This window comes from Larimichthys crocea, chromosome XXIV, assembly GCF_000972845.2.
Source record: "Larimichthys crocea isolate SSNF chromosome XXIV, L_crocea_2.0, whole genome shotgun sequence".
NCBI classification, from domain to species: domain Eukaryota; kingdom Metazoa; phylum Chordata; class Actinopteri; family Sciaenidae; genus Larimichthys; species Larimichthys crocea.
In genome coordinates this window covers 13,773,818-13,842,095 of record NC_040034.1, presented here as the reverse complement: position 1 = coordinate 13,842,095, position 68,278 = coordinate 13,773,818, and the positions used below count along the sequence as shown (strand labels likewise).

Below are 68,278 nucleotides of genomic sequence, written 5' to 3'. Positions count from 1 at the left end.
TAATTATAAGACTTAATAGATATCAAAGTCAAACATAGAATGTCTGCAATTGTACTTCACTTTATGCACTTATCTCGGTATAAAGGTCTTTTTATCACCACTGTCTGGGGCTGTTGCTTAGCTCAGTCGGTAGAGCAACTGCCCCTTATGCAAAGGCTTGCCACAGAGGCGCAGGATCGAATCCCAACCTGAGCAAAACATCATTCCCCATCTCTCTCCCCACATTTCCTAGCTAACTTTAGCTGTGTCTATCAATAAAGCAAAGGACAAAAAAAGAAGGAAAAACCATCTCAATTTAACTGAAAAAATCACAAGGATAAAAATCTAAGTATTAACCTGAAGTACTTCTGTAATGTCAAGGATCTACACTCAGTCTATCCATGTGTGTCTATCAATAAAGCAAAGGACAAGAAAAGAAAGAAAAAACATCTTCATTTAAACTGAAAAAATCACAAGGATTAAAATCAAAGTATTAACCTGAAGTACTTCTGTATTGTCCAGGATCTCCAGTCAGTCTGGACTCACTTGTTGTCAAACTACACACAGCTGTGGTCAAACTGGACTCAAGTGTGCTCAAAATGGACTCAACTGTGGTCAAACTGAACTCATCTGTGGTCAAACTTGACTCAACTGTGGTCAAATTGGACTTACCTGCGGTCAAATTGGACTCGCCTGCGGTCAAACTGTGGTCAAACTGGACCTTCCTGTGGTTAAACTTGACTCAGCTGTGGTTAAACTTGACTCAGCTGCGGTCAAACTTGACTCAGCTGCGGTCAAACTTGACTCACCTGCGCTCAAACTGGACTCAGCTGCGCTCAAACTTGACTCACCTGCGCTCAAACTGGACTCACCTGCGCTCAAACTGGACTCACTTATGGTCAAACCAAACTCACCTGCGCTCAAACTGGACTCAACTGTGGTCAAATTGGACTCGTCTGCGGTCAAACTGGACTCACCTGCGGTCAAACTGTTGATTCAGCTGCGGGCAAACTGGACTCAGCTGCGGTCAAACTGGACTCAGCTGCGGTCAAACTGGACTCAGCTGCGGTCAAACTGGACTCAAGTGTACTCAAAATGGACTCACTTATGGTCAAACTGGACTCACCTGTGGTCAAACTTCACTCAGCTGTGGTCAAATTGGACTCGTCTGCGGTCAAACTGGACTCACCTGCGGTCACACTTGACTCAGCTGCGGTCAAACTGGACTCAACTGTGGTTATATATTTTGAGATTGAACTTAAAGTCATGACATGAAATCATAGTAATCATACATTCATCGTGAACAACAGAAATTAATGATACATCCTTTAAATGATTAAATTATCATGCATACTCCTGTTGACGCTACTGTGCTATCTCTACTGTACAGTTATGTGATAAATAATTGCTGTATGTAATAAGTGTGAGTGTACACTTGATGTACAGAATCATGTTTTTTGTGATCTTTTTTGTTTTATGTAACGTTGCTTGTTGTTTGTTGAATTAACAAAATTTCAATAAATACATAATAAATAAAATACCTACAAAATCATCATGATTCGTGCATTGAATTAAGAAGTACTTATAAGTACATTATTTTTGCCCTTCATGAATATCCCCAACCCTCAAACTGTTCATTGAAAGTACAAGGTGCCACAGACAGAAGGGGTCAATTGCTGCTTGGCCTGCATCAAAGAATTTCCTATATCTTCAGTTGTGTGCTTTTATTCATTCATCACCAAAGAAATATTTCAAAACTTTAAAATATTCCTTGACTCGCTTACTGGACTCACCTGTGGTCAAACTGGACTCCACTGTGATCAAACTGGACAAGAATACAAAAATATATACAGCAAATTGGCAGTGTTGATTTGTGAAAGGTAAGAAAGGATCCCCAGATAGCAAATATTTTGGCTGTATTATGGCATACATTTGGCATTTTTGGCTTTTTTGGCATTAAGAAAGGCTTTTGGCTTAACTGTGGTATGATTAGGGTTATCCATAATAGATAAGGAGGCGTCAGTAATATATGGCTGAGTTAAGGCATGTTTATGGCATGCCAGAAGATTAGGCGCAAGCGGGAACAGCTGATTGGGGGCTCTTCTGGGACATTTATGGCTATATTTTGGGTGAATTTTGGCTCCCTTTTGGTATGATTTTGGCTTTCCGACATCCACCCATAACCTTTCCAAAATGAAAGCCAGATTTGGAAGAAAGCGAAGCCAAAGGATTTTTGCTGAAAAAATCTGAACGAGAAATATTGCAAAGGAAAGTGACCATGATATAAGTAATATTACAATCGTAAGTTATCATGGTATAAATAACAACTGCAAATAAAACAGAAAACAATTGCAATGGGACATGAACAGGAGACTACAACATGATCAGGTGGTGCAGGTGTCTGACAGCACCATTTATATAAAGAATACTAACAGTTGTATGATTTTTTTTGTAGCCTTTCATTGCTTTAAATCATTTTCCTGGGCTAAATTATTTAAATGTTATAGGTGATGTCTTCTGTGTGGCAAACATTTCTGTTTGCACCTTGGCGCTCTCCGGCGGTGACGTCACTGCCTCCTCCCGTGCTCCATCACACTCAAATGCAGCTGCGCCATTCCTCCTTTGTCCATTGAGGAGAGCTAAGCGGCTCGCAGCTGAAACATACCGGGAGGGTGTTTGCAACGTGACCGGGGTTTTTTTGTTTTTTATACGCCACAAGTCGGACACTGTTGTTTGCATCCACGTAGCTTGCAGTTTTTTTTTGCTTTAAAGCGAAGCTAACACACACACAGCAGACGCTTTGCTCGTTGTTCTCGCCGTGCTAAGCTACGAAATCTGAGTCCGCCGCGAGAAAAAAAGAAAAATCAAAATGGAAGAGACCAAATACCTCCCGGAGCTCCTGGCTGAAAAGGACAGCTTGGATTCATCGTTCACACACGCCATGAAACTCATTTCTGCAGGTAATGTGCGTGGTTTCTTATCGAGGCTAACACCGAGGCTAAGCCAGGCGAGGCCTAGCGTCTTACAGAGAGGCCTGAACAATGGCGTAATAAACACGTGGTGGTGTAAGATGTGGGTCAAACCCTCTGGCTTTGAAAATGTATCAATCTGCTTTTGTTTAGTTTTACCCTGCAGCCCACTTATTCAACGGGGTGTGAATATATTTATATGTATGCAAGAGATGAATGAGCTGAACTGGCCTCAGACTTGTATAAGCAAAGCATGTTTGTTTATTACCTGACTAAGAAATGTGACTAGTATGTTGTGTATGAAGACAGCTGAGAAATATTTGACCCGAGAGCTTGATATGTACAGTACTTGCATGCTGTAGAGGTGCTTTTGTTATGATCACCTGAGATGATTCCCCATTTTTGTCGCACAGGTCTTGCAGATGTATTTCAATGTCTTGCTGGTTATTGCATCTTTTTAAAATAAAAACAATACACATTGTTCCTTCTGGCTTGCAGAGATTGAGAGGATCCAGAAAGGTGAAACCAAGAAAGAGCCAGAGAAGGAAACATATCTGGACTTATTTGCTACAAAGAATCTCAAGCTCAAAGAGAGAGTACTCATTCCTACCAAGCAGTATCCGAGGGTAAGCGTTTGTCTTCCACCCCCCCACTGTTGATTGTTCGCCCATCTGTCTGCTGTAAAACGATTCATCAATGGGCCCAGCGGGACTCGTGTTTTAGTCATTCTGGGTGGTTAAAATGTAAAACAGGTGTTTCTTTACCTCAGTGCTCATGTGTGGTGCATGTCCATGTCTAATCCTGTGTATCTAATTGGAAAACCTTTGGGCGCGAGGCAGGGTACACCCGGGACAAGTCGCCAGCTTATCACAGGGCGAACCATTCACACTCACGACATGCAATCTCCACACAGGAAAAAAGCCCCAGCCAGAGTTCAAACCAGGAACCGTCTTGCTGTCAGGCAACAGTGCTGACCACTGCCCCACGGTGCCGCCCGTTAGTTAAATCATGCACTCACTGAGCTTGTTTCCGCGTGAATTATTTTTCCGTCTAAAAATGCAGTTTATACAGAGGGAGGAGGGTGTGACTACCGAGGATTTGAATGGGATTTTTTTTGTGCTGAATGTAACAACCGTAACTTGATGTCAGAGCAGACTGAATGACCTGTGTTTTCTACAGGTCAACTTCGTTGGTAAGCTTTTGGGACCTCAGGGAAGCACAATCAAGAGACTTCAAGAAGAAACTGGTGCCAAGATTTCAGTTCTGGGTAAAGGGTCCATGAGGGACAAGAATAAGGTAAAGAAGGGTTTCTTGCTGCGCCGTTCAAAAGGATTTAGTCCTGCATGTTCGTGCAGCTGATACAAAAAAAATTCAATATGTTCCTCAGGAGGAAGAGCTGAGGAAGGGTGGTGAGGCCAAATATGCTCACCTGGCCATGGAGCTGCATGTATTCATTGAGGTGATGGCACCCATACCAGAAGCCTATATGCGCATGGCTCACGCAATGGAGGAAGTCAAGAAGTTCCTTATCCCGGTACGTATCAGTTCTCTTGCATCATTACAGAAACATTTTGTGTACTTTGGTCTAACGATTACATTCCAGATATGCAAGCAGTTTCTCTGGCTGCACCGGGAGACTTCCAGACATGGCTGACTTTTGTGTTGTTTGTAGGAACCTGGTGAGCACGACCCGTACATGGACCCTCACTTCCTCAATGGATCCCAGGATGGTTCTGGCAGGGGGAGAGGTGGTCACCTAGGACGGGGCAGGGGTGGACCACCTGGTGCTGGAGGACCAAGGTAGGACCTCGATTTGATGATGACAGCAACACTAACGTCTACCACAGCACATTATGGTTAATCTAGACAAAGTGCCATCGTTATCACCTTTTAGTCCATTGTTTTGCTAATTGGATTTCTATGGATGATCACCTGCCTAACTTTCCACAGGGGGCGAGGAATGCCACGTGGAGGCCCTCGAGGAGCAATGCGTGGTGGAGCTCCACGGGGTGGACTGGGGGGTCGGGGCAGCGCTCCTAGAGGCGCACCATCTGGTAGGGGTGGACCACCTTCTACTCCTAACAGAGGAGGCTCAGCTCCCCGCTCTAGACCCCCTGCAGCAGGCGCTCCAAGAATGCTCCCCTCTGCAGCCATGTCCCACCAGCAACACCAGGGTCCCCCTTCAGGGTCACAGCCCAAAGCTGATGGCTATGAGGACTATGTAAGTTACCATGTCCTGGTTTCTTAATTTCAGATGGTTAAAATAGTTGTCTACCATGATGTTGTCTTACCTTGATTTGTTTTCCTGCTAGCCTCCATATGAAGAATCATATGCAGAGCCTGCCTATGAAGGATATGACAATTACTACAGTCAGCAGTCTGCACCTGCGTAAGTCAAAATTATCTTAATCATACTATTTAATCTCGGAGGTGAGCTGTATTAACATTACTTTATTGCCCTCAGGGATACTGAATATTATGACTATGGACATGGAGAGGCCCAGGAACAGGCATATGAGCCTTATGGTAAGATTATAACATTTTTAAAGCACGCACTGACAGAGGACCCCTCTGGCACACTGATTGGACCTCCCGTCTGCTTCACTCAGAATGTTAAATCGTGTTTTGTTCCTGTGTTTGTGTCTCTTTCCTGTCCTTGTAGCTCAAGATGACTGGGACAACTCTTGGTCCAACTCCGGGGCTGGAGGAAAAGCTCCAATGTCCAGGCAGACAAAGGGATCGTACAGAGAGCATCCATATGGAAGATACTGAACGGCTACTGGTAGAGAGTTGCTACAGCAACTGTCTCAGATTGTAACTCTCTGAACTTTTCAAAAGTAATTTCCCACTCGTCTGCTCCTTATTTTTTTTATGGTTTATTTTATTATTTTTGTTTTTTAAACTCGGTAGAGACGTTTTGTTGGCTGTATCATAGACTGCGAGAGAAGAAACAAGATCGCAACGTTTTTCATTGTTTACCTGTTTCCATTATATATGTTTTCAGTGCGTAGTTGGCAGTTAAGGTCCTAGTGACATAAACCTAACAAAGGAACAAGAGTGACATTTTAGTGATATTTTGATGGTTATCGTTTTCAACTAATTGTTTCTGAACAAAAATGTGATTGTGGCGATAAACTCCTCTCACGTAGGCTGCATTTTTAAAAAGTCCTTCATGACTGGACAAAAATTACTCACATTGCCTCAATGTAATTTTGCTATAACTAGAATAGATCTGGTTCCAAACTCAAATACTGAACCGTTTTGATTTAAAAACAAAAGTCTCATATGTTTGTTTATACTAAATTACAAATCTAGCCTTGTGTGAAGTAACTGAAACCTAAAATACCATTTGAAACCAATTTGACAGAAAAATGCTTCCATTTTTGCCGCCCTTTACAGTTGGTGTTTCATGATCTGTCGTACTATTGCTTGCAAAAAAACGTCGCTCATGATCGACTAATTCTTGTAAAGCTTGAAGGATTAATGATTATAATTAACGATCCTCACTCTGTAAGAAAGGCTGCAGCCAATTCAATATTTTGTACATAACCTTAGGACAACTGTGTATGCTTTAAGCCGTGTCGTCTCCAAAATGCATAATGCTTGTGTACCTTTTGGCTAAATAGGATACTAAATATATCCCAAAAATGTTTTTCTGCAGTGCGTGTTTCAATAAAGTTTCTAGTTTCTTTTTAATCAATCTAAACATGGTATTTTGCCTTTGTTGTACCAAAGGAATGCCTTCGGTTTGTGAAAGTGGTCTTCAGTGGTTTCTCAACGCTGAATGAGCTGTATGTATACACGTCAGCCTGACGACAAACAAACAAAAGCAGTGTTTTGACAATGAGCCTTCTCCTCTTCGTCTGTCTTCAAAACTACTCTAAATGACACTTGTAATGTCACCTTCAAAAACAAATAAAGCTCATCATTCCTTGAGGTCATGTGCTGCCAAATACACGTTTGACTTGACGGTGATATAGTGCTTGAACTTGTATTGTCATTAACCTTTAGTTAGTGTATCCTATCCATTCAAGCTCTCAAGAGAGCAATGTATCTTCAGCCACTTGAAATAACTGAATTTCAACAGTATTTCAAATCAAGCTTGCAGGGATCTTACTTGACTTTGATGCAAAGTCATGCTGGCTGGTTTTTATAAAAGAAAAAAATCGCAGAGGAGAGGATTCTAAAAGCCTAAAGATCGCCACAAGAAGGTAAAACTAACCCCAACACTCATTTGTTAGATTTATTTATTTTTTGTTTTGTTTTCTGTGCAAAATATCAAGTAATGCAAGTCATCCAAAACATATCAAAAACATTGAAGTACAAAATTATGCTATCTGTAGTTATTCCGAGCAAAATAAGGCGTACAAAACAATCAGAAATGGTTGTGATGCAACTCTTGCTCAAATAAAACCAATAATGGTCCATTCATTTCACTCCAATACTTAACAATTTCCATCTTGATAATTTCTGTAGAATGTAGATTAATGGAAAATTACTAGTTGCACTCAAAGCGTTAAAAAAAAAAACATCCCATTGGTGGACAAAAACCCTTCAGCTTGAGTTGCATGATACTTTTGTAGCATAAATTAGTGTTGCATGTGTGTTGTCCACTGTGTACATGTAAGCATCGGCGTGTCCGAGATCTCATTTCTGTTTCTCTTCTTAGGTGGTCAGAGAACTGTGTAGGTGCAGTTGACACACTGAACTCCAGCTTGCCAGGCGTTTAAGGTCAGTAGAAAAGAAATTTTCAGACAAGCTGTCTTGAGTTTTGCTGTTGAGATTGATAGCTTTTCTCTTTCTTTAACAGGTCTGTTGAAAGTCCCTGGAAAGTGCAGAGATCTTGCAGTGTCTCTGAGACTGATTTTAGGGGTGGGGGGGGGTTGTTTCTCTTTGTTTTTATAATTTTAGTTAAAGTGAATGAGTGAGTGGGGAAAAAATGCTCTGCTCTTCTGAAATATTGTTACATGTTTATATTTTGTCCAGTTTTGTTTTGTTTTTTTTGTTTTTTTACTGAATACTTTTTAACTGCTTTTTTAAAATGAAAAATAAAATTTGTTTCAAGTAAACTGTTTTTAAGAAGTCTGTTTATGCATGTGACATATTTAACTGGATGAGCTAATGTTTCAGTGAGGAAAACATGAGTTAAAATACATTTATTATGCAGTAATGGTAAATGGACTGTACTTGTATAGCGTCTTTCTAGTCTTCATTCAAACACATTCCCACAATGATGGATGGTGCAACATGAGGAGCAATTTGGAGTTTAGTATCTTGGTCAAGGACACTTTAAGTGCAGAGTGATATTTACAAACTACACCAACGTGTGTTATTTTATTTTACCACAGACCACAGGTTTCACACTGCATACTGTACCTCTGTGTCAGGAGACCTCTGAGCTGGAGTAAGGAGTCTCATGTTAGTAGACAACAAAAAGTTGCATTTCTACATTTAAGTATTTCCCCAAAACAATTTTGAAGATGTTAGATTTCTCATGCCTTTTTCTCCGTTTATATATTTCTAAGTCACATGTGAGCTAAAGTCAAACAAGATCAGTCAATAATTACATTTCTAAAAAGAGCACACTCAGTGCACATTTTGTTTTTATGATGCACTACAAGGAGAACTGTACACAGTTCACACACAGGAGCAACACGCTCGATCATAAGAGTCACTTGTGATTGCAGAGGATCGTAAACGTGTAAGCACATGGTCTGTCATAAAAATACATGGCTTCAAAGGGAAGATAAAGTTGGAATGAATACTCCTAGTACACCATGTCTGAGTTATGCTCCTATTCTTAAATTTCAGGCTTCTTTATTTTATGTTTATTCTTATATTTATTTATCTTTATCTCTTTATTGTTTATGTTTAACATTGATATCCATTGCCTCCAGACCCTACACGTTATATTAATGTAGAGTCTGCTGACTTTATGCGTTGCATCTTATTTAACATCTTTTCGACTACTACATTTGATGAATATCTTGCACATTTAAAATATTCTGCATGCTGTAAACTTTTGCACACTACCTGGCAAATACTTGCACATTCCTGCACAAACTATACAGCTCTTCATTTTAAAAACATATGTACATGTACATGCACATTTATTTATATCTTATAGTATTTTTTTTTATCTTTCTTATATGTTTTACTTAATGTTGTTATGCACCAAAAACACAAATTCCTTGTATGTGAAAACCTACATGACAAGAATCCTGTTTCTGATTCTGGAATACAAACCTATACATTTAATTTCATCTGTTTAATATCTATAAATTACAGAAGCCCTAAGCAGTCATACATTTTATTTCTTCTGTTTTCTCATTAATTTAATTTGTTTTATCGAGATCTCAAGTTACTTGTGTAATTTTGTCGAAATAACAAATGTTGTTATCAACAGATAACAGGGTAATTTTCTCAAGATATCAAGATAACAAAGCCTTTCCATTACTTAACGACATAATTAAGTATAATAAAGTATAGTACACCTTATCTGAGTTATGCTCCTATTCTTAATTTTAGGCTTAAAGGTGCAGTGTGTAAGATTTCGGGCCTTTATTTTCAGAATAAGGCAGACATAGAAGCTAATATACTCAGATACGACATGTGGGAAAAGTTTTTTCCAAGGGCCCACGACTGACAGACCCCCCAAAAATAGGTTAACACCAATATAAAATTATTAAACCATCATCATTGAGTATATACATTTCAAATACAATAATAAAATCAATTATCTCTGTTTTTATGTGTTTTGGGCAGTAAAAGTTAAATAGAAATTTATGGTGTTTTTTAATCTTGCATCAAATAGTGAACTGCACTGCATACTGTATGCAGATTTGCATGCATGTACAAATCACCATCAGTAAATATTGTGCTAGTACTAATATTGAACTATGAGACGCAAAACAGTTGCAAGCCTTTGATTAGAGTTATGTAAAGCTTTTGATGGGATAGTTAGGTCCTAGAGATGTGGTGACAACAGCTGCGCAGAGAATCAGAATCAGAAATACTTTAATAATCCCAGGGGGAAATTATTTTTTGTTACAGTACTCCAGTATACAAACAAACAAAAACAACATATGTAAACAAGTAACCATCAATTAAGAACAAAATATATATATAAACTATATTAAAAGGTCCAATGGTGCTGCAGGCAGATGTTGGTTTGCAGAGGGAGGGATGGGCAGGACAACGATGCTGACATGTGGGATCTCTCTCAGCAGATAGTATGGACGGAGTCCAACCGCTAGCAGGTCAACAGGTCAACAGTGTTTTTTGTCGTGTTTTTTCTTCGTGTTGTTTTTTAAAATGCTGCTTCCACCTGGATCGCATTAATGCCGGCCGGCATAGCCAATATACCAGCTGAACTCTGGAGGAAAACACACTGAGGATGCAGAGGAGGGTCAGGACAGGACAGGCTTGTAGAGAGGAGGACAGGATTTGGGCAGATGTTGGGTTTGTAGAGGGAGGGATGTACAGGACAACGATGATGACATGTGGGATCTCTCTCAGCAGACGATTTGATTTCTTTTGTCATGGGGCCCAAAATTCCTTGCGGCGCCCCTGCCAGTACATATAGCAGCATTGACAATAAAGTTGACTTGATCCTTGATATCCATCCTGTATATTTAGTTCAATTTGTTCAATATCTATACATTTTCTGACTTTTTTTCCCCCTATGTGGATTTAACGTCCACAGACAAACAACTGAAAGATAAACTGTGTTTATTTCTACATAAGCACGTTGCCTCTGCCTGCTTGTTGTCTGAATATCGCGGATTGTCCCTTTAAAGCTCTCTCCTCCCACAGCTCGCTCACATATCCGCGCCCCCCCCTCTCTCTCCCGTCATCTATTAGCGGCTAGTTTCACATCAACAATGACTGTCTGCGCGGAATTCAAAGAAAAACACGACAGTGTCTCAATAAATATACTGAAAATCTATTGCGTTTAAAGTGTGTTTACCTATGCGGCGGAGCAGCACCTGACACACGCGCGCGCAGACAGCAGACACACACGCGCACACCGCCCGCGGTAAGCTTACGTTTTCTTGTTGGGGAGCTAGCTGGCTAGTTTAGCCTAGGCCTCAAAATCTTTGTATTAAATCAAGCGTGGTCTTGGCGGACAGCTCGGAGCCCCCCCTCTTTTTTTTGTTGCTCATTGTAATGGCCCACGTTGTTTCCCTCCTCAAAGCCCCATGAACTGAAACTCTCTGTTTTAAATATTTTGGAGGAAGAAAGCAAAATGATGTAGCTACTAAAGGCTAGCCGTAGTGCCAGCTTCCGCAAAACTTGCACCGTGTTTTGAAGGATGCTGCGCAGCCCAGTAACAAACATGTTTAACGCTGTTTGGATGCATGTCAATGAGGGAGACTTTTTCATGTGTTTGCACGTGTTTTTTGATTGGCAATAAAATATTCAGATTGCGCAGATGGCTTTATGTAATGTTTGTGCAACCACTCCTCCTTATTTATGAGCTATTTTAATTATTAACTGCAGATGAATGAACTCTGCTCATCACAGACTGATTTGTCATTTACACCCATTTAGATCTGATGTCTGACCTGTTCTCTTGTTGTAAACAGGCACAAGAAGAAGAAGAAGAGCTCAAACTATACACATATCTGGAAGAAGAAGGAGTGAGCCCTGGGTGTGTCTGCGATGGCCGGTGGAAGGAGAGGTGCGAACCGTACCACGTACTGCAGACCTCCACTGAGCAGCGAACCAGGCTCGGTCAGCAATGGCAACCACTCCACCAGCTCCCCGGTCACTGGGGTGCGATCACGTACAAGGTGAGCTCACGCGCACTGAAAGAGTAATGAACCACCCGAGGGTCAGGAAGCGGTTCTCCTCGTTTGGACTGCAGGATTGTGCTGTGACAACGGGTGTGTCGTACTCCAGCTGTTCCACATTCTTACAACAGGTTCATAAACATGCATAGTTTTCGTCCTTTTTTTTTTTTTTTAGGAATGGTTCAGGAACGTGCATGTCCAGCCCCCCGCTGGCTACGCAGACGGTGGTCCCTCTGAAGCACTGCAAGATCCCCGAGTTATCGGTGGACCGTAACGTGCTGTTCGAGCTCCATCTCTTCTTCTGCCACCTCATTGCCCTCTTTGTCCATTATGTCAACATCTACAAGACTGTGTGGTGGTACCCGCCGTCACACCCGCCCTCACACACATCACTTGTGAGTACTCAGCGGGAGCAGCTATTGATTATTAATGATTGTGTTTATTATTATTGTTGTCAGGCATTGTTGGGCTGTCACGGTGTCTCTGTTGTTTTGATAATTTGCTTATGTTTCTGCAGTGGGTGTGGTCAATAATCCAGAATTAATCTTATTTACAGAACTTCCACCTTATTGATTATAACATGCTGGTGTTCACAATCATCATACTGGCACGCAGGTTAATTGCGGCGATTGTTAAAGAGGTAAGGATTCTGTTTTTGCCTCTTTTTTAAATTCTTTACTAACAGCTAAAGTGTTACAGGAAAGTGGGGGGAGAGAAAGAGAGGGGGAGCGACATGTGGCAAGGTCTGAGCCTCTGAACTTGGGGCACCCACTCTACCTCTGAGCTAACAAGCGACCTGTTTTTGTCTTTTTAGATTTAACTTTGTTATAAAAAAGCACAAGTCTACTCCATATTTGATCTGAGGCTCTGTAACAAAGGATTTAAACTACGACAGATAATTGTAAACACGTCGTACCCTCGCTTCGCTTTTTACTGCCCTTTGTTTCTTTCGTACTTCTTTGATTCTCATGTGAAATAAAAGTGTATTGTCCGATTATATTAACGCATTCTGTCTCCCTCCTCTTCCCCATCCAAGGCGTCGCAGAGCGGGAAACTATCATTCCCCCACTCCATCTTTTTAGTGATGGCTCGGTTCGCTGTGCTAACGCTGACGGGATGGAGCCTGTGCCGCTCCCTCATTTACCTCTTCAGAACCTATTCTGTCCTCAGCCTGCTCTTCCTATGCTATCCGTAAGTACCCACAGGAGGAAACAAACAGGGTTGTATTCATAACAGCTACATGCACCCAGGAGCTACTGCCTGAATGTCAGCTAGTTTTTCCACCTAATAGCCGTCGGGTCATATTCTCCTTCCACCGATTCTCTTGGTAACAGTGTTATCATAATCTGTCAAATGGACCCTCACTGCTCCACGTTTCTATGATTTGAATGCCGAAAGTGATCATCCAAATGTTGTTCCATTTGCGATTTGCTGTCTCTTTAGCAAAGCTTCACTTGAAACATTTATTTGTAGCATTAGGTTTATTAAATATTAATAACTGGAGATGGAATAAGGTACCTTTCATTTCCCGGTAGGCCTGATTGTATATGTTGTTTACATGCTGTTATCTGTGGTGTTCTCAGCATCTGGGCCGTACTATATCACTTAGCGAGCAGTGGACAGGCATTGATGTGCAGAAAGTGGTCGTGTTTAATGTGAATGCATAAGAGGATAACATTTTCATGATGTTGTTATGAGACTGCTTAAGACAGAGATTTTTTTTGGCTCGCAATTTTACAAAGCCTTGCAAGTCTAAACTATGTACACAGTCAGCGTCAGCTTTCAGTTTGGAGCTGTAGTCATATTGGTTTATCACATCAGTGCTCACTGCTGTCTCACAAATCTGTGTATTCAGTGTGAGAATATTTGCTTAACTATCGTGGCGGTGTCGATACAGTGCTTTAGGTGTCATAAAAGGTAATAGTAGCTGTTCTTTCTCACAGATTTGGGATGTATATTCCGTTCTTCCGGCTGAACTGTGACTTCCGGCGAGCTGGTCCGCTCTCCCCCATCGCCTCCATCGGCTCCAAGGAGGTGGGCAGCATGGGCCGGGGCAGAGACTATTTTACTGTGCTGAAGGAGACGTGGAAGCAGCACACCAGTCAGCTCTACGGCGTCCAGGCCATGCCGACGCACGCATGCTGCCTCTCCCCGGACCTCATTCGCAAAGAGGTGGAGTACCTGAAGATGGACTTCAACTGGAGGATGAAGGAGGTGCTGGTCAGCTCGATGCTCAGTGCTTACTATGTGGCCTTTGTACCTGTCTGGTTTGTCAAGGTAAAAAAAAAACGTTGAACCTCCTTTTAGTCTGACCTTGACGTGAAACGTGAAGTCACCTCTTAAATCCTCCTCCTGTGTGTTTTCCGTCAGAGTACACAGTATGTGGACAAGCGCTGGTCTTGTGAGCTGTTCATCCTGGTCTCGGTCAGCACGTCAGTCATCCTCATGAGGCACTTGCTGCCACCTCGATACTGTGACCTGCTTCACAAAGCTGCAGCTCACCTGGGCTGCTGGCAAAAAGTAGACCCCTCGCTCTGCTCCAACGTTCTTCAGCACATGTACGTACTGCTCACAGGTACTGGGCTTCAGGTCCGTATGAGGTCAGTTCTAGTCTAACTCTGCTGTCTATCTTTGTACAGATGGACGGAGGAGTACATGTGGCCACAGGGAGTCCTGGTGAAACATAATAAGAACGTCTACAAGGCCATGGGTCATTATAATGTCGCAGTTCCATCAGATGTTTCCCATTATCGTTTCTATGTGAGTATTCCTAAACGAACAGTCTGTTTTGTAAAATATCTGCTATTTTTAATATCTCTTTCCGTCTCTTTCCCTCCTCTAGTTCTTCTTCAACAAGCCTTTACGAATATTGAACATACTCATCATCCTGGAAGGTGCCATGATATTCTACCAGCTCTACTCGTTGATATGTTCAGAAAAGTGGCATCAGACGATATCACTGGCTCTGATCCTCTTCAGCAATTACTACGCCTTTTTCAAGCTTCTCAGAGACAGAATAGTCTTAGGAAAGGCATACTCGTACTCAAACAGCTCGTCAGACCAGAAAGTCAGTTAGACTTAAATTATTATCGGTCGCATTCACTTTGGAACAACACAAACATGCCTAAGAGCTCTGTATTTTTTCTACAAACTGCATTTTGTGTCACGTTTTTGTTCTGATCTGCCATAATAAAAATAAATATTTTTGTATTACTTTAAAGGTTTGCTTTAGTTTTATTTGGTTCTAAAATGTGTTTTACACTGTGACCATAAGAGGCCTCTGTGTCTTTAATATTTTAACTATTTATTTGAACAGTTGTATCTGCAGGAGCACAGTACTACAAGACACACACTCAGAAAATAGGAAAAAGTCATGGTTTGAAGAAGTTGTCTCATGTAGTGAAGTGGCCGTCATGGCCTTTCTGTTTCTTACCTTTTATTGTTTATATGAAAGAAAAGAAATATAAGGTTTTTAATCTCATTAAGACTATTTATAGTACTGATGTATTCTACTTTTTAAAATAATTTAACTGAATGTAAGTGGCTTGCATTGAACTTAATGTCAGAATCCAGCTGTTTTTAAATTGTTGCTCAACCTCACTTTGTTACAAACTTGAACGTCCGTGATTCAAAGAAAGAGACTAAGTCGTGCTGGTGTTAAAAAGTAGTGACTAAATTTAACAGTTACAAATTCAGTTGTTCGTAAAAACACAAATGATTATGGTTTTTCTCCTCATCCATAGTAATTACACTTTTCATAAAGCTGGGCTCATTTCAGAGGGCAGATTTAAAAAGAATATCAAAATAATGCAACAAAGGCTGAAATATAATGGGAGCTGCAAAACTGCTATATCCTACAATTAACACAATACATGCCAGTAAAATATTATGTATGTTATATTAGATCCTCCCAACTTGGTAAACATCTGTGTCTGTCAAAGCCTTCCTTTTTTGGGTATAGTGAGCTGAGAGTGAAAGGACAGAGGGTGTTGTATGCTTTGCAGACGGTTTTGTCACAGGAAGTGTATGTCTGTAATGGCTCTTCATAAGATAAGAGAACTTCATTTATCCAGAGGGAAATTGTGGTGCAGCAGTTACAGTACAAAGTAGGAAGAGTAAAATGTATAAAGTACAAATTCAAATTCTGTGTATGAAGTTTAACTTTCCTCTGTTTACCATCAAGAAAACTGCTATGTATACAACATGTCAGTGAAACAGGACTGCTGACAGCTAAATGGAAAACACTGGCGTCCCCATGTGGCCTGTTTGCAGTACGTTCAGGTCCAGAGTAACTGATGATAAACCCTCCAGACTGTAAACAGTAAACAGTAGACTGTTTACACAGAACATAATGAGGTGACTGTGCTCAGTCAATCTATCAACAAGACTTTATTTCTATAACACTTTACATATAAACAAAATGTAACACAAATTGCTTCACACAATAAAACACACCCCTTTATAAACAAACACATAAACTGAGAAACTTCTTTTCGCTGAGAGATAAGAAAAGGACACAGCCGCAGCATAAATAAAATAAACTAAATAAATAATAATAAAAACATTAAATTGTAGTCAAAATAAAGTCAAATAATCTTTCAAATGTATACATAAACAACACTGAGTAATGAAAACAGATCAGAATGCATAACTAGATAAACAAAATAATAAAACAGTAAAAGTGGAAAAAAGAATAGACAAAATACTAAAATATTTCTTTTTATAAATTTCAAATAATAAACCATTTAAATGTATATATATATATATATAGTTTTGTGTGTGTGTGTGTGTACACAAACAAACAAACATCTCACACAGAGAGAAATGGGTGTGTGGCCCTTTAAGAACAATAAAGACGACTGCTTCGCACGAGCCGAGCGCATCGATGCCGCGCGCTACGTTTCGCCTGTGATTGAAGTGTCGCTGCTGGATAAATAAATTCATCATCGCTGCGGTGTGACAAGGTGAATCCATGCCGGGTGTACTCGAAGGTTTCCCGGCAGGAGGAGAGATGTGACGGTGTGTCCGGGCGGTCTGCTCTCCGGCGCGTTATTGCTTCGGTAAGTCTCAATTGTGTCATTCATGTGTTGACGACAAATCTGTTGACGTCGTCGTCTGTCAGGCTGGATTTAAACACCAAAACCAGCTCTTCAACAGTGCTCGATAAATCCAAGTGAAGACTGCTCTCAGCGCATAAAGTTGCCGTTGTGTATTACAGTCGTGGCCATCTTTGGATCCCACTTTGAGCGGAGGCTGGCGCAGTGTTTGGAAGATAACACTGATTTCGTCCATTGTAATGGGATAAAGCGTTATTCAGGCACAGTGCCGAGATCATAATGACATTAATGCACTCGCTCTGGCTGTGAATGGAACAAAAAACGACTGCTGTAATACTTTAATGGCACTAATGTCACTTAACCTAATATCAAAATCACATATAGAAGTGAAATGTAAGCAAGAAACACACAATACAGTACTAAATTTCATTTATGTAAGGATTTAATTAGATTGTTTTATGTTGTAAATGACTTTTCTGTGGCAGTGTAGATAGATAAGACCTTTAAAAGTCCACTGTCCTCCCATAAGTCTTGATGATAATAATAATAATAATAATAATAATAATGCACAACATTGATTTTCTCTTTCAGCCATTTGTCTGAAAGCTTTAGGTCCATTTGTATAAGCTCCCCAAGGCACTTGTGCATCTTGGTGCAACAATTCAATCAGTTATGCACGTAGGAAAAGATAAAAACCCACTGCAGTGTGGCTTTATTGGAGGTCTTGATCGTTTGTGTTGCGTATAATTGGTTTGGAAAATGTTCTCAGACCAGTCGTGCACTCTCATAATATTCCTCCGTGGCCCCTTCCACTTTGACTCTGGTCTGAAAATATCTTTCAATGTCACTTTGTACACCAGGGAAGCGTTATGAAGAGGGGAAAACAAAGGCAGAATAGTGGTTTCGATTTAAAACTAAATGCAACCCCATTTAGGTAGATTAGTGCTGAACTGTCTCTCATTATTCTGCTGACTTCGATTTGTGTGTGACAGGTATATTGGGGGTGCAGAGTGGAGGATCCTGGGCTGCAGCACTAATTTTGGCACAGTCAGGATCTTTCACAGATTTCTTTTCTCAAGGAGGAGGAAGGTTTTGAACTTCCTACCTTTGTTGTTTCAGGACATCCTGTCCAAAACCAGACTTGCACCCCCCCCTCGTCTTACCCCAGAGACCTTCACGTAAGTAAGTAATAATGGAAGACAAACGCAAGAAGCGCAGCCCAAAGGTGTCTCTCCCCCAACCTCCTCCTCCACCCATCAACCCCCGCAAACTCTCCGTCCTGCCTGCCAGCAAAAGTGCTACCTTCTCCCTCGGACTGCCGCAGCCTCCCTCCCCCAAGAACAGAGGCAAGTATAAGAGGTCGATAGGAGCGCCAGGACAGCCCAAAGAGGTGTTCGCAGCCGTCGTAGCTCCACCAAAGACCACCAGGTTTGTTTGCGTCTTTAACATAACGGTGAAAATCCTCCAGAAAAATTATTAATGGTCATATAAGTGGATAAATCAGATGAGATTACTAGCAGTGTGCAGCATCTCCATCACAGCTACGCCTGAGTTAAGTGGTGTCAGAGTTAGACACAATATTTACACAAAGTTATAGTTGTACAAAAGCTACTGGTCATACCAGACCAAGTAAGGATGCAGCAGAAAAAACATGTGAGTGTGTTGGATGGAGCATGTGTTGCTCATGAAATCACCTTTTTAACAGGAAGATGAAATCTACAGTGTCGCTTTAGAAGATAGAAAGAAATATTTCATACTGGATGCATGTGAGGAGTTGATTGAAGGGTGGTGTGTGTTTTTTTTAATGTTGTCAATAGGTTAGAACAACAGGTTATACATTATCGTCTGTTTTTCCTCAGACCCCACAAAGAGAAACCCAGGGCCCCCCAGCCAGCAGGGCCCAGTAAAGTAGTCCAGTCTTCCCCCCTGCAGCACTCGTTTCTCACAGACGTCTCGGACGTGAGAGAGATGGAGGGAGGCCTCCTCAACCTCCTCAACGACTTCCACTCAGGCAAACTACAGGCTTTCGGTAAGATAACCTTGATTAGAAAGGCCACACGGGGGAATATTCTGTTACAGGATAAAAATAAAGCCGGTTGAAAAGTGGCTTTGTTACACGAATCAGACTGAAATCAAATAGCTGCGGCGCTATTTTTACATATCTGGTGCCATGGAAATACTTTTGACTTTGCTGTAGGAGAAGTTACACCTGTCTGTGTTTTCTAGGTAAGGTGTGCTCCTTCGAGCAGCTGGAACATGTGCGTGAGATGCAGGAGAAGCTGGCCCGACTCCACTTCAGCCTAGACAGCCACGTGGAGGAGCTTTCAGAGGACCAGAGGAAGTGTGCCTCCGACCACAACCTGGAGCACTTGCTCTGTAATGTAAGCACAAACCACAGCAGCACACGGTCACTTTCATATTAGACATAATGTGTGAAATTTTGAATACTCTACCTGCCAAAACTGTCCTCTAAATTACAAGAAATCAGTATGAATTTAATTGTTGTCTCTGTAATATTGGACAAGCCACTGAAACAGCATCACGTGGCACTAAAACTGTCTACGTAATGTCTGCTCTAGTTTAGTTTGCTAAACTGAGAGCGAGGCAGGTTTCACTTTTTGGTTTTTATAAACTATCTCACCTGAGGCGGTGGTAAAGTACTTCCACATAACGCTGAGATTATTATTTTTTTTGTTGATTATTAGGACATAGTAGCACCCCGACAAAAGTGTCATGCAATATTTCATCAGGGGATTATTGAAACACTGCAGTATGCTTTCATTTAAATTCTCTTAAGTGCTTCAGTGGTCAGGAGAGTCATTTGTCACATGTATGCAACGTTAAGAACATTTCAATAAAGCAGATAAAATAAAAACACAATATAATATGTGTGTAATGACTGTCTGAAATGAATCATACAGTACTGCAGAGTTAAAACTGTTGTATGCTTGAGTTTCTAGTGTGTTTTTTAAATGTTAAATATTATCCAGCACAAACAGTGCTGCATCGTCCAAGAATGCCTGGAAAGAGTTTCTATTGTTGGCATGTTGTGTGGCTCCTGGTTACCCACGCCTGGGGCTGGTATGCTGGCTGTGGGGAAGTTGCAGTGCTATGTGTGAGGGAGGTGAGAACAAACCGTCAGCTCATGACAGATACTGCTGCCAGGAATACTCACTAGCTGCAGCCGCCGTGGATAATTGTGCCTCAGAGCAGATGGGCTTGTGAATTGACTTTACTTTGTGTGAATAAGAAGGGAAGTTGGTCTTTTTCTTTAGTAAAGAATGTCGTCGGTATATTGATTTGACAGGCTGTTACATAACACGATCACATTTTAGTGATTAGTCGCCTTGTACGAGCACATTATTTTCTATATTTGGCTGTTTCTATTTCGTGATATGCCTCTAATCCATGTGTTCATTTGTTCCTGCAGCTGGAGGAGCTCAGCACCTCCATGTATCCTTTCCTAATTTAATGACTGTTTATTTATGGGAACCACTCAGCGGATTTAAATAATTTGTTTTCAGTTCAAAGTCCTTCTTGTGTGAATCCTTAATGTGTCCGCGTTTAGACAAAAGCTTCATTTGGCTGAGAACCAGGACCTGCCCAAGACATCTGGTCCCTGACAAAGTGAGGTGCTGAGGACGGCGACCGCACACTCATCTTCTCCCAACATCTAACCAGTCCAGGTTGCCATGGCATTGATCCAGCTGCCTTAGTAACAGAATGGAAAGATCCACAGGAGGAGGGGCGGATTTTTTTATTTTTTTTTTCCATTGGCTCTGTGAAGCCGAGGGAACAATACAGTGACTCAAAGCAGCAGAGCATTAAATGAACACTCAACCAAAATCATAAACCCCTCATTCACGGCACAAGAAATGATCCGAGGGTTTACCGAACAGTTACGCGTTGTTTTAAAGTCAGTCAGCATGTTCCTGGCATCAGCTAACTAGTCTCCAGTTATTTATTACATCACTTGGAAACAAATAACTGAATCCAGGTGTAAATATCTGTGTTTTCCACCACAAAAAGCACATCCGAATCATTTCATATTAGGTCTTGCCTTTTGCATCATTTCTAAATATATTTGTCTGTTAGCAAACGTAAGAAATTTGAGCCATACTTGAGTAGCAAACATATTTGGCCCTTGTTGACGATGACACTGTGGTTAGTGCAGAACTTTAAAGGGAGTTTCCACTTTTGCTATTATCCTGAATACACTCCCTCGGATTTTATATCTTTGCTTTTAAGGTTTAATACTGGAAAAGAGAGTGGATTTGATAAAAGCAGAGTGATCCTTTGTTATAACTGTGTATTTTAAAAGGGACTATGTGAGGAGACCTTATTGTATGTTTGATTAACTCAACATATATAAATGTTTATGTTTTTGCCAATGTGCAGCCCAGCTACTGTATCTGCTGACACTGATGGTCTAAAATAACTTGAATTGGGAGTATGTTGTCAGTGCTTTGCCTTTAGGCTTTGTTTTTGTGAATGATGACCTGTAGCAGCATCCCTCCAAGCACAAGCTACTCCACCCTGCCACTGAAATGCTGTAAAATCACCTTACTGTAACATGGAGGTCAACATGGAGGACCTCTGTCCAGTCTGACGTTCATTTGTCTCCCATTGCACTGTGTTGGACAGCACATTTACTGAGTAATGCAGCTGGCATAAATTTCTGTACAGTAAAATTTCAAAACGGCAGCTACTTTCATAGTTCAAAGGTTCAGGGCTGAGATTATGATTTGCGTTGGCAGCGATGCACCTTGGCCATAATACTTAATCCAATTAAAGCCAATTGAAGGGATATTAGTGATCAATCTGAAGCATCAGAGCATGATGTATTGGAAAGGCTTTTTTACTGCTTGCTGAGCCTACCTCTTTTCTACGGCATACATGTCTCATTCTGGTTACCATCACAGTGGGGCTGCAAAACTAACCGTTTTTACCATCATCATTAATCTGATTTCCTCAATTAATTATTCATATATTTATGGTTTGATCTAATAAACATCAGACAATATTTAAAAAATGTTTATCAGTTTCCCCAGAGTTCAAAGTGATGTAAATGTTTTGTTCTATCCGAACCCAAAGATATTCAGTCTACAATGACAGAAAACAAAAAAAATCTGATGCTGTATCTAGTGTGAGATGCCCGATAAGACCCCGATTTTAAATAACTGATTGATCATCAAAATAGTTGATCAGTCTTGTCGTTTGATTGTCGCAGCTCTACTTCACAGTCGGCTAGTTTCTGTTATTTTACATATTAAGAGGGGCAATTTACCAGAAGACTGGTTAGCATTAGTTTTACATGTGAAATAGTCAACATGACAGAAAACTTCATTTCAAGAATCTCATGTGTATGCAGGAACTGTATCCGTTAATAAAAGATAAATTAAATTACTTATTGCATTTATCGTGTGTTTCTTGATTAGAATTTCACCTTTTATTTTGAAAGCAGCAAAATGTTACTGTCACAGTTTAGACATTAATAGCAGTGCTCAATTCCCTTTTACCCCACTTCCAATCCCAATCTGAATGAGGCACCTGGAAGTTAAGTTTTACAGAAATAAAACACTTTATTTATATATATCAATCTGTCTTTGCTCTTGTTCACAAACAAGTTCAATATAATTTAACAATATATGAGTTAAAAGGCTACTTGAAGACTGGCACTATACTCAGACACAATCAGATCTGGGCCTTCACTGTTTCTCAGGCAACTGCTGGAGTAAAGCTGAACTCCTCTTTCCTTTTCACGCTGTCCTCATCCGGGAGAATTGGTGCAAACCCGACATTGATCTAGGCATCAGTGTACATATATATCTCCTTTACAAAAATATACACAATTTTGATCCTGCCAGTAAATTTTGGTCATGCAAAAAAGAGGGAAAAAAAAGACAGACGATACCAACTCAGCACATCATTAACAGGACTTTTTAAACCGTTACACAATAGATAAATTATAAACTGTACCATCATACAGCATACCATTACAGATTAAGCTAATACTGTGCAAATACACATTTGAGCTGTACAAAAGTATTTTGTACTATTCTTGTTAATCTCAATTCACAACTTTTCAAAACAACTACAGACATTTTTAAAAATATCACAATACATTTGATGAAACAGCAAAAATATACACCTTTCAGATCCCTGTACTCCTCCTCCTCCTTCTCGTCTTCTTTTTGTGCATTTCAGTTTTACATTCTGTAATAGTGTCTCTGATTTGTCTACAGTACATGTTTAGATGAAAAAAAAAAAAAGCAATCATGGGATGGTAAAATTAAACTCATGAAGTCGATCATGATAATGAGCTACCTTTTCAAAGTGCAAAGAGAGCAGGTTGAGTATGTGTAAGACCTGATGTCAATTGTCCGTACGTCTGTACCAGAGGAAATCTCACTGAGATAAGAATAAGAGCTCCTAACTTTCAAGGACTTTCTCTTTATTGATATAAAAGTGCAGGCACTATAAGAAATGTAGAACATCTCTGGCTTCAAGTAAGGTCAGTGTTAAAATGTTCTTCTTTTCCAACGTTTGATGTGTTTGGACTCTGTTTTACCTTTAGGACAAGGTCCTCAGGACCTCGTTTAAACTTTTGTGGACATTGGCAGGCTGGCAGGCAGCACAGTCAATCAGGCTGGGCCCCATCTGGGCGTAAAGGGCTTGGCACAGGTTGGCGGTAGCACCCCTCACGCTGCCGCCCCGGCCATGAATGGTGCCGCTGTGGGTAGATGTGCCCAGGAGGTGCCACAGCAAGGGCAGCACTTTCTGCTCCACCATCTGGGACTTGCGAGGGTAGAGCTCCGTCACGAGATCTGGAGAGAAAGTGAGAGGAAACGAGCTAAGGCTCGAGAGCTGAGGCTAAAACTTTCTACAGCGCTCAGAGTTATCACAGCAAACATACCTGCAACTTTTTCTATAAGGTCCACCTTTGCTTTGCCGTTTAAAAACTGAGCCTTGGTGCAGAAAGGCTGAAGAAGTAGTATGTTATCTGTCATGGAAGCAAAGAATATCACAAAGTCAAATAAAGACAATTCTCCAATTAGACTGAGCCTCTAATTTCACCGACTGCAGAAATATCTGAATGCGTGTACCAAGATTTAAGATAAGTGCATTAATAGCTCCGATAGCAGCAGCGTAGATGGCGTTGTTCTTGGAGTTGAGGTGATTGTCCACGATCGCTGGGACCAGGATGTTCACCACTTGGGACAGGTTGTCCTTCAACAAGTGGATGATTTTCTGTAGAGATTCAAGGGCATACAGGTTGACCTTGCTGTTGGACTCCTGCAGCCTGGCCTTAAAGGCATCAAACACCTGAGAGAAGAGAAGAACAAAGACAGTTTGGTGATGTTTTCATGGTGATGGTGCATGATGGAACCACGACAGCACATATTAAACAGGATGTGAAAAAAATGCTACTACTAACCGGGAATATACTATTTATAACCATGTTGGGGATGTGCTGGCAGTCAGCAACTAGCTGGTCAATTCCTTTGATCCTCTCTCTGAAGTCCTTTGAACCCAGCAGACCTGAGATCTGCTTGATGTATTCGGTCTTGTCTGCAATACTCTGTGTCTGAGATCTGCAGCTGTAGTGGCTGTTAGACTCCCTGTTGATGATGCAACGCATCAAACAGTTTATAAACCTGAGTAAAGCATGAATAACGCACTTTCCACATGTATTGTGCAGTTTTTAAAGCTACCTGTTTGTCTGGTTGAGTGGCTCTCTGGTGAGAGATGAGGCCCTGACTGTACCACTGCCTGGGAGGGAGCGTCTACCCCTGGCTGACTGGGTGTCTTGGGGCATTTCACCAAGACCCTATTAAAAAAAAAAAAACAACAATCTCCAGGTCAAATGACAGCAAAAGCAAAAACACCAACGTTGTGTAAAAAACACCGTACCTTTGTCTTGAGGGTGAAGACAGTGTCTTTGACAGTCGGCAGGTCTTTAGTGGGGATATATTTCTCCAGAATCTTGTCAAAGTCAGGGTGGGATGACAGAGACAGCAGCATTCGACGCCCAAAGTACCTGTGGGTTGAACCAGTGTAATAGTGAGATCTCACTTAGACACTAAGTCACACAGTTTGTCTGGTGTAAATTCTGGCTTCTCAGTGATGATGCTATCTTTAGCCATGCAGATGTCATCCCCATAAATCAGCCGATAAGCAGGAAAAGCTACTTTTATTTTTCTTTAACGTTTGTAGATATTTATTGCAGTCATACTAAATAATGTATGAACCAGAATGCAGGTGTAAATAATGTATGTGTTGCAATATACTGCTGCTTTGTACTCCATAATATTAAAACATGTTTTTGTTTCTTGAGTAAAATCTGACACTTTTGATACTGTCAACATTTTATACAACATTATAGGCTTAGACTACTAGTTTGTTTTTCTGGTCACTCAGTGGATTTCATGGCATGCACTAACCAACCATTCGCTTTTTTTCACCTCGCCCCCGAAAATATTAATGAATCTCACGAAAGTTCATTTGTGCAAACACAAAAGTTAAAACCGAATATGTGTACGGCTCCAACTTATACAACTTATACAATCCTAACTGAAAGTACTGCCTCTACGTACCTGGCTTCCTGTGAGGAGTCTTGTGCGAGTTTGGTGACGGCAGGCAAGATTCTGTCGTTGAGGTCCTTACCTCCAGACAGAAGACGGACAGCACCAACCTTCTCGACCAGATTAGCCAGATGCTGGGCAGTGCATTTTCTCACCACTGCGTTCAGGTGACTATCAGAAAAGGGGGAACCAGTTCAGAAATCAAAGATTTAAATTTGAAAAACTATTTGGAGTTAAGAAGAATTTCACTGTGTGTGTGTGTATGTAGACAGACATACTGACCTGAGTCCTCCAGATAGTAAAGCATTGATGCCACGTGTGGGTGTGCAGTGCTGCACCATGCAGTCCAGTGCGGCATCCACATCCTGCCTAATGAAGGCGTTACACTCCCCGGCCTTCTGCAGTAAAGCTTTAACTGTCCCCTCCAGTTCCTGATCCATTGCTTTCTGCAGGTGGGTGTACAAGTCGCCCAGCGTACACACTGCAACCCTGGACACACCTGACCGCAGGTTCTTCACCTAAATAAGATGGACATGATTAACACTTCACGGGGAAAAAGGATCATTCCAGCATCAGACAACAGGGATAGATATCAACAATGTCTATCTGACAAAAAACAGATATGAATATAAAAAGCAGTGAAGCAGTTCAGGTGGAGTAAACCAGCAAAATGAACACAAGTCCGAGTGATGTGGGAGTGTTATACAACAAGTTATACTACCTCTTGAATGAGAGACAGGCAGACATCGTGAAGCCTTCCCTGGAGTGTGTCTGAGTGGAAGTGAGCCAGACTGCGCAGGAACGTCAGCCCCTCGATCTTCTTCTCCCTGAAATAAATAAAAAATGACACAGTTGATTTTTTGTTGAACAAATTTAAGCAGTTATTAATTATCTAATAAACCGTTATGTATGATGTACAACTGATGTATGCTACAAAAGTATAACTAATATACCTTATCTAATATATAACTGTACAGCAAAGCATTTTGTTACTCGACAAATATCAATATTTGGAATGACTGTAATTTAATATAATAATCAATACCTGCAATTGCAATTTCATCACTTTCTATATTTTATAAACTGTCAGTATGATGGATGAAAACTAACAAAGCTGAGTGACATGCAGCCTTTCAGTGTTTCTCACCAGTCATCAGAGCTCAGCAGATTAAAACTCTGCGTCAGTGCCAGGTCGGGCTTGGAAAACGGACACAGCTCTAGAGGCTCAGAGAGGTTTTTCTTGTGGCCCGTACTACCAGGGGACAGCTCATCTGAATGGCCCGTCAGACAGCACACAGCACACAGACAAACAGATTCGGTCTCATGTTACATCTCTATCAGTCTGAGAACAAGCGGTGTGTGTGGGTGGCGGTGCATTAACAGTGGGTTGTCAAAACAAAGCTTTGTGGCACATTATCCAAAGCAAACATCTTATTCACCCATGCTCCGATGGCTTTGACAGTCTAATTAATGTTCCAACATTTTCTATAAACAAAGACCTGTTAAAGCACTGGTTCATGCATTTATAATGTGGTGAAATGCTGCTAAATTGCACGCCAGTGTCAGACCAACTAAGAGATGATACATAGCAACATAATAAAAATACACAGTGACATTTTTAGTTGTTTTGACATTTGGTGTAGATGAAGTCCACTAACCTGAGCTGTGGGACAGCGATGGTCGAGTTCTTCCAAGGCTAGGGGCCCTCCTAAGGCGGGACGTGTTTTTGGGGTTGGGTGGCACCGTGGGGGGACTCGGTTGGTGGGGTGGAGTGAAGCACTTGGTGGGGCTCTGGGGTCCTGGTGGGCTGACAGGACTGTTGGGGCTGATAGGGGACTCATCAGAGAGAAGGTCTGCTTTGGTGGAAGTCAGCATGCTGCCGTTCAAATGCAGATCTACAGCAGAGAAAATCAACATTTCTAACCGGACATTTCTAAGGACGTCCTTGAAAAAAACATATTTACAGCCAACAGTAAATTCAAAAGTATCCTGAATTCACAAATCTTTCTCTTGCCTTTGATGATTAATGCTCTATTCTCCTCTGTGGGTGAGTCAGACAGCATTTGTCTGACTCTGTGGCGGATTTTGTCTCGTGTGTGGTCCCCTTGGCTGAACTGCCCCTCTTGCTGATCCAGATACTGAGGCCGCATCTTATCCCGGCCAAACCTCGCATTCTTCACCCTCTGCTGCACATGCATTGGTAGAAAAAAAACACCGGGTGAGTAACAGGAAACTTTGTATGGTGTACTATGATTTACCACAGGACAAAGTGTGACTAACCTTAACCTCATCTGAGCGCGGGCTGTCATCACTGTCTCGCTGACTGCCAGACAGACCGCGGTTGTAGATGCCTGCTGAGAGATCAGTGGGGGGTTTGGCCACAGGATCACCCTGCTCAAGTGACAAGGCGACTCCTGGATGGCCGGAGGAGACTGCAGTGCCAAACATGCCTGAGGAGCATGGAGGGGATGTTTTCAGATTATCAGAGAGGTAGAAAGCTTCTCTACTGCAAAAAGAATCGTTGATGAGATCTACTCAAAGTCATATGTTTGTGCGTGGTAAGAAGGAAAACAATGCCCACTGCAAAGGCTTTGGGAAGCATGACACTTGCCTTTCAGTCTGTTGTAAAACGGCAGTGAGCAACCAAGCAGAATATTGGACAACAAAATTAAAGATCTGCAGAAACTGACCTCTTCCAATGACTCCTTCGGGCATATCTGTGGCTGGTGAGTTCCTGCTGCTGTGGCTCTGCGACCCTAACAATCAGAAGAGAGGATTGGATTTAATTATTTAAGCACACAAAATATTATTACCAAGTGAATCCAGGAAAAAGCTCTCCCTTGTTTTGACATCACTGCTGACGCACCTTTGGCAGGCTTCAGTGCTCTGACTGATTCACGGAAGGCTGGTTTGACCAGTGGAGGTGACGGTCCTGACGTCTCTTCTTCAGTTTTGATTGTTCCGTTGGAGTAAGTGACTCTCTGGCCAACGACACCCACCTCAGACGACAGCTCGTTTCTCTGAGACAATCCTTTACAAAAAGGAAAAAAAAGAAAAAGAAAACAGATGTCAGTAAGATAAACAAAACAATAAAACTTATTGTGCAAAAACCATTTTTATCCATTTTATACCTTGAAGGCTGCTAAAGTCCATGGACACGGAAGACCTCAGTTTTGCAGAAGGCACTCTTGCAATGCGAGGTTTCATTCCTGAAGAGGCTGAGTTTCCCGGGCTGTTGACAGATATGACAGAAGCAAGAAATGATGCTATACAAATGCTTCAACAGACTGGGTACCAGGTCACAACTGCTTTAACATGTCACCAGGACTGTGACAACATTTGCTCAATTAACTGAAATGAATTGAACAACAGGTACCTGAGCTGACTAATGTCCCTACATACTGCAGTTACAAATGGAAAAAGTGGTGCAGTGTGCAGTGGTGGAAGAAATAAAAACAGGTGGATCCTTCACCTGGTTTTGATGCCATTGAAGCTGGAGTTGACGACTGAGCTCAGGCTGGAAAGCCCGCTCTCGCTGGCTGAGGTGGTAAGCATCGGAGAGGTGTGTGATGGTGAGTCCAGACCCAGATCCAGTCTCAAAGCTGAGTCAGGGCTGTCTGGATCTGAATTGCTAAGGCTCACTTTAGCCCTCTTCTTGGCAGCACTGTTACGCAGTGAGCGCAGTGAGTTCAGCATCTGGAAGCAGCAACACACAAATTGGCATATATGAGCATGGAAAGTTGTATTAATGGAACCAAACTTCAACCCTCTGAACTAGCACACTGTGCCCCCGTGCCTTTAGAGTGTTTCTGGACTATTAGATGATGAGAGTGCAAGTTGGAACTTGCAGTGTCCTATATTCTTCATCTTACTTTTCTCACAAAAAAACAAAACAAAACTGATTTTCTGACCTCCTGCATGTCCAGAGGATCATCCTCTTGAGAATCTTGCACTGCACTGATGCTATCAGGGTCCAGATTAAGGTCCTTTTCAAGCTGCTGATTCTGAGGGCTGCCTGGAGCATTGGACCTCAGGTCGTTATGAGACTGGAACTGCTCTGCTGTAGGGACAACCGGTGATATAGATAGAGTTGTCCTGGTGCTGCTCAGAGCCCGGCGGAATGATGAAGTGGAAGAAGAACTCACGAGGGACGCACGAAGAGGCCGGGGAGAGCATCTGCTGGAGACACTGTCTCCTGATAGAGGAAAACAAAGAGAATAATAAAAAAAATTTAAAAAAACATGATACAAAGAGGTCACAACATTTTTACATTCAGCTGTCATGTCAACTTCTTCTATTTTTCCTAGATTACCCTTTGCTGCGCCTGTTGGGTCACTCCAGGGGCTGGTGTCCTGCTGGTGAGGGCTGTTCTCTCTCTTGTTGGGCCAGGTGTTGGACATAGAGAGGGACGAATCTACATGACGCCGAGACAGTGTTGGAGTAAGCATGCCTCCTGGGAGCATAGCCAGTGGATAAGAGGGCAGCAGGAAGGAGCCAGATGTGGTGGGGTTTGAAGGGAGGGAAAACGTGCGCTCTACACTGGGGTTCCTTGAAAGCATGCGGCCCTTGGGTGTCACTGTTAAACAGGACATTCACACGTCAAGACCCATGAAAAACTGAGGTGGGAACATGGTTCAGGAATGGCTGGATGTTAAATAATGATAATGACTACTTACCAATATCTGGATCAGAGAAGTTGGTGGTTTTAAAGATGTCAGGGTCTAAGTTGAGACTTCCACTTCTTCTGAGGCGTGCAGGGGATGCCCTTCTCCTGGAGGACTGTGGCTTCGGAGGCTCTGCAGAACCTAGATGGAAAGTATATTTTTGCCATTCACGCTATAAACCTAACAGTACTGCACAATACTCAAAGAAACTTCTTTCATGACAGTAGCGATACCCTTGTAGATGATGATTTAAAAAAGGTGTTCAAAGTTGCCGGTTTTACTAATTTATGTCTCTTTGCCTCAGTGTAGTTACTTCCTACGTGTTGTTAGTTTAACAGTTACATGTGTAACAACAAGCGATACAAAAGTTATCCGCTGCTGTACCATCAGACTACAGAGCAGCTTCTTTCCTGAAACTAAGAAGATTTTACGACTTATTTTTTTATCCATTTCTATATTTTTCTTTTTTGGGTAGCATGAAGGGGCGACAGCTTTCATTGTACACCCTTGTGTTGTAGAATGTTAATTAAATGAACCTTATACATGAGTAGAGAAGTAGAGAATTTTGCACTGTTGAACAATGCTTCTGGTATTCGATCTATCCAGGGTCTTTCTAAAACTTATTTTATACACACAAAAGTTCATGTTCAACAAAAGTTAACAAATTCTCCTGAACTTTTGGCTGAGATGTTTCTTCTTGAACAGTCCTTAATTCAGATACAATTAAAAAAAACACACATCTTGGCTGAAGATTCGAGGCATTGGAGAGGTCAGACTGATGATTAGACGGTTTACTTTACTGGACTAGTAAATACTGCTGACAAACTTTGCAGTCATAAATTCAAAAAAGATTCAAGCCCAGTCTTGTCTTTGGGAACAGACCGTTCAGACACAGAGAGGCTACGAAAAGGGGGACACACATAACTGCAGCCATAAAAACTGGATATTTACACAATAACATTACACAACAGTGGAAAAATCTAGCAAAGCGCACAATTGTTTTTTATAGAGAATGGGGGAAAAAAAGACTGCATTCAAATATTCTAAGCACACTTCTTTTACTTTTAACACATATTTAAGTTATTTAAGAGTTACCACGAACATGTGTACCTGTGTTGCTCTCATAAATGAGAATCTGGCCATTCCCTTTCCCCAGTGCTTCTTTTTACTGCTCGTGTCCAAAGTGAGGGGTAAGCAGCTGTTAGCGGGTCATTTTTAACACTGACAAGCTGCTATAAACCCACGATCCCTTTGTGGTTACAGCACCAAACATTTACTAGGCTGGATTTTCTAACGCAGTCCACTAATTGATACTGATATTCACCCAGAGCATGAATCTCATGTATTAGGGCCTCCTTTTTTTTAACAACATTTTCTTTCCTGTGTAAGATTGAGACATCTGAGACTTGACATTTGAAAAAATTCTCTCACAATTAGCCTGCCTCACTGCAGAAAGCTCAAAGTGTTTACTGAACGTACTAGGGTAAACGTTGTTTCATAGAGAGTATACAGTGTATCTGACAATGTGAACATTTTAAGGTAAAATGAACTAACAGCAGGGTAGAGTTTACAAAACTAGACAGCTGGTGAGGGTCTTTCTTCCGGTGTATTGTGGGACTGGTATCTGCCTTGCAACTGTGCTCATCTTAGGGCTTTTGGTGACATGTGGCACAGTGACTCCTTTAACTCAACACGCTAATCCAATCCAAGCTGCCCTTGAGTACAGCTGACCAGTCAACTGCATTTGTCACCTTGTATGGAAGTAGTGACACTTACTGAAACTAGGTATGTAGGTCTCTGGACTCAGCTTCCTGGACAGGGGAAGGAAATCCTCACTGGCCACCTATTACAAGGCAGAAAAATATTTCAATTATTAGCAACAGTAGAGGTTAAAGTTCAAATAACTGACATAAAGCAATCCTTAAACAAACAGGAGTCTAAGTGTAATTCCATCCACTGGTCTAAACAAAAGGGATGTAGCAGATACTTGGCCAGCTCAGACAAGGGACACCGGCATTTGGGTGGATCTCCTGCTGCTGTAAACAGACTTAACTAAACTGTTCTCATAAAACTTTAACTGCCAACCTACAATATGTGAAATCTTGGTCTATGATAAATAAATCAAGTGGAGAGATGCATTTATCTCAGCATTTGAGAGAGAGACAGAGAGAGAAAGAGTGTGGCTGAGGTTAGTCCCGCTGCCTACAATCTGATCAACACTCATCAAGGAGCACTTTGTGTGATTGCAATCAACACTAGAGCTGTAAATAAGCCATGTTTTACAAGCATAACCCTGTGATATTACCAATTATGTTTCACGCCTCCTTCAGTAAGTGATCTGTGTGGTAATGGGGTTGCTGGGAAACAGACGCTGCTGTAAACACAAGGTTTTTTCAAATGGAGGCTCTGAGCTGGATAATAGTTTCCAGAACAAAATATGGTCAATTAATACCTCCTGAAACACTCCTATCCTAACCATTGGCTTATTGGTTATTAGAATAGAGCTGATAGCTTATGTTTAACACATAATTTTAGTTTGTTGTTTGCTAATAAAACAAGATATATAAGTATTACTAATAAAGTGGTAGGATCACCATTGTTACAAGGTCTACTCCCAAGACAATGTATGCTCATTTTTGCAGGGACAGTGTCACAGTGCAAGGATATGAGTCACTTGCTGTATTTCTTCTAGAAACAGTGCCAGTGATGCTGACGTGATATTTTAACCTGTCTATTCTTCTCTGTTTACAATTGCGTGAGAGCCATGTATTTAACAATGCAACTCAGTCTATTGATACCCTACCAACAGATTAATTTCTAATAATGTAAATAAAAAAAAGAGAGGCAGGGTGTCTCTTATCAAGCATTATGAGCTGTCTAGACAACATGTTGCTTAGAAAGTGTGTGTATGAGCTCTCTAGACAATATGTTCCTAAGGAAGTGCATGTCTGAGGATGCAGTGATGACAATAATACACACGAGCAGAGGTTGATTCAAAGGGACACACAACTCTATGCAGTAAGATGTAACTGTATACAGCATCACGAGAGATATAACTACATTTAAAAAGGCCCTACCTGTGAGGAAAATGCCACCTCTCAGATTTCTTTAGTCTTTTTGGACTTATGCCTTTAGGTGTGACTCAGCTTGTCCAAATGACAAGTGTAAAATTATGAGAGTAGACAAACTGTCAGCACTCAGATAGTTGAGGATAAATTCATTGTTACTGCGGTTTAGCCTCTGTAAACTAAGCAAGACTGGAGGGAGAGGCAGACAAAAGCAATGAAGCAAAAATAACCTCCTTTCATGCTCTTTGCAAGCACTGCACTTGCTAACTGATTGGGAGCAAATCAACATAACCTGGCCACTGAGATGCTCTGTAATTTTCAATATGACAAACACTCGGGTGCTCCTAAAACCTCTGTATGGCCAGTCAACAAACGACTGATTACGGCCTAATTGCTTTGGAGTATTTCTAGGAAAAAAAGGGTGAATGCTGCTTGTTGAGTCAATAGCTGCTTCATTCATTAATGTCAATCAATGACAACTAAAAAGGACAAAATGACCGCCTGTTATCAGGATAAACTAACTTACAACACGCCAGAATAAGGGTCTTATTTTGACAGAGATCGCAGTTGGGAAAGCATATGCTAAATCTGTGAATGTTCCCAGAAGACTTAATTATCACTACAGATAAGTGAGAATGCAGCAAGTCAACAATGATGCTGAACCCCACCTGTTCAGAGCACTTTCCATTGGGAGTATTGCATTGCTGGTCGTTCTCAGTGGGTGAGAAGCTTGAAATCTCCCAGGGTAGTTTATTCTTCCCTTTGCCCGCGCTGACAATCCTCCTTTGAAGTGGCAGGTCATCAGTAAGGGAGCCTAAGCTGCCATAGCCGTACAATCGGTCGCTGTCCGGTTCAGTTCTGTGGCTCCTGGCGCTGCTTATCCGCCCTCCGTTCATCACCCAGTCGAGATCAGCTCCAGAACCGTTCTGTAGGGAGCCCCGCTGTCCTGGTTTGGGCACCACCAAGCCATACTCCACTGTCCCTTCTGAGGAGAGTTTCGGTAGGACGTGCCTCGCTCGTCTTGCCTGTACAGCTGCCATAAGACCCTCTGCATCCTCGTTGAGTTCAACCATGTCCACAGCTTTCATCAGGGGCTGCTTTTTCCCTGTGTCAAGGCAATGGTCAAAAACAGCAAACAGCTCAAGGGTGGCGTGGCGGACCTTCCTTTTGCTGTCTGCCAGGTATGGTGCAACCTCAAAACAAAGCTTGGGGATGTTGAAATCTTTCCTAGGATGAGTGAGCATAGCTGCCATAATGATGTTAAGGACATCTTCCCGAACCCTTGAATTCTTGTGCTTTAAGTTGCCAACGACAAGGTCCAATATTTGTTGCGGCGCAACGGTTTTCATCAGCTGGCAAAACACATTCATGTATTCATTTCTGGTGACGGTGCGAGTGTCCCCTAAGGCCTTCAAAGCCACTAAAACGATCAGTTTGAAATATTTATCTACGCCTGTATCCAGCTTCTGAATGAGTACGTTTAAAACTTGTAATGTGCCATACAATACTTTAAAATTACTGTCATCCAGAAGCCTCGGGAGAAAATTGATGAACTCCTCAATACTGCCAGACGGGACTGATTTCATGTCCACGTCTGAGAGGATGCGTTTGAGCTCTTCCACCCCATTCGTGCGATTCTGGTAATTCTTCAGGTCCAGAAGTTGCTCCTGTAACTCCTGGGAGATCAATCCGGGTATCATTATTGATGGTCTTGATGGATATGATCAAATCTGAGAAGCCAAAGAAACGAGCACTGCTGCGATCCTGTTAGGAGAATAATAATATTCCTCCTGTTTACTTCGTGCTTTCATCCTGAGTGGTTGGTGTTGGGATGTTTGTCAAGCTGTGAACACAAAAACACATGAGCACATTTTATGTTTGCAGTGAAATTAAGGTTGAGAGTTTCTCCATCACAATGGACACAACCACTTGTAGCTGTCAGTTAGTTATAAACAGAAAAGGTTGCGTACGTTATTCCCTGTTACTATTAAGTGTGTCGACAGGAGCCTTTAGCCAGTTATACGACACTGAGTAATGTCTTCAATGGGCTTATAATCAATCCCTGACTACGTTACCGTTAAGCAGCCTACATTAGTTATCTTACGTAACTATACACAGCTAACCGTTTCAAACGGTGCTAAGCTAACTGTGTGCTAACTGGTGTTTAAGTGTTAAAGTGCTCGGCTGACCGGGCCAGCAAAGTTAGAGCAGAAAACAGCAGGAGAAAAACAGACCTTGCATTTCTTCCTCTTGGCTCCTCTTCGGTCGGTGTCGCTCGACGATACTATCTAATGTTACGTCCAAAACAAAATGTCCATGTCGTGCTGCGGCAGCTACACTCCTGTGAGTGCAGACGTTCTTCCCCTCCTCGGTTGTTTTCTTTAAAGCTGGTTAATCTGGAGTGTTGGATGTTTGGAGGCTACAGGGGTATTCTCGCACACACACACACTCTCTCACACACTCTCACACACACACATACACATGCACATGCACACACCGAGGCAGCAAAATGGCGAATACATGTCGCAAACTGAGCGCTTCCATGGTGACGCGAGCTCCAGGCTCCTCCAGGCGGTGTCATGAGCGCAGAGCTGCAGCCACACTGTGATGGAAAGTGGAGCTAACACAGCCCACACACTGAGATATAACATATATATTACAATATAGTCTCAATGTTAGGTCTGTGCACTTTTATCTGGTCTAGAAGTTATCACATGTATGAAAGAAGATAACATCATGTGATTTTTATTGGTTACTGTTTGTTTTATTTTTGCTATACTCAAATAAAATCTATTTTAAAAATAAAATATAGTCTTAATGTTAGGTCTGTGCACTTTTATCCTGTCTAGAAGTTATCACAGGTATGAAAGAAGATAACATCAAGTGATATTTATTGGTTACTGTTTTATGTGTGCTATACTCAAATAAAATCTATTTTTTCTTTAACTGATTTTTGGAGATAGCATATAATATAGCTCAAGGGTTTTTTACAGCTATAAGTACTCATAAATTAGCAAATTAGATTAGATATACCTTATTCCTACTACCACAGGGAAATTTACTTACAGCAGCAGAGGAAAGTGTAGCATACACTACAGTTAGAAAAAAGTAGAAAAGGCAAAAAAACAACAACAACAAAAACACAATAAACAGACAGAAATATCTATCATCACAATAAACACGAACCATCACAATAAACACAAACCTTCAACCTTCAAAACAGACAAGTACTGAGGATAAAAGTGGCGTGATATATAAAAAAGAGTATTGTAATGTAAAGTGACCATAGTGTAAGAAATATTGCAAAGAAAGTGACCATGATACAAATAATAATATGTGTGTTAAGATGTTAAGTGTTTAAGATAAGATATAAAGGACTTTATTGATCCCACACCAGATAAATTCATTTGTTGCAGCAGCTATAAGGTGTATAAGAAAAATAGAAAAAGTAAGTTATACACTTTATACACCTTTCAAGTATATGCATATGCATGTTTATTAGCATTAGTAATTAAGCGTTCAGGATAAGATAGACTTTATTGACATTTCACATGAAATTTATTGTATGTTCCTGTCTGTTTTATTTGTGCTATACTCAAGTATGCCATAAAGAAAATTATGGATATAGCATATAACATAGACCACAGAATAGTGATATATAAAATATCATTTAAAAGTGTTGGGCTACATTTCTTAAAATCTAATTACTAACAACAACAACTGTTTAAGATAAGATAAGATAGACTTTACTGATCCCACACCAGGGAAATTACAGTAGCTCACAATATACAAGGTGAATAATTAAGAAATAATATTGAAGTTAAACACTATATATACCTTTCAAGTATACGGATATGCATGCTGGATCATTTCACAGAAATAATTGTATGTATGTGCATCTTAGTATAGAAGAAGAATATAAGAATAGAATAGATACTTTGTTGACCTGGCACTCTTGACCATTTTGTTAATTATACAGTAAATATAATTAACACAGGAAAAATAACAAATAACTATTACACGGTGTAGTATAATTCAAGTGAGATGTAAATAAGGGTATGCATGTATAAAGTGAAATCACAACAGTAAAAACAGACATTAAGTAAGCTACATTAAGTCATGGTGTAGCAAATCCCATGACGAGTTTGAAAATTAATCTCTATCTCTATTTGTTTTATTTCTTATTTCTATAAAAAAAATGTTTTACTTTTATTTGTACAGATCTGAGCACAGGTTTAATTTCTTAACACAGGGTTAATTTAAATTCAGATTTATCTCATAGCGTGGTTACTGTGTTATAGGTTAATTTGACCTCAGATCAGAATAAGATCAGAATCAGAAATACTTTATTAATCCCTGCAGGGAAATTGTTTTTGTTACAGCAGCTCCCAAACGGTAAGTGAGATAGTAAGTGATAGCAAGAAAAACAATAGCAAGAAAACAAAACTTTAACAATACAATATTCTATTTTAAACACTATATACACATGTATAAATAACAGTTAAATAAAACCAGTAACAGTACAATAAAAACCAAGTATAGTTTATATAGCATGCCACTTCTATCCTCAGTACTTGTCTGTTTTGAATGTTAATTGTTTTTCGTGTTTATTGTGTAGGTATTCTGTCTGTCTGTTTAATTTCTGTGGATTTTTGCCCTTTTACTCGATTCTACTTCTGTAGTGTATATTACACTTTCTGCTGCTGCTGTAACAAGTGAATTTCCCCGTTGTGGGATAAATAAAGTATAATCTAACCTAATCTAAGTAACAGTGAACTACCTGGATGCCTACTGCATGCTTGAATTTCCCTCGAGATCAACAAAGCAATTATTTATTTACACTTTATTTCGCCTGTAAAATATTGGTAAAGTTCACTGTAACTCTTTTTTTCTCGGCTTGCCGACATGGACGTAGCTCTTCCTTGTACACAGCCATAAAGGTCGTTTTATTTTGAAATCAGAGCGGAAGTGGGTGTGCTGCTCCCGCAGCTCGTCGGTATAAGAGCTGCTCTGTAGCTTTGTGGCTAGGCTGGTTGGCAGTAGGTTGTTTTCCTGATAGCCGCCCGGGGTTCCCAGTCGTCGCCGCTGAACTCCGCCACTGCAAAAATAAAAAATAAAAAAAAAATCGGTCATTACAGCGGCACACCAGACGGACTATAGGTTACAGGTTTGTTGCGGTTAATTTGACGATACACAGATGTCCTTTGACAGCCAGCTATAACGTCACGTTTTGTGTCTGTCAGCCATGTTACTGTATATCAATCAATGATGCAGCTAGCCACAGTAACCGTGTTTATTTTTAGCTGCTAACCTTCGCTGACTGCGGTGCAAATGAAACAGATAAAGCCACTGTCGGATATTGTTGACGCCGCGACGGTGACATGACATGACATGTCGATGTTTAATAGAAATATGATCAGCCGTGGCAATTTGTTTGTGCAGGGGGGGAAAAGGTAGATCTGGCCAAGCCGAGGCCCTGCTCTACAAACTAACAGCGCTGTTATTATTGTGACTGGATGTCATAAAGCATCCATGCAGTTGGTTTGAGGGTTAACTTGAGGGTGTATATTATTATTTTATTTATTTTTAGCCTGCACGGCTGGTTAACTTTAAGCAGCGTTAGCATCGGATTAACAACATAACTGCTTTTAGCTTGCATCGCAGTACTGCTAACAGCGGGGTCGGGGAAAAAAACTACTGTATTTACTTCAAAACACCCCTGAATGCATCATACTGCCCATGCATGTTTCCATAACTGTGTGCTGTCATTACGTCATGTTGCACAGGCCTGTGTTTAGTTGGCTTGTAAGTCTCTGGGACAAGATGACAACTGGGGGATTTACAGCATTTCTATTGGTTGTTGATCACATGTCAAGTTAATCAGAACATTTCACTGAATTAGTAGGCTTTAAAAAAAAAAATGTCAACACTGCACTTATATGTTGTTGCTCTCAGATGGACCAGCAGGACCAGTCCTATATGTTTGCCAGTCTGAAACGGCCTCACTCAGAGCAGCTGCTGCAAGGCCTCCAGCTCTTGCGGCAGGATCATGAACTATGTGACATTGTCCTGCGCGTGGGTGATGCCAAGATCCATGCCCACAAAGTAGTGCTGGCCAGCATCAGCCCTTACTTCAAGGCCATGTTCACGGGTAACCTGTCCGAAAAGGAGACCTCCGAGGTGGAATTCCAGTGCATCGACGAGACTGCCTTACAGGTATGCATGGAGCAAGCAGAGCCCTGCACTGATTAACTTCTGTACCATAGTTACTGTTTATGTGACGCTCTTACCCTTTCTCTTCCAGGCCATCGTTGAGTATGCCTACACGGGCACGGTGTTTATCTCCCAGGAAACGGTGGAATCTCTGCTACCGGCTGCCAACTTACTCCAGGTTAAGCTCGTACTCAAGGAGTGCTGCTCCTTCTTAGAGAGCCAGCTCGACGCTGGAAACTGTATAGGCATCTCCCGCTTTGCAGAGACATACGGCTGTCATGATCTGTGCCTGGCTGCCACTAAGTTCATCTGTGAGAACTTTGAGGAGGTTTGCCAGACGGAGGAGTTTTTTGAACTGACAAGGGCCGAGTTGGATGAAATTGTGTCAAACGACTGCCTTAAGGTGGTCACAGAGGAGACTGTGTTTTACGCCCTGGAGTCGTGGATCAAATATGATGTAACTGAGAGACAGCAGCATTTGGCTCAGCTGCTGCACTGTGTTCGCCTTCCACTCCTCAGCGTCAAATTTCTCACCCGCCTATACGAAGCCAACCACCTTATACGAGATGACCACGCATGCAAGCACCTGCTCAATGAGGCCCTCAAATATCATTTTATGCCTGAGCACCGGCTCTCCTATCAGACTGTGTTGTCAGCACGGCCCAGGTGTGCCCCGAAAGTTCTGCTTGCAGTGGGAGGCAAGGCTGGACTGTTTGCGACATTAGAAAGGTAACGATAATATTAATAATTTTTAAGCCGTGTGGAGAACTTTCCAAACTTCTGTGCATGTTTGGCATTTATAAATGGACTAATATGATAATATCTGTCTTTCTCTTTTATTTTTGTTTTCCAGCATGGAAATGTATTTCCCTCAGACAGATTCATGGATAGGACTGGCCCCTCTCAGCGTACCCCGATATGAATTTGGCGTCGCAGTGCTGGACCACAAAGTGTATGTGGTGGGAGGCATCGCCACACACATGAGACAGGGCATTAGCTATCGGAGACACGAGAGCACAGTGGAGAGCTGGGACCCTGAAAGCAACACCTGGTCCTCTGTGGAGCGTATGGCAGAGTGCCGCAGCACGCTTGGGGTGGTGGTTCTAGCCGGTGAGCTTTATGCCCTTGGAGGCTACGACGGCCAGTATTACCTCCAGTCTGTGGAGAAATACGTCCCCAAGTTGAAGGAGTGGCAGCCCGTGGCACCCATGACAAAGTCCCGGAGCTGCTTTGCCACAGCTGTGCTGGATGGCATGGTGTACGCTATTGGAGGCTACGGCCCAGCCCATATGAACAGGTACTAAATTTAATTTAACATCTTGTGTGTTAACTAACCTGATCGACAAACTAAATGATTTTGGACAGCAGCATGTCTAATGGGTAGATTATTATGAAGATTAATAACTGTATCTTGATCAGCAGATTTCCTAATATTTAACATGGCACTGTAGCTGCTCAGTTTGTATCATCACATAGGCCCAAAACATGCGACTAACCATTCACTGTTCCTAGAGACGGCCTTTGACATCAGAAACGTAATGTTGTGTTGCTCTACCACACCTTGTCTTTGATCTCAGTGAAAAGCTTCCAGCTCTGTTCGGCCCCTCTAACCTGGCTTTCTGTCTCAAGGTCTTGTTAGTTATTTAATAGAACTGGCAATCAAGTGAAGGATGTCAAGTGCTGCTGAGAAAATGGCCAGGGCCCTGTTAATGAGTGAAGAGGAGTCATAACAGAAGTGGTTTGCTGAAGTTTCATTGAAAGGGTGCTGCCAGGTTAGACCTCTGTTGTTGCTGTGGATCTCTAGAGTGCAGCGTCTGTTGCTTGTTTCCTTGACTCCCGAAGCCCCGCAGGAGAATGTGTTTGGACAGAGAATCTTTGGGGACTACTTTTTTTCTTTTCCCAGTGGTTTATATGTCTTTGCATACTGCAAAAACAATCCCAGATTGCCAGTGTTCCAGTTGCTGTCAGGGAGTTCATTTTGACTCCGGTCACATTTAGTAATTCACCGCTGCCAGTGGTGGCCTCATTACTAGTTGCACCGGTTGTGTGTGTCGTAAGACCGCTTGAACAGTTGTCCTCTTTCTAGCTTGAACTAAATCAGCCAAATTAGGTTCGATATCTCTAAATTAAGGTTGCATGTGAGGTAGATTCTTCACCCCTGATATGTCGTTTGATGATCATATAGATGTTTTGGCATGTTGTAGAGAAATTACTACAAATTACACATAATTAACAATACATTCCAAAGAATATTTCATGTTATTAGATCCATCCAAGGGGTGGGAGAAGGGATCAATTTACACTTGAACTTTCTAACCACTGTGTGTGTTTTTTGTTCGGATGCACACAGTGTCGAACGGTATGACCCCAGCAAGGATGCCTGGGAAATGGTAGCCCCCATGGCAGATAAGAGGATCAACTTTGGAGTAGGTGTAATGCTTGGCTTCATATTTGTGGTGGGCGGACACAACGGAGTGTCGCACCTGTCCAGCATTGAGAGGTACGATCCACATCAGAACCAGTGGACAGCCTGTCGGCCAATGAATGAACCACGCACTGGTGAGTTTACGTCATGTTTTAACTCTGGGATTTTAAAATGTATGCCATTAGCCACATATAACAGTGACGTCGTCTTACAGGTGTGGGCTCTGCCATCGTGGACAACTACCTCTATGTGGTGGGAGGTCACTCTGGGTCATCCTACCTGAACACTGTCCAACGCTATGACCCCATCTCAGACAGCTGGTTGGACTCGAGCGGCATGATGTATTGCCGTTGCAACTTTGGTCTGACTGCCCTTTGACCTATGGCCCAGCCAGCTAGGACCCAATAAGAGAACTTAGACACAAAGACGTTTCTTTTTTGTTGTCTCCTCTCCTCCTCCTTCCCCACATTCATCCTCCAGGTGCAGAGGAGCGCTGCACACCAACGTGAACACCAGAGGAGGGCAAGCCTGCTAGGTGGATGGATGTGCCGGGCTAGCTGGCTGGCTAGAGGGGAGGGGGGGGCCCCAAGGCATTGCTGCAGAGATGAAGAGCTACAAAGTTGTGCGGGAAAGCGATGAAGACGATCGGACAGCTGTTGTCACGGGAGCGAGGAGACTACCGTTCTACTGCTGCTGGACCACAATGAGGACTCTGAGCCATTTCCCAGAGGATTGTGGGAGAAAACTTGTCACTTTTTATTTCGAAAACTTCTCTGTTATGTTACCAGACATTGTTTAGTTTTTTTTTGTTTCCCGTCATGCCATTATCGTGTTTAACACTTAAATCTCTCTTTAATTTCCTCGCTGCAACTGGAACCATGTGTTCAAATTTTGTAGAACACCGCAGTTTGCCGCCGTGTTTGTATGAATGTGGTTGTTGGCCATGTAGTGTGTGTATGTGTGTATGCTCGAGGGGTACATGCATGTCAGGATCGTTTGTTTGTTTGTATTTTGTTACGTGTCTGCGTGCAGAACTGACGCTCAGGCTCAGCGACGCAGGAGTTCTGCATCAAAATCAGTGCTTCACAAAAAAGAGAAAAGTTGGAATCTTTATATTTTCTCAAAAAGGGCTGCCTTTTTTTCTCTCTTGTAAATAGTCTAAATGAAATATATAGATATGAATATATCCTCTAGTGCATTGCCTGTAAATGTTTTTCTGCACTGGGTCACTAGTGTGTGTGTGTGTGTGCGTGCGTGCAGATGTGTGTGTGAGTGTGTAGTTTGATTTCAAGGGTCAGTGTGGAGGTGAATGACGAATTCTCCTGTGAGTGTTTGCCACTAGTCTCTGCTTCATCCTCGGAGCCATTTAAAAAAAGGAAAAAAAAATCTCCATGTTCTAGCTTCTGTTACATCTTCCTAAGGTCAGGTCATGAACTTCTTGCTACTCTTCACATTAGATGAAATCGACCTTGGCCCTCTTTTCACCCTTTGGTCTGTACACAATACCAACTGGTGCTATATTTAGGATTCAGGATTCAGCTGTTTGTCTGTGTTGCCTCACATAATTAGGTCAACTTCTGTTCAGCCTCTGCTACACCACCGCGTTTAGATATTTGTTATTTATGTGCATTAAAATGCGGATAATTTATGGGCCCCTATCCATGCAATAAAATAAAGTCCTACTGAAAGGGAAGCCTGTGGTTGGATAACCACAAACTTCTCTCTGACAATTAGCACTATTTATTTATAAAATGCATCCTGGTTAGCATTCCTCTGTCCTCACAGCAGCCCTGTTGCAGGATATGGGCACGCTTAGTTATATCGTCTCAATGCCTGTTCCCAGTACGTCGTTCTTTTAGCTATGAACAAGTCTTTTTTTCTTTCACTGCCTGTGATTGGGTCTGACACCTGCACTCTCTGGTCTTGCTCGCAAGCTCAGGTTTGCAGTAATCCGTTCACAGCTTCATGTGAAGTGCCAAAACAACTTTTTTTTTTTGCAGCTTTCCCACCTCCAGTGCTAGAAACAGCTCCGCTCGTGTGCCACAACTTTCTTTTCACCCTTACTGCTAACATATTAGCTTTTCCATTCTTCCATGCTGTCATATGGAGATGGATGATGATGATGATGATGATGATAAAGCACCAAGGGCTGTGCCAGCCAACTCAGGCCATGTTGCCACTGTCACCAGTCGTGTGTCCTGGGGGGGGAGAGAGGGAAAGAGCAGAGTGCTCACCTGCGTTTTGGACTCTAGGCTAATGGACAGATCAAGCAATGCGCAGCAATAGAGAGGGCTCCAGACTGGGAAAGGCTAGGTGAGGTGTGTCTTGTTGAGTCACTGTTGTTGATGTTCAAGTCTAGTTTGAGTCGCTTTGTGCACTGACGTTTGCACATAAGTGGAAACTTTAACCAAGCTCTGCATTGCACTTACCAAACTATTTGATACATATTGTAATTTGTACATACGTTTTAATTTAGGGATAATGGCATTTAGATAATGCAATAAGACTTCTGTTTTGTGTCTGTCTCTTTTTAAAAAAGCCAAGGCATCTCATATTGCTGTAACAGAAACCCCACATGGCACGTCCGTTTATTCGCACTGTTTGTTTGGTAATGTCTAATGAAACATCCAAACGGTACCATTGACGTTGCCTCATCCTGCCAGACATCTTGTGTTGTGATTTTGTTGTGCATGCCAGTTATAATTTTATATTTAATTATTCTTTTTTTTTTTTTACAAGGCTCGTGTTTATCTAGCCATATTCAGATGGATCGCTCATAATTTATCAATGGCCAAATTTGATGTATACACCTGTTTGGGGGAAAAACAAAAAAAAAAGGTGTCATCGCCACAAAGTCTTGTAAACGCTAGACAGGACATCTTCCACTTTAACCCTTGTACTCTAAACTTGATGTGTTTGTAAAATGATTACGGAAACTAATACTACAGACGGGAACTTTAAAGACATTTGCCTTGCAAATTGGTCAGGGTGTCACTGGTGAGACATTAAGTTTGTTTTGCATCGCCACATGAAGTACTTTCCTTTTTTGACTTGTGGTTTTGTTTTTCGAAAGAGAAACACATAAGCAACGCAAACGTATTTCTGCAAATATGTCATTTTATTTTAGAAAGATGTGAATGACTTTTGTATTTATGATTTGTATCGTTCTATGTTGTGTAACCTGATTTTGTCTGCTAATTCAGTTTTTTTTTTCTCAATTGTACTAGATTTATGTTCAGTCACTTAACAGCCACGGCACTAATTACGCAGGCGTAATTATGTGCTGCTGCCATGATTCATCTAGCATCACTGTTGTGTGTATGTGTGTGTGTGTGAGTGTGTGAGATGTCATGATTTCTGAGGTGTACACTAACTACTACTTTAATGAATTTTGGAGAGACGCTGATGAAAATCTGCAAACGTGAACCTGCAAAAAGAAAGGGATGTTTTAAAATTGAGTTTGTACGCATTTTTATTATTATGGCCTAACCAATGTCATGTTTTTTGCCACCACTCTCACCAAAGTGCTTGTTCAAAGAAAGCAGATGGATGACTTAACACCTGGTCTGCGTTGGACTGCCACTCTAATGTTTGTGTCTGAGAGAAAAATCCTTTGAAACTGATGTCAATGTTAGCCAAATGACCACTCTGCTTCTTTTACATTTCCCATTGTGCGTCTGAAGTAAAGGTGATGATCTTGAATTTTATATCCTGTGGATCAATACTGGAAGTACAAGATAACCTTAGGTGTAGAAACAGTAGCTTTTCACATTTGATCATGTTTTGATTGAAGACATTTTACATACATTTTAGTCAGTTTGTGTGGTGCAGTTGTACCCAGTTTAAAATAAATGCCTGCCTTAAAAGGTACCGTCTGCTTTTATGTGACTCTCGTTATACCATCCGTGCGATGCACAAGTACGACAAAATAAATCCATGCAAGTGTACTCCAAAATATTTGTATTTACATTTTAAACAGTCTCTGCATAGAAAAAAAGTGAAAACTAGTCACGATCAAGGATATATACTCGACAGGATTCCCTTTCACAAACAGAGCAGAGGCACCGTGTGATACCAGTAATTCTTTGAGGATGAAAACAATTTAAAAATGAATAATGTAAATACATATTCCCTGTGTGGGTGTCTGCAGTGTGTGCTTGGATTTATTGAATTAGTACGTGAATGCTACAAGCTTAGTCCCCGGCAAGCCAAACAGGTAAATATTTAAGTTTGTATAGTCAGAAAATAGAGATTTCAGAACGCCCTTGACATTCACTCACTGTATTAAACCCTTGCCTCCAATTTAAACATTTTAAAGAACAAGACATTAACCTGACATGTACCTTGGCCTCAGACCACAGTGTAAATAGAAAAAGCACCAGTTTAATTGTAGGAACGGGTTGATATGCATTGAATGTAAAATTTAACTGGAATGTGATGTACAGTCACAAACAAGGCTGCTTTATACACCTTCAGAATGTAATCCTTTTAACAACCATTGATCAATCACTCACTGATATTCATTTATGCATATCAACCCAGAACTATTATAGTCCATTATATTCTTGGATTCCAAGCATGCCCAAAATTAAGTAATTTCCATTTAGCACAGTAAGTTTTCTGCAAATTTTTCAGGTGAAACAAAGGAAGTAACGACTGTCAGGAATTAAAAAGTATGAAACAGGATTATAGCAATGTAATGCCGTCAGTGATTTTTTGTTTTCTCTCGTGAGATTGCTGCTCATCTGTGTATCCAACTTGTGACGTGAGGAGTTCACTTGTCGGAGGCGCGGATGTAGACCAGAGAGGACAGCAGCAGGAGCTCCGGTGGTTTGTGCAACAGGATCAGATTGTCACCCCTCAGGCCGTCATAGTGCATCCAGCAGCCGTCTATCTGGAATGCTGCAGAGTAGTGATGCTCCTCCTTGTTGAAGAGTGTGGCGCCCTCCAGTGAGTACCTGTGGAGAAAAGATCTGATAATAACATCTTTATACTGTCCAGGAAGCCTGAAGGAAGAGCATGAATAATAATGAAACATGTTTTCTTTTTTATTTGTTTTAAAAATGTTTTGAAGAAGAATCAAATGTATCTAAATTGAAAACTAAACTGGAATAGTGTATTCAATGACAGCTACTTTACAAATTTACATTACATAGTCATTTAGCAGACGCTTTTATTGTTTTTAAAGTGACTTACAAAAAAGGGAAACAATCATAGTAAAGTGCGACCAGGACGTGTTAGCAGCAACAAGTACTGTGACAGTACTAGAGGGGGGTAGATTTATCATCTCCAGTTGTTGGTAGTGCTAAGAGAGGAGATAGTTATGGGCTGAAATATGTGCCACTAGAAACTGAATTTGAATCACTTCATTGAAAAACAGTTTTTCAATGAAGTGATTCAAATTGAACAATACAATTTCAAATTCTGTGATTCAAATACAGTTTTTTAATGCAATTATTCAAGTTAAACAATTCAAATTCAAATATAATAGATTAAAATTCAGTTTCTGGTGGCACATATTTCAGTCCAAAGATACTCCAAAGGTACCTGATCTGGTAGGAACTGGTAGGGTGTTCCACCAACGGAGAACAACAGATGAGAAGACTCTGGCTTTCCCTGACGGAGCCTGGTGTTGTGAGGTACCATATGCCTGCTTATGGACATTCAAGTCAGTGGTGCAGACTACTTTGTAGGTAAGCATTAGCAATTTGAATTAAAGCGGGCTGCTACACGTAGCCACGAGAGCTCGAGATGACCACAGCCTGTGTCACAGCATGTTGAGTTAGATAAGGCCTGCTTTTCCTTGTGTTGTGACGTGCAATGATTAGAAAAGGTTAGTTGGTCATCAATCATGACGCCTAAGTTTCTCGCTACCCTGGTGGGGGGGTCGAGACATAGGAAGTCAGTTTTGATGTTGATGTCATGGTGTATAATTGGCTGAGAGGACGAGCAGTTGAGTCTTTAAGAGGTTCAACTTGAGGTGGTGTGCCTTTATCAATGTAGATATGTCTGAGAGGCATTCAGTGCGTCAGATGTGTCTACAAGAAGATTTAGTTTACTGATGTGGAGGATGTCACCCTTCTTTTATCTCTCATTGCTTTGACTACCAACACAGTTTTTCTGCCTCGGTTAGGTCTCTTATTCTGCAACTGGTACAAACAAAACTCAGCAGCTTAGAATCTTTCTGTAACGGGAAAAAATGGATCATTTCAGTAGTTTTACATTAAGTCTTTGTCTGACTTTAAATACATCCTACAGACCATGACATCAAACTACATGTACAGTAACATTGTAAATCCACCTCAACCAGACACTGCAAAGAAATATTTGAAAAGAGTACTGAAAAATGTTTAATGACATGCTTTATTGTAAGTCTTGTGGTTTGAGCCTCTCTTATTTGATGCACTAATGTTTTTTTTTTTTTATATCACTGCTTAATTGCTGGACTGCTCACATGACCTCATGTGGCACAGTACAGTTAACGTCCTGCTGTGAGGCTGTGATGTCTTGTGAAGACCTCATACCTGTGCTGACAGAGAGCCAGATGGTAAGGAACATAGGACAGCTCCTCCGACTTCCACTTCTGCATGTTGAAAATGACAAAGGGTGGGGGTCCATGGCAGAAAACCCTCTGAGAGAACTCCCTCAGACCATCACACCTGTACAAAGAAGTTAAAGAAGTTGAAAAAGACCGAACAGAGTTAGAAGATAATGACATTGTGTCCATGTCTCACCCCAGTTGTGAGCAGAGTAGGAGCTTGGGGCAGAAGAATTCATCCACGGCCGACTGAATGGGGTCTCTATGAGGCAGCTCATGAGGAGGGCTGGAGGTGAAGAACGTCAGAATGAAATTATACAACAGGAAAATCACTCACAGCATCCAACAACACACAACAAAGGAAACACCTCAAATACGATTAAGGATTGAGGATTAACTCCTTTATGTCACCTCAAGTGAAGATTTTTAAAGCTCTGTATGTCAAGGAGAAAAATTAAACCCTTCATAACAGACAAAGTCCATACGGCATTTGATATTTTTGATATTTGACACAGTACGACAACACTCTGGCAATGTTCACAAAAGTTTTGCATCAAGTTTACTTAGTAGCATCAGGATATCACACTGCCTGCGTGCAGCATACCTGATGTTGATCGTAGTCTTGATGAACTCCTGGAAGCGTGCCGGGCAGCTCCAGTTGGTGCACAGACTCTCCTGTATGGTGGACATCAGGTTCTCCAGGTTCTCTGTGAAGTTCTCGTGCTCGTTACCAAACAGGTCGATCTCCAGTGCTGCCTGGTGGATCTCAGAGCGGTACTGTCTCTTAGACATCCTGTCCCAGATCCACAGCATCTTCACTGTGGCGTAGTCACAGGAGTCCATCAGGTAGAGGAAATGCTCCACGAACTGCTTGCCCAGAAAGACAGCCAGCTCCCTGGGGAAGCCCTGGTTGTCCCGCAGAATCACATACAGGATCATGAGGAAGCCGTCGATGGTGCAGGTGTTTTTAAGGTTGATTTTGACGTACAGAGGGGTGCATGAGATGGCCTTACGTCCTGCCTTGATGGTAAAGACGCCACCCCAGGGGAGCACAGGCCTCCAGAAGGAGCGGTCCTCTTCATCATTGTTGTTGATGGAGGCACGGATTTCTTCAAACAGCGTCTTGGACCTGGAGAAGAAGCAAAGGAGCTGGTTTGAATGCGGATGCGTTGATTTATTTTAACGCTGAGGAGGCGGCTGATGATGATGATAGAGGCTAACGTTATGCAAATAGTTGTGAGTTAGCTCGAAGCAACAAAACAAGCCACGTAATGGCGAGTTACGTCCAGTTATCCAGCGGGGAAACAGAAACGCCTGCCTAGTTTTTTACAAACGAGCAGCTGCTATCAACTCACCTTTCGAAGTGCAGATTGTTTTCGGTGTTTGAAATTAGCGTCTGGAGGTCTTCGGTGTCGCTCAAAACACAGAATCTACTCTCCATAGCTCTCTGTGTTTCTTCATGTCTTACATCGGACTTAAAGCCAGATATCTAAATACAACTGGTTCTAGCGCTTTCTGGTGATTATCAACTAATTATGACACTTTAAAGCAGCAGAACATTGTTGGACCCGTATAAACACCGCTGACGGGTCACGTACAAAGCCGTGCGTAAACGCAAGCAGCGCTGCCCTCTGCTGATTCTCGACGGAATTACGTCCCCTGAAGCCCCACCCACCCCGATAGAACTCGCGGTGTGATTGGTTATGCGCGTCTGATATCGGTATATGATTGGCTGTCAGAGTTGACAGTACGCAAAAACAGTCTGACGCTACGTTCAACGCTATTCCTGAAAGTTAATACGCCGTTTTTTTTAACGTTAGCACTCGGTTTGTATGGAGTCTGCGTCGACTCCCGACTTTTTTTTTTCCCACTTGACTTAAGTTTTGTCAGTACTCGCCGAGCTCCTCTTTTCTTGTCGCGTAAACACTGCTGTTTTTCTTAACGGTTAATATAATTAATATGATTTATCAGCGTTGTGTAAATACAGCGCTGCCCTCTGAAATCCCGCCCATTAGCCCACCCTATCCAACTCGTGACGCGATTGGTTGTGAGCGCCTGATAACGGTTTATAGTAAGTATATGATTGGCTGTCAGAGTTGACAGTTCGGCAGTAGCCCCGCCCTCATGCTCACGCCCCACGCTACGTTCAACGTTATAACGCTATTCCTCAAAGTTAATACGCCGATTTAGAGCGTTAGCACTCGGTTTGTAAACGGAGCCTGCGTCGTTTACGTCGACTCCGACGCTTTTTCCTCTAAACTTAAGTTTTAGTCAGTGCTCACCACGCTCCTCTCTTCTTGTCAGGCAGTGAGCGTGCACCCAGACACCTAAGACCGCGGACCACCAGGACCAAAAGATGTCAGCTCAAATCATAAGTGGCAAAGAGGTTTCAGCGTAAGTTTAAGATTTCCTCCAGCACGTTCATTCATGCACAGATAGCAGAGCAGGTATAACCAACTTGAGGCAACGTGTCTGTGCACCTGGCTAACTAGACAGCTAACTAGTCATTTGAGTGACTTCACAGCTAAAGTTAACGTGGTGAATAAGTTTCTGTACGTGATACCAGTCTTATGCACATTTTGCATGCAGCTTTTGTCTGTACCTGCAGCAGATTTCATAACTTGAAGTTTGAATTGGTGACGTGACGCTGTCCACGTGAATGTGTGCTGCCAATTCTTTGTTGTGCAATCTGCATAATAAGCTGAGGAATCACCGTTTTCTCAAGGTGCATGAGAAACGTGTCTCCTTACATTTGTGTGGGAGTCTAAATGTGTTCACACTAAAATGCACTGACTTGTGATTGTTTATAATTTAGTGGCAATCCGTAATGTAGGAAAACTCTGGAGTGAATCATTGCAAATCTTGCAGGATTATGTAAGAAGCTGTGATGGTGGTGGTGGTGTGATATGGATATGATCTTTGCACTATTGGTCCAGGGTCCTAGCAGTGATGAGGCTGGCAAAAACCGCTCAATAATTTCAGATGGGTTCATTGTTTGTTTAAATGAATGAATCCAACTTTTGGCTTATTTCCAAAAAAAAAAATCTTGGCCTAATTGGAAAAGAGACAACAAAGTGCAGGACATTTAGCTGCATGTGCTTGTCACAAGACATGACAGCCTGCACCCTGTTAACTGCCCCTCACTGCTCTCATTAGTTAAATTATTGTATGCAACGTAAGAGCCTCTTCACAGATCTGCAGAGGATTTGCATTCATTATCTGTCTTGACAAAAAGCTGCTGACATACTTTGTCTCTGCCTTTCCGGAAATGTAGTTTTTTTTACAACCTCTTATCCAAAAGTGTTGGCAAGATTGACACACAGGTGGAAATTATGTTTATAGGAATATAGTCCTAGTTGATGTTTTATCAGCTGTCATTGTGATTGGGATTGTTGTTATGCCGAATCTTATCATGATATCATGGTTTTATGATGTTTGGGCACAGTCTATATTTTGAACGAAAGCCTTTAATGACCTCTTTGGTGCATAATTTAAAAAGCAATATAGCAGGTATTTTCCTGTTATTGCCTTTGGAGTGTCTGATGTTGTAAACAGGACTTGAAGATGTTAAGATTTGGGCAAACCTTTTGGTTGAATTTTAATCTTGCAAGGTCAAAAGGGCAAAAACACTCTGAGGTTACTTGAAAGGTAGTTTAAATTGGTATCACTCCATTGTGTCATGCATCCGTAATCAATAGTAATCACATGGTGTATTCCATCATCTCTGCCAGTGAAGTTCATGTTATGCACAAAGACACTGTTTTAAACACGATTATCAGTTAAGAGTTTTTTGAGTAATGATGAGATCAATAAAGCGTATTTTGTGTGAGTAGAAGACAAAAGAAACGCAGTCAGGGTTGAGCTTTGTTCAGACAGACGCGATGCATCTTAAAATAGATTTTAATTGCTATGAGTTAAAGTCAAGTAACTTTGTGTCACTCACCCCGTCTTGTCTTTGAATTTATCAGTTGTATTCCGAATCTGTGTGTTTGGGTAACAGATAACAGCTATAACCTGAACTATTAAATGATAAATCAAAGACAAAGACCAGTGATAAGAATCTTCTTCTGCCAAGCGGACTCGCTCTGATCGTCTCATTTATGTCTGCGGATTGGAAAATGATTACCAACTTCACAATGAGATAGCCAGATGGCTGGGTGCAAAATCTGTAACCATTACAGGGGAAAGGAATGTTTTGGCCCTGTCCATTTCCTTTTTAATGGTACACCTGAAGATTAAAATGACCAGTTGGGTTTTATTCTGTTGTTCTCAGCCAGGTGAGGGAGCGCCTGAAGAAGGATGTAGAGCAGATGAAGCTTCGGGACCCCAACTTCAGACCCGGTCTAGTGGTTTTACAGGTAAGTGTAATATAGGAACCGTTTCTATGTGCATATGGGGAACATTTTCACTTTTTTTTTTATTAGCTTATTTTTCCATGTGCTTTTTTATCGCCTTCTCCTGGAGGTGGTTAGCAGGTAAGGTTTTTGCACCTGTGCGTGCCTGTTGTGGTCGCTTCCATGAATTCAGAGAGTATAAATGTGTTCTACTTGTATATGGAGACTTTAATGCAAGTGCTCTGTGGTCCTCACATATGTATCTGCATGGTAGAAGGCATATTCTTTCATACAAGCCAGCTAAAGTCATGCTTTGTGTCTTTGCAGGTTGGAGACCGCGATGATTCAAATCTGTACATCAGCATGAAGTTGAAGGCAGCAGCAGAAGTAAAAATAAAAAAAAGACATGCGCCACACTTTAACTGTATGTGTTTGCAATCAGCCCTAATGCCTGGCTTATTCTTTTCTTCTGCGTCCGCAGATTGGAATAAATGCCACACATATGAGACTTCCCAAGACTGCAACAGAGGAGGAGGTGAGAATGGATTTGAAATATTACCTTTTATCATTCAGATGCTATTGTTGCCATAACAAAACATAGATTACGTGAAGGTACCTGAGAAATTAAAGACCCTCTGTCTGTCTGTAGGTTCTTCACAGCATCACAGAGGTGAATGAGAACTCAGCTGTCCACGGCCTCATCGTGCAGCTGCCATTAGACTCAATCCACAAGATGGACACGGAGAAGGTCACCAACGCCGTGGCCCCAGAGAAGGATGTAGACGGGTAGGCACAGACATAACCTAAAGATCAGGGTTCTGTCCCTCTTTTTAAATCAGTTGTTAATTATCACTTGGATAATTTTAATTATTGGACATCTTTAATTTGCATATTCACTTTGTTCTGGTCCATGCACAGACTGACCAGCATAAATGCAGGGAAGCTCTCTCGTGGCGATCTGGGTGACTGCTTCATCCCCTGCACACCAAATGGCTGCATGGAGTTGATCAGACAGACTGGTAAACACTAAAGCATCTACTACCAACTAAAAAATGAAATAACTGAGTCAGGTCAGAATTAATTTCTGGATCGACTGCTTCTCTACAGGTGTGTCTGTGGCAGGGAAGAGAGCTGTAGTGATCGGTCGCAGTAAGATTGTGGGCGCACCGATGCATGACCTACTACTGTGGAACCACGCCACTGTCACCACCTGCCACTCTAAAACCGCAGATCTCCCTGGAGAGGTACATGACCTCCACCCAACACAGAAACACAGTCTAGACTCTAGCATCGTATTCCCATCTCAGCCATTATGTGCCTGCCGAGAGGCAACTTCTGTACCTGGCAAATGAAGCCAACGTGGAAATGCCAAAAACTGTTCTTAAGGTTGAAATGACCAACTCTCGCAAAAGAAATAAACATGTTTACAGCCTGGTACAAAAAATGGTTTGGTCTCTACAGACTGCTCATGATGACTGTACAGAGGCAAAATTTTAATATAAATTCTCCATTTAAATTAATTAAGGCTTAAAGTTATGCATAATTAAAACATGATCAATTTAGGTGACAGCTAGGTGCCATCACAGGTGGCTTGTTTGAGCTGTCAGACTTCATTTGACCCGCCTCAGCTCCACCAATGCTCCTCGTCGTTATATTGATTTTTTGTAATGGGTGAAATTTATACATGAGAATATAATAAACTGTTTTTATCCACTAATTAACAATACTTCATCTAACCTGTTGATTGAAACTCCATAAACAAGATATCTGCTGCCATCTTGTGCCATAAACAGTAACATTTCTTGCCTGGTATGTGTGTGAAAAGTCTCAGAATATTAATGTTCACCTAGCCTAGCATTATTGTTACACATCTTTTATTGTCCATCTTTGTTTTCGTTCAGGTGGGCAAAGCAGACATCCTGGTTGTCGGTATCGGGAAAGCCGAGATGGTGAAAGGAGAGTGGATAAAGAAGGGTGCTGTAGTCATCGACTGTGGCATCAACCACATTCCAGGTTGGACTCTGCACTCCTGAGGCTTTTAAGTCTATAGTCTGAAGTAACTCTTATGGTATTTACAAGAAAGTTTCTCTTCGTGTCTTTCAGATGACACTAAAGCAAGTGGTAAGCGGGTGGTGGGTGACGTCCACTACGCCTCAGCCAAGGAGCAGGCTGGCTTCATCACCCCTGTGCCCGGTGGTGTGGGACCCATGACTGTGGCCATGCTGATGGCGGTAAGGTCCATCTGTGGAGAGTGAATCCAGGACTAAACTTGATGTTTGCATTAATTCAGCTTTCTAACAACGGGTTAGGTTTTGTATGTATCATATCAGACCAGACATATCAGTGTTAAGGTTTTTAATACATGATTTATACTGTCCGTTATTTTGTTGTGATTTGCCACAATTTCGCAGCAATTGAATTTTCACAGCAGCTAAATCATCTGACATTTTGGTGTACTTATTATGTGACTTATTATTAAATGACTGTGTGTGTGTGTGTGTGTGTGTGTGTGTGTGTGTGTGTGTGTGTGTAGAACACAGTGTTGAGCGCAAAGCGCTTCCTGGAGAGTCATCAACCAGGGAAGTGGAAAATTTCTTACACCCAACTCGACCTCCAGAAGCCTGTGCCGAGGTTTGTTTCCATATCTTCCCCTTCTTTTAGTCATGTGCTCTGTTAACTTGTCACTGAGGCATTTGTTAAATTCAATAATCCACATTCAAGCCGAGCTGCTTTATTTACTGCCTCATGTTAGAACTCTCTGAATGTACTTTTTGTCTTTTAGTCCTTCACTCAGATGAAAACGTTTATATATATATATTTTTTCTGTGTTGCCTCGACAGCGATATTGTGATTTCTCGCTCCTGTGTGCCAAAGTCCATCGACCATCTAGCGAGAGAGGTGGGCCTGCTCTCTGATGAAGTCGAGCTCTATGGAAAGACTAAGGCCAAGGTCCAGCTGAGTATCATGAAGCGCATGCAGGCCCAGCCAGACGGCAAATATGTGGTGGTCACCGGGTATGCTGTCAGCGCTTTTATCTACTTTTACTGTACCATTTTTTACCTGCCAAGAGCTGGTTAAGTTACAGAAATTGACCACCAAAGTAATAGACTGAATTATGTCAATTGCTATTACTGCTACTACTACTTCCCACCCTGATTTATCTGTCAAAGTCAACAATTATGGTCATTTGGTACTCAAATTAGTCCACTTCAGGCCCTGCTGACAAAATATTTCTATCTGCAGCATCACACCCACCCCTCTTGGTGAAGGAAAGAGCACCACCACCATTGGTCTGGTCCAGGCGCTGGGAGCTCACATGAAGCTCAACGTGTTTGCTTGTGTCCGACAGCCCTCTCAGGGACCCACCTTCGGCATTAAAGGTAAGCTTTGGTAAGCTCAGGTTGTATTTTATTTTAAGTCCTGTGCAAGTATATGAATGTAGTTCTGTCTTCTCTCTACAGGTGGTGCCGCAGGAGGTGGGTACTCTCAGGTCATTCCTATGGAAGAGGTACAGCACTACTGCATAGAAAACTATGTCACTTGTATGAAACTACAAAAGCAGGACTGCATTTAATTAACGAGTCTGTTCGTTGTAGTTCAACCTCCACCTCACCGGTGACATTCATGCCATCACGGCTGCCAACAATCTGGTGGCTGCTGCCATCGACGCCCGCATATTCCACGAGTCAACACAAACTGACAAGGTGGGTACTCCAGATGTCAGACAGATTTTTCAAGTAAATATTGAACTGCGACTTTATGTTTCTCTCTGTATGCATCCTCAGGCTCTGTATAACCGCTTGGTCCCACTCAGTGGAGGAGAGAGGAAGTTCTCACCAATCCAGATCAACAGACTGAAAGTAAGTGATCGTGTCACAGACTTAACTCATCCCAGAGAGTAGTTCACTGCTAACATTTTTCTGTATTCATTTAGAAACTAGGCATAGAAAAGACTGATCCCTCCACTCTGACTGAAGAAGAGATCACCCGCTTTGCCCGCCTGGACATGGACCCGAGCTCTGTCACCTGGCAGAGAGGTACGAACACCCGAGACATCGCCTGCCTCATTAAACCTGCAGTATGTACTGTAACTGATAATATGCTCATGTGTCAATCCAGTGTTGGATACCAACGATCGATTCCTGAGGAAGATCACGATCGGCCAGTCACCAACTGAAAAAGGATACACGAGAGAGGTAAAGCGATAAGATCCACAAAGCTGGTTCTTAATCTGTAAAAGCCATAATGTTGGGAAATATCTTTGGCTCCTCCTAGTGGTTGTATGAAAAAAGGCATGTTTTAGGATGGCAGGTAGAAGTGCAACACACACCATTTGAAAGATTCTAGATACATAAAAACATCCACATGTAGTAGTTAATCAGATCATAAAGGCAAAGTTTCTAAGAGCAAATGTAATTCTGTTCATCTTTTCTGCTTGTAAACCTAATGTACCCTCTTTGAAATCAGTTAGACGCATTGTTGTTGATGATAAAAGGACATGCTCTCTCTCTCTCTGTCCTCCAGGCCCAGTTTGACATCACGGTGGCTAGTGAAATCATGGCGGTGCTCGCCCTTACCAGCAGTCTGGAGGACATGCGTCAGCGTCTGACCAAGATGGTCGTGGCCACTAGCCGGAGCGGGGATCCCATCACCACTGAGGACCTGGTCAGTGCTTAGAAGCTGCTTTCATTACTGGATTGTCTATATAAGTATTGTGGAAACAAAGTTGTTATAATGGAACGTTTTTCTCTACAGGGTGTGAGCGGTGCTCTTGCTGTGCTGATGAAGGATGCTATCAAGCCAAACCTGATGCAGACCTTGGAGGTAGGTGAAACATAGACGCTAGCCTAAAAACTTTACAAACCAAAAGAGTGTGAGTAAGAACACTTTAGATATTAAACCGGGTTATGAACATGTGTGTTTCAAAGCTTGAGGATTTAAAGTAGCTTGGTTTGTTTTTCAATTATCCAAACCTGGCTGCGCATCAGAACGATGACATTGCCTTGAGTTATGGGTTTTGTGTCACATGTGAGTCGTCTGAATCTGCAGGGAAACCCTGTGTTTGTCCATGCCGGCCCGTTTGCCAACATCGCCCATGGCAACTCCTCCATCTTGGCAGATAAAATAGCTTTGAAGCTAGTTGGACCGGAGGGCTTTGTGGGTAAGTACCATGATCTGGTACTGCAGTGCCATAGTAGATTGTTTTGTTGAAGTGATGTAACCTGATTTTACTCAGTGTTCCTGACAGCTGTTCTTCTGTTGTCAACAGTGACTGAGGCAGGATTTGGTGCTGACATTGGCATGGAGAAGTTCTTCAACATCAAGTGCCGCTACTCAGGCCTGAGACCCCACGTGGTGGTGCTGGTGGCCACTGTCCGAGCCCTGAAGATGCACGGAGGAGGACCAACGGTGATTATTTTATTTTTTTTTTTTCCTCAACAGTCTATTGACAAGATAATTACTTCAGTGCTTTTTATTTTTAGATTCATTTCTAATTGTTCATGATGTTTTCATTTCTCCGATGTGAGCTCTAAATACAACATCTGTGTCTCTCTCAACCCCAGAGTGTGAGTGTAATTACTGATCGTCACAGAGTGATAAGAGCGTACATATTTTCATTTCACAACAATTAGATTGTTAATAACCCTGAAGCAAGCAGCTGAGGAAAAACAATTCAAATCTGTCAAGCCTCTTTTTATATAAGATTTAGTGAGAACATTATTTCTTTTTGTTTAGGTCTCTGCTGGGATGCCACTGCCTAAGGAATACATCAATGAGGTAATGTATTACAGCAGCCTGGCAAAACGTGGTCATCCACATTAAACATTTGTGTGAGAATTGCTGCTATTGTCTACCTTCTCATAAGCTTATTTTTAACTGTATTTATGTGAACCCACATGTAGAACCTTGAGTTGCTGGAGAAGGGCTGCAGCAACATGAGGAAGCAGATAGAAAATGCACAGCACTTTGGCGTGCCAGTGGTGGTGGCTGTCAATGGTTTCAAGTAAGTGATGGATGACGACACAGTAAAAAAAAAAAAAAAGACTATACCACCACAAACGTACAGATTTGTTTTTTTATTTTGTTTAAAGCTGCAGTAATACATATTTTCTATTAATAATGAATCAAAGGACTGTAATGTGAAAAGGTTCTCTGTAGTGATGAATCCCACAGGGACTTATCAACCACTTTCCTCTCAGCTCTATGGAGCGTTTTAGCAACTTTTAGCTTATTGTTTTGGTTTTGGGGCCCATAACATCACTGTTTGTTTGTTTGTTTGTTTGTTTGTTTGTTTGTTTTTTCACTCTCACCTCATTTGAGTTGTTTGCATTATGGAAGAATTATCCTGTGTTTATTCAAGAGCATAGATTTTTCAGTTTGAGAGCATGATTTCTCCTTCTCATGCTCAGATTTTGTGCTCGCACTCAGATTTCTGCTGCTTTCTTTCAAAATGTGTGTTTGAACCACGAGGAGAATAAGTCTGAGGAGAAGGAGAAATCATGCTCTCAAACTGAAAATCTACGCTCTTGAATAAAGATTGGATGATTCTTCCATATTGCATCAGCTGTTTTCAGTGAAAAAACTCTTATAAACCTACTATACTATATAGGTAGGTATATAGGTATATATTATATACACTACCTGCCTGGCACAGTAAAGCAGACAGGCAAAGTTAGCCATATATTTTCTTCAGGAGTTGGTGGAGACTAAAAGTGAAATGGGACTTTGATTCATCAGTGAACAAAAAAAATCAATGATTGTGACCAAATCAGGAATGGAGTATCACAATTGACTGAATCTATTTTCAGTTATTTTCTTTATGATGGTGTTTTTGGTTTGGGTGGCTGAGTAGAAGTAACAGGAAAATATTACAGAGACAGAAAGTTATTGTGTCAATAAAGAAATAAGGTGATAAATAGTGACATAAATGTATATTTGATTATAGTTAGAGTTATTTTCAGTGTGTTTCTACTTCCTTCCCCTTTCAATGGAAGTTTCTGTGTCTGTTCAGCTCTAATGCCTTTTGTTGTCCTGCAGGACAGACACCGAGACTGAGCTGGACTTGGTTTGCAAAATGGCCAAAGCTGCTGGAGCCTTCGACGCTGTGCGCTGCTCCCTCTGGGCCGAAGGTGGAGCCGGTGCGGTGGCCCTCGGTCAGGCTGTCCAGAGAGCCTCTGAGACCCCCAGCAAATTCAAGTTCCTCTATGATTTGGAGGTATAGCCATCACATTTTCTGTTTTTCTTTTTGCAGTTCATTAGAGTTGTCTAAGGTAATGTGTATGTTTACTATATTATTTTGTCTCTAAAGATATCAGCCACACTGAAGATAAAAGATAATGTTTTCATCTTAGAGTGTCTATTTGTCATTCCTCTCTAGCTCCCCATCGCTGATAAAATTCGAATAATCGCCCAAAAGATCTACGGAGCTGATGATATAGAGCTTCTTCCAGAGGCTCAACACAAGGTGGAGCTCTACACCAAACAGGTCAGCATCTCCCATAGTCTTTTTGTTTCTTTCATCTGTCTTGTCGGGCCTGTTTTTTGACTTCCACTGTCAGTGGATAATCATCATAATTGGACACCGAATGCTTGAATAGGCCTTGGTAAAAGGTTTAACCCATTTTTATTTGTCCCAACCTGTCCCTCAGGGTTTTGGCAGTCTGCCAATCTGCATGGCGAAGACTCACCTGTCACTGTCTCACGAGGCAGACAAAAAGGGTGTGCCCACAGGGTTCATCCTGCCAATCAGAGACATCCGAGCCAGTGTGGGCTCTGGTTTTCTTTTCCCGCTGGTTGGCACGGTAAGAACAACTCCTTTCCAAAGTTTTGCAGCCGATTCACCTCTTGGATGCTTTAGAGTATGACTAATCAAACCGCACTACTACGAACACGCCTTTATTATCTGTCTTTCTTGTAGAGCAGAATACTATTATTGAAAACAAATCATGACTTGTGCTGCTCAACTGTCTCTTCATTTACATAACAAAAACACAGCATTACACATTGTTGTCTTTGGAGCAAACCCTCACCACTGTGATTAGTCTGTGCAAACAGTGGCCATACTATATAGTATTCTACAACAAAGTAAAGTCTAGGTAAAGTGCTGTAAACAAATTCAAAACTAATATAAGGTCCAGAATGAAAAATACAGAAGTTACCCATTCATTTTGGCGTTATTATATTTTAATTTAACATTTCTTTTTAACCAGGAAATGTATTTTTCAAAGAAGTCCTGGATACAGCATACATAAAACAGACACAAAACAAAACACAGAATTACAACCCAAACTATTAAAAGTGTGGTACAAGCCATGAATCCAACCATATTTGACAAAGTCAATCAAATCTTCACATTTGAAACCCTAAAACCAGCATTTTTATTTTTTTACATACAGTAATTGACTTAAATAATTAGTCAGTTATAAAAAAAAAAAATAGTTACATCGATTTAACAAATCAATTAAGTACCTTCAGCTCTAATTCTGATAGTGCTGTACAAGAAATGGTATATTGCTAATTTTCAATGGGCTTCAATGTCATGACTTAAAATTCATCACGTGTCTGTGCAGAAGTTGTTTGAGTTCGTGTTGTTTGCGCGTCTCCCATTGAAAAAAAAAAACTGCTTTCTCTTGCCATTCCTCACAGATGCCGACGATCCCCGGTCTGCCCACCAGGCCTTGTTTCTATGACATTGACCTAGACCCTGAAACTGAACAGGTCAACGGGCTCTTTTGAATCGTGGCTCTGCACTGTATGATGGTTAAACGAGGTACTTAAGACATACAGATGGCTGTTCATATCTTACCCTTATATTCCTCCCCACTGTATAGACATAGCTTAACACCCCTCCAGACTGAGCCTTAATGAAATGTGATGTACTATTAACTGGAAGCGCCTTGAGCTCAGACACTGAGATCTGTAAATAATTGATTTGCTTTGCCTGAAACGCTGCTGGTGAGTAAATCTGTGAACTTAATTAATCAAAGAACAGTTTATACTTCTGAGGTTCCCTCTTTGCGAAAAAGCAAGTGCCATATTGACAATTGTTTCAGTTTCAGGTACAACACTCGCTACACATAAACAAGTCCTGCTTGAATTTCATGATGACAATGATGAGCCTGTCTACACTGTTTGAGTGGCAGATCTGGAGTTTTGTATCCACTACTTGTTTATATTTTGTGTTCACTACAACAGGAGAATCTTTAACAATCCAATGAATTATGTGTACCTTTTGGGATACATATTGAAAATTTATATATATAAAAAAAAAAATTACAAAATGTTTTATACTTTTTGTCATTTTTTTTTGAGCAATCTGGAGAGCATTGCCAGAGTTTCTGTTTTGCTTGTCCTGCATTAAATATTTCTAAAACGCCACTGCTGACGCTATCATCACTGCTGCGAAACTGAACTGTCATGCTGTAAATCCACTTTTCTGTCAGAAAAGATCGAATAAAGTGTCCTTGATGGAAAGCCACATATCAACTCTTTTCATTTTTCTTTTTTTTTTTCTGTACTTATCAAATCTGTTCTTAGAAAGCAAAATTCGATGTTGGTCTTATCATTTCATATTTTTCTTCGCAGGCAATATGAGTTTTATTATTGCCTCCGTTCAGGATGATGAACTCAAAGCTTCTCGCTCTGAGCGTGTACAAGCTTTTTATTATATGAAAAATATGCACCATGACACTTTAATACTGCACAGGAGACTTTCAGGACATCATTTTGAGTACATTTTCCTGCACAAAACTATGACGTATGTCAAAAATAAATCTTATAAAATAATTTTATAGTAGTAGTAGTCATTTATCTATTTTGAGAGGTGGTGGTTGTACAACCCTGACAATGACTCATTCAACAGAAATGAAGGCGAGTACAGCATGCTAGGAACTTTTTCTTTCACACGGCACAAATGTTTACTGAGGCATTGTGACTTCTCAGAACAGATTAATGTAGAAAATGTTTTACATCCAAACATCATAAATTATTTAATTAAATATCTTCTTAGAGTGACAGTTCACTGGCATGAAAGTGGCCGGGCCTTTCTTGCATCGTGCAACTCGTCAATCAATGCATCACTATGGAAACCAATGTGCCCAGTTGAATACCTCAGGCACATTCAAAGGTGTGTCACATGAAGTGCTATGGAGTGGCAATAAGGGAACTATACAGAGATAATAACAGGTGTGGGGCAGGCATATTATTTTCAACCGACATAAGTTAATTGATAGAAATAGTTCAGTGTTCAGAAAGGTCTAATCAGCATTTTGCCTTGAATGAGAGTGACTCAGTGATGCACCAACTGTCTGTTGTGAAACAATAACAGATGGTTTATCAGTGTGACAAACTGTGGACAAGTGGACATAAACTGAGTATTTGGGTTTTTTAACACATTATTTGTATACACACAAAAAAGAGAATAAAAGAAAAACACAAAATAAAACAGAAGAATCAGCTGCCATGTAATCAGAAGTTCATATTCACCAGGTGACCACAAGAATATGTCATAATGCACAGATGATATACTTCAGTGGTGCACATTTTAAAACAAATTAAGAAAACATATTACCAAAAAAAGAAGAATATCAAATCAAATCAGATTTTATTTGTATAGCCCAAAGTCACAAAGTACATTTGCCTCGGAGGGCTTTACAATCTGTACAGGGAGTGACACCCTCCGTCCTTTGACCCTCGGTTCGAGTGAGGAAAAACTTGCCCACAAAAAAACATTTTAACAGTGAAAAAAGGTGGCAGTGGAAACTGTGATAGAGATGGAGAGACACTGATGCACAGCGGCAGTCCAGCAGTGGTATGGTAGCAATAATGACAGTAGTAATATGTGTAGTGGACGTCGTGCAGGACCACAGCAGCAGCCACGATCCACGAGAACCTGCTGGACGATAGAGCACAGAAACTCCAGGGAAGTAGTTTAGTTAGTAACATGCATTAATGAGACATGTAATATAGAAGAATCAGCTGCCATGTAATCTTCAGATCCACTGTCCTGTTGTCACCAACTTTCCCATTTCATTTTTTGACAGCTGCCAGCAGGATGTTGTTTTTTTACAGAAATCCATCTTCTCTTCATATCTGTGAAGTAAAAAGTACAAAGTACAATACTACAACTGATAGGAATATGATAGTCATGAACATCATCCCAAAACTGTACAATTCGAGGACAAAACCAAAACACATGTGAGCGTGAGTCCTCTACATTTATTGTGTATTTTGATAACTGGGGGGTTTGAACTCGGATTAAACAGAAGCTTCTCTGCCAGCAGGAAAACAGTTGATGTTGAGTTGATGTTCTGAATATTTTAATGCAAGGCTGTGTAGAGAAACTTTAAACAGTATTCCCTACAGAATGTCAGAGGCACTCGCCCTCCATGAATCCTGAACCCTTTACCAAGCGCACCAAGATCAGTCTCAAGCGTGCTCAAGTGCTTCACATGTGCCCTGAAACCTGGTGAGAGAGGAAGCTATGATGTAGGTGAATATCATGCTGTTAACACGGTCATTCAAACAAACAAAACATAAACACACCTGATGTCAAGTGTGTCAGACCATCAGTAAGGAATGAGATCAGACTTTCCACAACTGAGACACTGACACTGAGCAGCTCATCATGGAGAAAAGTTAGTTAAGTTTGTGGATTAGCAATTGCACAGATTGTCTTAAGAGGAAAGGCCTCTGTGTAATTAAAGTCAAAGCATCTGATGCTCATGTAAATTTCTTATAGAAATGCCTATTGTGAAATATTTAGCACACTCTGTTTAAGTTGGTTGTGCTGCAGAAAGGTCAGCAGTCATCAAAGAAATCAGGAATCATTCCATGGAAACCGTGAACGTGGTCGTGTTAGCTCCTGGACCTCCATTAACACCACCATTCCTGCCATTCACTGTGCACTGTGTTCAGGTTTTCTGTGCTGGGATACACCCTTATGATCTAATTACAGACACAATTTGAAATATGCAACATATCAGAAAGAAACTGAAACTCTCCATCTGTGGACGTGTCTCATTAATGCATGTTACTAACCAAACTTCCCCGGAGTTTCTGTGCTCTGTCGTCCAGCAGGTTCTCGTGGATTGTGGCTGCTGCTGTGATCCTGCACGACGTCCACTACACATATTATTACTGTCATTATTACTACCATATCTGCTACTGTGGTCATTTTATCATTCATTGTGATTCATTGTCATTTTGTCAGTCATTGTAATTGTACAATATGTTTGTGTTGATTTTTCTGTACACGTGACATCCATTGCACGTCTGTCCATCCTGGGAGAGGGATCCCTCCTCTGTGGCTCTTCCTGAGGTTTCTTCCACATTTTTTCCCTGTTAAAGGGTTTTTGTGGACATGTTTTTCCTCACTCGAACCGAGGGTCTAAGGACAGAGGGTGTCACTCCCTGTACAGATTGTAAAGCCCTCAGAGGCAAATGTACTTGACTTTGGGCTATACAAATAAAATTGAATTGAAATTGAATTGAAAATGGTAGCCTTTTAGGAGTATTTTGACAAGATACAACCGGCAGCACCTCTAAAACTCATGAATTAACAAATTATATCGCATTTGTTTAATGTGTACAAAAGTGTTTTAAGGGCGTGAGAGTAATACTTGGCTGGTATAGCTTGCCTGGAAAACAGCAAACAGTGGCTCTACACATACACATCTACACACACAAGTTAATTGGTAAGCTTTTCCTATGCTGCGTATTTTGTTACCTGTTGACTTGGCTCTTAGCTAAACTAAGATAACCATCTGCTGACGGCAGCTTTATATTTTGTGAGTGGTATTAATATTCTCATCAAACTCTTGACAAGAAAGTGAATAAGTACTCCTTTAAAACTAGATTTGGATACACAGACACTCTTAAGACAAGGCCTCACCCATCTCAAGGCATTTATTATGTCTCTTGATAATGTACTTTACTGGAACACATTTTCATTTCAGTTTGTACAAACCAGTTGGCACACATGAAGCCAACCAGGACTCAAAAACTCTCAGTTGGTGATCTTGACTTTGATCTTACATACTAGACTTAATGTTAATCTGGTCAGTAGCTGTAAAGATATTCTGCTCCCAACAAGTGTACAACAAGTGTAAACGCATTAGGCTCAAATAAATCAAATAAATAGTCAAATGGATTGTGTTCTAGCACCACCTTTAGGACAATATCTATCCACATCACTGTAAAGATGTATAGTAGTACCCTTTCATTTTAATTTATTTGATTTATTCACCATAACCTGTATCCATCATACAACCTGCTCTGTCATATTTTCCATCTTTTAAACTAGCTGTTCATATTTAGAACAAACCCACATCATCATATTTCTACACTATGTTTACCACCCTCAAATTTTGAAAAACAAGGCTTTGGACACTTGTTGAGTTGTAAACACCTAGAGCTCTAAAAGTTTGTGTAGTGTAGTGTGCCACTGAAATTATATGTAAATAACAATAAACCAGTCTTGCATTTGTCTTAGATTAGTTTATTGGCGTTGTATTTAATTCTTTACAATCACTATCACAGCATGATGATTTAAGGATTTTTCCCACGTCCACCTCCACCTCCACGTCCACCACGTCCACTCATTTCTTTCCCATGCTCTCTTCCTTTCTTTCCTTTCTCCTGTGACCAAAAGAACAGTGATTAATACATTTGTTTTTCTTGAAACAGAGACACATGGATGCATAGTTTTAAATCAAAACAGTTGTAAAACTCTTACCTTCTTACGTCTTCCTCCTTGCTGTAAAGAAAAAACATGAGAAATGAACACACGAGCACTACAAAGTTACTGAATCATCTAGTTAGGCAAAAAAATTAGAAGAATGTCTTACTCCGTCTGACTCAGATCCTGAGCTCTCCTCCTCCTCCTCCTCTGGCTTCTGGTTTCGCATTTCCTCCTAATATAGGGCAACAGCTTCTTTCAGTACACATGTTTTAGCATTGTTAGTTTACACGTCTAATGAACTGTAAGGAAACAAAATGACTCACCCCTTTGCCCTCTGTGATGGAAAGACAAAAAAACAGAAAGAATGTGCAAATTAGCATTGAATATGGAAGATTGTTCCTCCAAAAGTCAAACAGAATGTGATTTATAATATGTGAACCGTAAAAATATAATATGATCCCTAAAAACATATTGGATAACTGACAGAAGGTAGCAAAAATATTTAAATATAAATAAACAATTAAGAAAATTTAAAAGCAATAATGATATTCTGCCAAAGAGCAAACCCTAAAGAGATATTTGACATATACTAGTCTCGGATACGGAAGATGCATTCAAATATGTGCATTCAAATGGAAGTACAACAAGCACTGTAACTGCATCAATGCACTAAAGTGCAGTATTCTCAGCCTAAGGCATTAGTCTATATTTTTTGCACAGAAACCATTTTAAGCCTTCTTAAGATATGTAAGAATAAATCAAAGAAACTTACCTCCACTCATTTTGTCTTGTTGACAAGTGCGGTCGAGACTTTTCCTGGAAAATAAAAATAAAAATGAAAGCAAAGATTTTAGAATATGAATCTTGAAAGTTTCTGGCAGTAATCAAACATACCCGCTACATACCTGGTGTAGAAAGTAAAATGACTGGTGTCAAATGTGTGTGTTCACTCTGTATTTATAAGGCACCATGAGATAAAGAATGTGGGTGTGTTAGTGCAAGCCTCGTGTTTTGAAATGTGACTATTTACTGTGTACGTCACAGAAAAACAACTAAAGATCGAGGGTGTAACCAAACTGGCCCAGCCTTAATATTACGCACAAGCTTTTATTCAGCTGTCAATTATCAAAACTTTTCTCATAACGTAACATTTCGTAGAAACATAACATGCTGCCTCGGTTACATTTTATATCAAATGAACATGTTTGGGAAATGTTCACAATCAGTGTGTATTTTGCTGATTAATCAAATGTGCAACAAATATGTGAATATTTGTACACTTTCTCAGTAAGATTAGGACCACTCAGGTAAAATCACTTGGCTACATCAGTAAGATTAGGACCACTCAGGTAAAATCACTTGGCTACAGTCATAAAAAAATCACAGCTATGCTTCCATTTGACAAAAAGTGCATTTTTTACAAAAGTCTGGATGGATTTGTAGCACATGACAGGAGACAAATTCAGGTCACAAGTCACCTTGTCTTATTTTGCCCTCATATTATTAAAAGAGTCATACTGCTGCTGGTACTGAATGTTCCCAGTGAACTTAAACTGCTACTGTTTAACAATTTACAATATTTGTAGTTATTCTTTTTATTCCATTCATTTATAAATTTATTTTCTTAAGTGCCAAGTTACAGCAAACACATGAATTCTTGCAGTAAAATTAAGTTGAATGTGTCCCTGTGCCAGTGCCTGTTGTGAACATGCACATACAGATGCTAAATGTAAACTATTGTAATCATCTTTTTTTTTAATTGAATAATGTGTTTAGCAAAAGTAGCATACAGTGTGATCGCCCAATTCTCTGCCTTCCATTTTACAAGTAAGGGATCATTGTTATGGATGCTTTTATTTGATTATGGCAAACCTGTTTCATGTAAACAGGTTCTGCAGTATTAAGAAGGCCTGACTTGCAGCATATACTTACACAGTAGACGCATAACTGTGGCTGAAACAAAATGCTGA

At 41.1% G+C, this 68,278-nt stretch overlaps 7 protein-coding genes and 1 long non-coding RNA gene across 11 annotated transcripts; 5 read left to right on the top strand and 3 right to left on the bottom strand.

Moving 5' to 3' along the window:
* The first annotated feature begins 2,544 nt into the window (after positions 1-2,544).
* Positions 2,545-7,881, top strand: khdrbs1a (KH domain containing, RNA binding, signal transduction associated 1a). 2 transcript variants are annotated; one of them, XR_797164.3, is made up of 11 exons: positions 2,545-2,939; positions 3,447-3,574; positions 4,128-4,244; positions 4,336-4,482; positions 4,621-4,748; positions 4,899-5,169; positions 5,261-5,337; positions 5,413-5,474; positions 5,611-5,785; positions 7,618-7,679; positions 7,759-7,881. XR_797164.3 is itself a non-coding variant. In XM_010738274.3 (9 exons), exons 1-9 carry the CDS (start codon positions 2,849-2,851, stop codon positions 5,718-5,720), a joined length of 1,131 nt encoding a protein of 376 aa, XP_010736576.1. In that variant the 5' UTR covers positions 2,545-2,848; the 3' UTR covers positions 5,721-6,901. The 2 variants fall into 2 exon arrangements, 1 of the variants encoding a protein (XP_010736576.1); XM_010738274.3 differs by lacking the exons at positions 7,618-7,679; positions 7,759-7,881 and having other exon boundaries at positions 5,611-6,901.
* Positions 7,882-10,761: 2,880 nt separating this feature from the next.
* Positions 10,762-14,926, top strand: tmem39b (transmembrane protein 39B). Its single transcript, XM_010738273.3, has 9 exons — positions 10,762-10,986; positions 11,537-11,743; positions 11,919-12,138; positions 12,300-12,383; positions 12,780-12,934; positions 13,687-14,020; positions 14,114-14,301; positions 14,383-14,503; positions 14,586-14,926. The coding sequence occupies exons 2-9, from the start codon at positions 11,613-11,615 to the stop codon at positions 14,817-14,819; spliced, it is 1,467 nt and encodes a 488-aa protein (XP_010736575.1). The 5' UTR covers positions 10,762-10,986; positions 11,537-11,612; the 3' UTR covers positions 14,820-14,926.
* A 1,659-nt stretch (positions 14,927-16,585) lies between these two features.
* ccdc28b (coiled-coil domain containing 28B) lies at positions 16,586-23,072 on the top strand. The gene is made up of 6 exons (XM_027274805.1): positions 16,586-16,803; positions 17,920-18,228; positions 18,660-18,829; positions 19,027-19,181; positions 20,231-20,253; positions 20,369-23,072. Exons 2-6 carry the CDS (start codon positions 17,993-17,995, stop codon positions 20,421-20,423), a joined length of 639 nt encoding a protein of 212 aa, XP_027130606.1. The 5' UTR covers positions 16,586-16,803; positions 17,920-17,992; the 3' UTR covers positions 20,424-23,072.
* togaram1 (TOG array regulator of axonemal microtubules 1) lies at positions 22,570-35,712 on the bottom strand. Of its 2 annotated transcripts, none has more exons than XM_010738269.3 (23): positions 35,352-35,712; positions 33,786-34,960; positions 31,826-31,892; positions 30,062-30,190; positions 29,698-29,961; positions 29,297-29,580; positions 28,858-29,081; positions 28,517-28,617; positions 28,252-28,416; positions 28,076-28,141; positions 27,666-27,835; positions 27,400-27,571; positions 27,044-27,280; positions 26,533-26,656; positions 26,107-26,212; positions 25,668-25,903; positions 25,398-25,556; positions 24,715-24,841; positions 24,516-24,631; positions 24,239-24,422; positions 23,907-24,126; positions 23,717-23,803; positions 22,570-23,627 (listed from the first exon to the last, which is right to left on the bottom strand). In XM_010738269.3, exons 2-23 carry the CDS (start codon positions 34,815-34,817, stop codon positions 23,374-23,376), a joined length of 4,524 nt encoding a protein of 1,507 aa, XP_010736571.3. In that variant the 5' UTR covers positions 34,818-34,960; positions 35,352-35,712; the 3' UTR covers positions 22,570-23,373. The 2 variants fall into 2 exon arrangements, with proteins under 2 accessions (XP_010736571.3, XP_019130707.2); XM_019275162.2 differs by having other exon boundaries at positions 27,400-27,568.
* A 2,378-nt stretch (positions 35,713-38,090) lies between these two features.
* On the top strand, positions 38,091-44,581 carry klhl28 (kelch like family member 28). Its single transcript, XM_010738268.3, has 6 exons — positions 38,091-38,284; positions 39,073-39,333; positions 39,422-40,059; positions 40,184-40,627; positions 41,681-41,889; positions 41,970-44,581. The coding sequence occupies exons 2-6, from the start codon at positions 39,073-39,075 to the stop codon at positions 42,131-42,133; spliced, it is 1,716 nt and encodes a 571-aa protein (XP_010736570.1). The 5' UTR covers positions 38,091-38,284; the 3' UTR covers positions 42,134-44,581.
* On the bottom strand, positions 44,477-49,935 carry dorip1 (dopamine receptor interacting protein 1). Its single transcript, XM_019275171.2, has 5 exons — positions 49,649-49,935; positions 48,898-49,422; positions 48,490-48,579; positions 48,280-48,414; positions 44,477-46,713 (listed from the first exon to the last, which is right to left on the bottom strand). The coding sequence occupies exons 1-5, from the start codon at positions 49,732-49,734 to the stop codon at positions 46,530-46,532; spliced, it is 1,020 nt and encodes a 339-aa protein (XP_019130716.1). The 5' UTR covers positions 49,735-49,935; the 3' UTR covers positions 44,477-46,529.
* A 580-nt stretch (positions 49,936-50,515) lies between these two features.
* mthfd1b (methylenetetrahydrofolate dehydrogenase (NADP+ dependent) 1b) lies at positions 50,516-62,109 on the top strand. Of its 2 annotated transcripts, XM_019275147.2 has the most exons (28): positions 50,516-50,687; positions 52,567-52,651; positions 52,955-53,014; positions 53,109-53,162; positions 53,277-53,413; positions 53,546-53,646; positions 53,735-53,871; positions 54,529-54,640; positions 54,731-54,858; positions 55,161-55,258; positions 55,468-55,641; positions 55,871-56,007; positions 56,089-56,135; positions 56,224-56,331; positions 56,413-56,487; positions 56,562-56,664; positions 56,747-56,823; positions 57,152-57,292; positions 57,383-57,451; positions 57,677-57,788; positions 57,897-58,036; positions 58,364-58,405; positions 58,531-58,631; positions 59,666-59,843; positions 60,006-60,113; positions 60,277-60,429; positions 61,274-61,397; positions 61,681-62,109. In XM_019275147.2, exons 1-27 carry the CDS (start codon positions 50,650-50,652, stop codon positions 61,361-61,363), a joined length of 2,805 nt encoding a protein of 934 aa, XP_019130692.1. In that variant the 5' UTR covers positions 50,516-50,649; the 3' UTR covers positions 61,364-61,397; positions 61,681-62,109. The 2 variants fall into 2 exon arrangements, with proteins under 2 accessions (XP_019130692.1, XP_019130691.1); XM_019275146.2 differs by having other exon boundaries at positions 61,274-62,109.
* A 3,995-nt stretch (positions 62,110-66,104) lies between these two features.
* Positions 66,105-67,307, bottom strand: LOC104924804 (uncharacterized). Its single transcript, XR_797163.3, has 6 exons — positions 67,214-67,307; positions 67,081-67,124; positions 66,632-66,642; positions 66,475-66,540; positions 66,363-66,383; positions 66,105-66,265 (listed from the first exon to the last, which is right to left on the bottom strand). It is a non-coding gene; the product is annotated as an uncharacterized LOC104924804 (long non-coding RNA).
* Between the last annotated feature and the right edge of the window lie 971 nt (positions 67,308-68,278).

What these genes read in the sequence shown, in the direction of transcription:
- tmem39b (XM_010738273.3), top strand. Translation starts at nt 11,613, where the DNA reads ATGGCCGGTGGAAGGAGAGGTGCGAACCGTACCACGTACTGCAGACCT. An exon ending in TTGCGGCGATTGTTAAAGAG is followed by an intron (nt 12,384 to 12,779) that starts GTAAGGATTCTG and finishes TCCCCATCCAAG; the next exon opens with GCGTCGCAGAGCGGGAAACT. An exon ending in TTTCCCATTATCGTTTCTAT is followed by an intron (nt 14,504 to 14,585) that starts GTGAGTATTCCT and finishes TCCCTCCTCTAG; the next exon opens with TTCTTCTTCAACAAGCCTTT.
- mthfd1b (XM_019275147.2), top strand. Translation starts at nt 50,650, where the DNA reads ATGTCAGCTCAAATCATAAGTGGCAAAGAGGTTTCAGC. An exon ending in CTCCAGAAGCCTGTGCCGAG is followed by an intron (nt 55,259 to 55,467) that starts GTTTGTTTCCAT and finishes TTGCCTCGACAG; the next exon opens with CGATATTGTGATTTCTCGCT. An exon ending in AAAAAGGATACACGAGAGAG is followed by an intron (nt 56,824 to 57,151) that starts GTAAAGCGATAA and finishes TCTGTCCTCCAG; the next exon opens with GCCCAGTTTGACATCACGGT.
- klhl28 (XM_010738268.3), top strand. Translation starts at nt 39,073, where the DNA reads ATGGACCAGCAGGACCAGTCCTATATGTTTGCCAGTCTGAAACGGCCT. An exon ending in GGCCCAGCCCATATGAACAG is followed by an intron (nt 40,628 to 41,680) that starts GTACTAAATTTA and finishes GGATGCACACAG; the next exon opens with TGTCGAACGGTATGACCCCA. An exon ending in AATGAATGAACCACGCACTG is followed by an intron (nt 41,890 to 41,969) that starts GTGAGTTTACGT and finishes GTCGTCTTACAG; the next exon opens with GTGTGGGCTCTGCCATCGTG.
- togaram1 (XM_010738269.3), bottom strand. Translation starts at nt 34,817, where the DNA reads ATGATACCCGGATTGATCTCCCAGGAGTTACAGGAGCAACTTCTGGAC. An exon ending in ATCCTCTGGACATGCAGGAG is followed by an intron (nt 29,082 to 29,296) that starts GTCAGAAAATCA and finishes TGCTGCTTCCAG; the next exon opens with ATGCTGAACTCACTGCGCTC. An exon ending in GCCTGTCTCTCATTCAAGAG is followed by an intron (nt 25,904 to 26,106) that starts GTAGTATAACTT and finishes CATCTTATTTAG; the next exon opens with GTGAAGAACCTGCGGTCAGG.
- dorip1 (XM_019275171.2), bottom strand. Translation starts at nt 49,734, where the DNA reads ATGGAGAGTAGATTCTGTGTTTTGAGCGACACCGAAGACCTCCAGACG. An exon ending in AACAATCTGCACTTCGAAAG is followed by an intron (nt 49,423 to 49,648) that starts GTGAGTTGATAG and finishes CTTCTTCTCCAG; the next exon opens with GTCCAAGACGCTGTTTGAAG. An exon ending in AAGACTACGATCAACATCAG is followed by an intron (nt 48,580 to 48,897) that starts GTATGCTGCACG and finishes CTTCACCTCCAG; the next exon opens with CCCTCCTCATGAGCTGCCTC.
- ccdc28b (XM_027274805.1), top strand. Translation starts at nt 17,993, where the DNA reads ATGGAAGACAAACGCAAGAAGCGCAGCCCAAAGGTGTCTCTCCCCCAA. An exon ending in GCTCCACCAAAGACCACCAG is followed by an intron (nt 18,229 to 18,659) that starts GTTTGTTTGCGT and finishes GTTTTTCCTCAG; the next exon opens with ACCCCACAAAGAGAAACCCA. An exon ending in AGGCAAACTACAGGCTTTCG is followed by an intron (nt 18,830 to 19,026) that starts GTAAGATAACCT and finishes TGTGTTTTCTAG; the next exon opens with GTAAGGTGTGCTCCTTCGAG.
- khdrbs1a (XM_010738274.3), top strand. Translation starts at nt 2,849, where the DNA reads ATGGAAGAGACCAAATACCTCCCGGAGCTCCTGGCTGAAAAGGACAGC. An exon ending in TCAAGAAGTTCCTTATCCCG is followed by an intron (nt 4,483 to 4,620) that starts GTACGTATCAGT and finishes TGTTGTTTGTAG; the next exon opens with GAACCTGGTGAGCACGACCC. An exon ending in CTGATGGCTATGAGGACTAT is followed by an intron (nt 5,170 to 5,260) that starts GTAAGTTACCAT and finishes TTTTCCTGCTAG; the next exon opens with CCTCCATATGAAGAATCATA.